The sequence below is a fragment of the Mastacembelus armatus genome, chromosome 10 (assembly GCF_900324485.2).
Source record: "Mastacembelus armatus chromosome 10, fMasArm1.2, whole genome shotgun sequence".
Lineage (NCBI taxonomy): Eukaryota > Metazoa > Chordata > Actinopteri > Synbranchiformes > Mastacembelidae > Mastacembelus > Mastacembelus armatus.
This window is the reverse complement of record NC_046642.1, coordinates 10,072,540-10,142,777: the sequence shown is the minus strand read 5'-3', so window position 1 is coordinate 10,142,777 and position 70,238 is coordinate 10,072,540. Positions and strand designations below refer to the sequence as shown.

The window sequence follows — 70,238 nt, the reverse complement described above, 5'->3', positions numbered from 1 at the left end:
CAGTTCATCTGTCCATTTCTAAACTTTTCTTCCAAAGAGCTTCATTAGAAAAACAGGAAAGCGACAAACATGTCCTGAATGTCTTTAAGAGAGATGACAGAAATGAGTGGAGAGAAGGCAAATCCTAGGCCACCAGTGATGATTATGACTCAACGCATTAAAAATACTGTCAGTTTTTCTATGATATAAAAGTACATACTGACAACTGATTCCCTTTGAGTAGGTCTTCTCCTCACATTGCTTTCTTAATACTGTTAAATGGTGTGAGTTTTCCTGGCTGTTGTGCTGAGCCTTCCGGCCATTTGACAGACTGATGTAATGATGTAAAAATGCAGTAAAGCTACAGATAGTTCATGCAAAACCATCTGGGTCCTACTGACTAAGATGAAACTATGTATACTTTGGACCTTTGTTGCATGTCATGCCATTCTCTTTTTCTCTCTACATGTTGGCTGTGGATCGGCATGATCGCTATCCAACACGATTGCCAAAGTAAAGCATCTTAGAAATACCGGTAGAAATATTGTGTGTATAGTGTGTATATCTGAAACTAAGGTTCAGCCACATTCTTGACTGGTATATATAAATCTATGTAAAGTACTGTGCAAACATCTTAGGCACTTTAGATTCTTAGATATCATATCCTAGATTCAGACACAATCACCAGGGAGGCATCACATCAACCCAAATTAACTCTGCAGCATGACAACGATGGTCAACTAACAGCCAGAGTGATGAAGAGCTTCCTTCAATGTCAAGAAGAACAAGGATTTCTATAACAGATGGTGTGGCCCCCACAGGGCCCTGATCTCAGCATCATTCCGTCAGTCTGGGTCTATATGAAGAGACTGTAAACTTTTATACAACCTAAATCCACCAAAGAACTGAGGCAAGAGACCTGGAGTACAGGTGTACCTCAGACATTTCAGGTTTAAACACAAGGCGTAGTCACAACAAATACTGATTTGAGACATTTTAATTCATAAATATAAACTGTTAATGCAACTGAGTTTTGTAAGCACCGTTACTTTGCAGTTAGTGCTAAAACTATACGTTATTGAGCTGCACATGTAGGCCTATGTGATAATCCATCTCCTTATTTTAGCTTTTAGTGTGTAATTATCCATGTCTTACACATTAATGTCCATCTTTCACCTCCCCAGTCAGTTTCCTGCGTTGATCCCTCTCTATTTCTCTGCATCCCTTAAATTCCTATCTTTTTTCTTCAATCTCTCCTCTTTACATCCTCCCTCTCTCGCTACCGCTTCAATGCAGGAGTGGGAGGTGTTGCTAGGCGACAGATTCGCTCTTTCCTTTCAAGAAGCAGAGCGCAGACCTTGACTCTCTGGGTGTAAAAATAAACATAAAAAGAAAAGACAGTCTTAGAAGAAAAAAAAAAAGGACAAGTATCTTTCACCTCTGGCACGAGAGCCACATTTTTTTGTTTGTCCTGAAATTACTTGCTGTACAACCCACCCCTCTTCAGCCTCCTTCACTCCCCCATCCACTACACGCTTCACTGTGAAGTGGTCAAAAAATAATCCACTTATTTACAAGCACATTTACATATGCAATAAGTACAACCCGTCTGTCATCGTCAGTAAAACCATTGACATTTTATCTGTACTAAACTTTCATAACTCACACCACAGGGTGATGGAGCTTTTGCAGAGACTGATGATCTATCCTCTCTGTTCCCTGTGATGTGATGACTAAGGCTGTGGAGGAACATGCTGCTCGTCCCTCATCCGCAGTTTCAGTCGCTGCCAACGGTCGAAAGCTGTGAAAGTCACACCTGTTGGCGACTACAAATCTGAGTGTGAGTGTGTGTCTATACAGAGGAAACTATAATACTCCTGCCCTTTCTACAGCTGCTCAATATGTGTGTGTATGATAGTGACAGAGAGTAAGTGTTGGTGAGTGAACATGTGAGTGAGTGAGTGAATGAGCCCATTTGAGAGGGAGAGCGAGGTAAAGTGTGGGTGAGTGAGAGAGTGAACGTGAGTGAGAATGAGTGACCAGATCTTCTCAATGGTTTAAAAACATTTTCTGAAACATCCAGAGCAAAGATGTCACTTTCAGATTTAACTCCTATGTCAAACGTATGTAACTTCACTAATACGTTTTTTTGTAAAGCCTCAACCTACAGTAATTGATTTTTTCGGGGGGGAAACCTATTGGCCAGACAGATAAACAAGCTGTCAAGCAGCCACCCAAGAAGTGATGGTTGAGGTTATGGTAATGGGTGAGATGTGTTTGTCACACTTGAATTGCCATGACTTGCATGCAGATATAGTATAAGTGTAAAAGTATTTAGCAGTTAAATGTAACTGCAGCAGCAAAACTAGTCATAAGCATTATATTGTATTTTATACATATCACTAATTAGTTATTATTGCAACAGCCAGTAAAGGCAAAGCAAATGTTAGTTACCTTATATACAGTCATACTCATATTAATTTCCATAACCCTGGAACAATGTGTGAAATATGGGCCATTTTTAAAAGATATAAATGACCACACATAAAGCTTTTCTTTATAAGGACAGTGGTCAGATAGTATCTTTAGTAATTGCAGTTGTCATGATGATTGTAAAAAGGCAAGCACATGTTCACGTGCGTGTTCACTTAGAGGCTAAATGGCTAACACCTGAACCTACACAGCTAGTTTATGAATTCCTACTGAACTCAAAGTAGCTGGAAGTAAAAATGAAAAGATAACTCACCAGATAAAGAAGAAGCAGGAAGATAAAGTGGATTTTGTTCGTCACTGACCTCAGCCTGGTTTTTCATCCAACCTGGCTTCCTGAGGGGCTGCAGGCAGGTCTATTACCGGTTCACTGGGGCTGGTGTTTGAAGGTCTGACGCCTTGAAATGCTGAGGTGCCGCAGGGGTGAGGGCAGTCTGACCCGCAGGTCCACTGTTCAAGCTCACACCTGGTGTGTCTGCAGGAACTGTCTGTAATTCATCACTGTGTACCTTATGTAACAAAAGACTATAACTTCAATTTTTCTCTCTGATACATAAGATATATTTTTTCAGAAAAACAATTAGGTGTGAAATTAACCTATAACATATCAGAAACTAAAAGGGCTTACTGTGAACCTGTACTGAGACTTGTTGTAGAGTTGAAAAGAATGTGCATCTAAAACTTTAACAGAAAATTTAAAGTTTAAAGATTTAAAATCTTTAACAGAAACTAATTACATACAAAACATTTTTTCTACTTGCAAAAAACAAAACTTATATTTTCTAGTGTCCCTGGTGTTTTAAACCTGGATGACCTTCTGTTGGTTGTCAAGATGTTTATGAAGAAGTTACCAACATTTCAGACCTTTTAAGACACAAACACAACATCTCTTTGTTAACAGGAAATATTATCTGACACTGCTTGCCATTGCTGAGAACCCATCTCACTGGTAAAGCAGAACTGTGCAACAGTAACTCATTTCTTATTTTTATCAGTATATTAATGAGGTGTTTTTGAGTAGACTGTATGAGAAGACTGTGACACGCATGTTTCTCAGGGAGGGGTTAAAGTGGGATGACACACACACACAAACTCCATTGCTTCTAGACACTTTTTAAGTGTAATATTTTTTCAGTTTCCTACTTAACATACTGACCCCAGGTGTGTGAAAGGAAGATGAGTCACTGGAGTTGACCAATTGGCTTCGTAGGATAACAGAAGTTGCATTTGAGCCTTGGATGAACTTTGAGTTTTTGCACAGAAAAGTTGTAGTTTGTTTACAGTGTAATGTTTTGAGTGGAAAGGGTCAGTGTGGAAAATAGAAGTGAGACTAAGACCTATTCTCAATGCATAAAGATACCTCGATATTGTTTTCAGACCAACCTGGAAAATGCCAAACTATTCCTTTAAGTGTCCCACATTAGGGCAATTCACCCTGCAATATTTTTCTGAAATGTAGTGCCACTGTATAAAATGGCAGAAAATACAAATACTCCAGTACAATACAAATAACTCAAAACTGTACTTAAGTACATTAAATATACTTACTTTCCACCACTGCATACAGTAACCAGTAATAAAGGTCAACATCCTCTACAGACAACTGAATAAACTCTGTGTTTTTGTGACATCAAGACATCCAAGTCTCATCTAAACTCATTCCGTCACATTTAAGACCAAAAGTTTATTATATTTCTGCCTATTTACACTGATTACAAACTGCTGATCTAATACAACGATACATTGTCTCCTTGCTTCTTGCCACAAGCCTGTTACTGGGTAGAAAAATGAATCAGAGAGTAGGAAAATGAGTGAATGTCTTGGTTAATGTCCCTAGATGAATGATCGTACTAAAGAGGGTTAAAAGAAAAAATGAGCATCCACATGAATGTTGAGACAACCAGGAATTTCTGACACAAAGACAGTTCACTGATTGGTGTCATTTGAGTCCATTGCTGTCAGGGAGATGTGGCACTTATTCCTCCAAGCCTTTGCTTTTCACCGACTCACCTCTCCACTTCCATGCTCCTCAGGGATTTTAATGACAAACAACAATGGCAGCACTTGAACCAACAGAGTGTATGGGACACTGGGACAGCTTAAGTACCTGAGAGACTGCTGCGTGGAAAAACCCAACAGTTTTAGGCATTTTTGTTCAGGAAGCTCCTACATAAAGATGTGTGCTATCTTTGCCAGGAGAAAGTCTAGCAATACGTTTTTTTTTTCTTCTTTTCTTTCAAAGCAGTTTCTGAAAACATTACATCCTGAAAAAAATGATGAGTGCTTAGTCACAAATGCACCGAAAATGAGATTCATGCTCTATTGATACGAGGAATCTGTGAGGACCACTTTACCATGCTAACCCAACGATGTGCTTAAAACGCTCATACAATGTATTAGCCATGGTGCAGAAGATTGCTGTTATTGTGTTATCCAGTGAATCACTCTGCATATACGAGGTTTAATAATGTATGAAAAGGCTTCATTTATAATTTTATGTGTTTGCGTAATCTGGAGAGCTCACGAATCATTTTACAAAATAGTTTTATGGAGATTAGCGCCCGAATGTCTCAGGGTTTCCTACATTTACATCACAACAAAATCAACTATTAGACAAATCAAGACTGTAATAGTCATCAAGACATTTCGCTCAAAATCATAAGCTTGCTGTCATCAACTGGGAACCATAAATGATTTACTGTTTTATCTCCTGCCATCTTGACTATTTTAATGCTCTACAGACTCTACACAGTCCAGTCTAGATCGTCTTTAGTCAGTTCAAAATTCTGCTGCACAATTGACGCGCTAACTAAAACTCCACAGGATTCACATATCACACACATGCTAACTTCATTACATTGGCTTCCAATCAGGTTACTTATGTGTAATTTCATAGTTTGACTTTACCATAAACCATTGACTTGCTGATCCCTAACAGGACTAGCAGTTCATTAGAAGATGGGCTCACAGTTCAAGAATCATGGCAATTAAACTTATATTGTAAGTCTTACATTTTAAAAAATATTTTTCATTTTTAAAAAAATCATAAATTACATGGGTTTTCGCATTTTCATATGAGTTATTGCACTAAAGAGAAAAAAATTAATTAAATGGACAAAAAGGTGTTCTCGCCAAGCTTTAACCCTGTGGTGATTCCTACTTGCATCACCATCCCAAGCATCTCTTGCTAAAATCTGAAGGTGCAATTAAACCAAAATCCAATAAGAAAGCAAAAAGGAAAGCACAAATAAAATGATTACCAAAAACAAAAATAAATAAAAATAAATAAATAACAAATAATTTGGCATTGTGAATTCTTGTGTCAAAGCTCCAAATTTAATTATATCAAGGAGGGTGTTAAACTGCTGGGCTTTGGATATTTTGCAGAGATTCCTTAAAGTGAATCATTCTTGGCAGCTTTATTGTCCATAAGAAAAATATCTTTTCCAAGACAATTAATTAAATAGCTGAGGCATAATTTGAGAGAGACACAGTGGGGGAACAAGTACCAAAAACATGCAGCACATATAACTTGGAATCTGAGAGAAATAAAAAAAAGTTTAGGCAAAATGTTCACCAGTACTGAATATATGATTTAGTAATTTAAACAAATTATGTACACACGCTGGCATGATCTTTTCCGAGTGAAAAGTAATGAAATCTAAATAATTCTCCATCAAATTAATTTTGTTTGTCACTGCCTAGAAAGTCAAACACGAGATAAAAGTAATTTTGCAGTCAGTCATCCTTTGGAAAATAGGACATCTTTGTAGTTAAGATTGTCATTAATTACTCTAATGATGGCCAATATGAGACAAGGCCACGGACTTGCTGATAGGCTAGTTAATGATGCAGCAGACTTAAATGTGTTGTCTGTTCAATTTAGTGTTTTTTTCTCCCGAAGAAACAAGAATGCTGGAGTAGTGATGTTGAAGACTCTGAACATTTTATCATTGCTAATGACAAGATGCAGAGAATCTTTAGTGTGTTATCACAATGAGTACAATTCATTACTCTGCTGCAGCTGACAAAGAGGAAACATGAAGATTTTGGGTGCAAGCACATTGGGAACTTTTTCTGCCGAACTACTGGTGAAGGGCAAAAGACTTTTTAAGAGATATCATGCAATATGAGGTAATATCTGAGAAAAAGTACAGTGCACATCATTACATACATGTAGGTACAATGGTACAGGGTGTGAAGCTGGGAAATATGGGGGTAACAAACTGATAACCTAATTAATAAAACACAATTATTTATGATATAGGTATTGTGCAGCTAACAGGTACCTAGTACTATTATGCAGCACAGTATCGCCATTACTGAACAAGGTGTTTGGGTGAGATGAGTAGTTCAAAATACCTACAATATCTATTCTTTGTAAGTTTCACTTACTGCATAACTTCATATTTTGTTCCCTACACTCTATACACATATATACTATGTGTATAGATTGGTATATACTGTGCTGGTACAACCAATTTACACTATATGTTTACCTGTTAATGTAGCAAGTATAAAGTTTTAATGTCATTACAACAAACCAATAAAACAAGGACTGACGTTGGCACAGTTGTAGCCTAAGGTTCCTGAACTTAGAAGAAGATAAACAAGAGTATAAAAAAGTGAAAAGGTGTCTAGAGAATAACTGCTTGGTGTCTTACTTGTATTCAATTGGAAAAAATTTGCTGAGATCCATTTTTTTAATATATGGGCAAAACATTCCTGTAATAAACCATGCATAATGTTGTCTTAATGGGGAAGAAAAACTGAATGTCATCCACATTAGAATGAAAAGAGCTATATGGCACAGCCCTATGAGAATATATAATGAGAATAAAACTGGACCAATAATTGATCCTTGAGGTACACCACACTCAGCATGGGGCACTGATAAAGTTAAGTAGAAGTACTTCAAATGACAAACTATTACAATCTATTGCGTTACGTTTGAAATGCATAGCCAGTAACCCCAAGACACTACTGGTAGCAATCGTAATCAGAGGGACACTGTTCAATAAGCTGGCTATAACTGGCAGGGTGTAATTAGGACTCTAGTTTAATAACATAAAGCCTAAGTCATGAGAAGAGATAAAATCATTCAGAATGAATGTTTTCTTAGGAAGAGGTCTAAGATTAAGAGCTCTCTTAAGTAGACAGTGCAATACTGAAGCAGGAGAGAAACAATGAATTATTTTAACTGGTCTATGTGAAAACTACTGGAATCCTAAATTTACAAGACACAGAGCTCCAGGAATTTGAATTACAAATTCAAAGTTCATGATATTGTTTTGGTGAAGGATGGTGAGTCAGTCACGTGGAGAGGACAGTACAGCATAGTGCAGGTTAGATGATAGCATACAACTGTTTATTTGGGTGAAGACCATCCTGTGCAAAAGATGGACAAACATCAAGACTTCATGGCCTTGTGCTGACCCAACTTTGATCAATGCCATCAGACCTCAGTCAGATTTAACCTTCTATTGACTTGGGGTCACTATTTATGTTTAATAATTAATATTATTATTATTATTCTTAATTGTTGTCTGAGAGTGAGAGAGAGTGAGAGAGAGAGAGAGAGAGAGAGAGCACAAGCATGTGTATGTGTAGAGTTGGTGAGATTATATCAGATTCGGTGGCCGTTTTGTGCGGCTACACAATTGGCTCAAGCTTCCTGGGCCTTCCACTCTCTATGTCAGAAGAAATCTGCAACAAGTTGTTCAGAAAATTCTGAAGCCTTCAATCAACATTAATACACTGATACAAAGTGCGACTTCAGGATCATTGTGTGTAACAATACCTTGATGTTTGTTGCTGTGCTTCAATGCTCAAATCAGATGTGGCACATTCAGAGAAAGAACTGATGATCTTTAACTCCACACTGAAGCAACAGGGCCAGGTTATCGACTGCACCTGAAACAAAAAACATGGCTCAACTTTAATCTTTTCAGATTCCGCCAATAAAAAAAACTGTGCCAACCTCTGTACGGTTATGTCTTCACTGAATGGATGATGTGATGCTGCATCCAGATTAGCCAAAAGAAAAACCAATATCACCATCCTGACACATTTAGGTCCCCACATCAACAGACTATTGTGATATGTTCTTCCACTTGTTCCTGGTGTGCTGCAGAGATCACAAACTCCCTTTTCTACAACTTTCGGTAAATCACATTAGAACTGTACAGATTAAAAATGAGGACTAGGGGGTCATTGTAGTGTAAAAAATAATTTCACAGTACCCCTAGGTTCAGATTTGTCACTTTATTCTGATTATCTGCTAACACGCTTTTACCTCTGGGTCATTAAACCAGAACTAGTGATGGAAAGGCAACTACAGAGGAAGCAGTGATGGCTGAGTCATCTGTTCACAAACCCTAAGAAATACAAGACAAAAACAGGCCTCACAGGAGAAGAAGCAGAGTCACTCTCAAAAGCAACGAGGCACGAACACACATAAGAAAAAGCAGAAATACAGAGGGACTGAAACTAGTAGAACTGAAGGTCCCCCACAAGAAGCAGGATGGTTCATCAATGGGCTATTCTTTGCATATTAAAAAAGTCAATCCTGACGACTCTTCATCTGTCTTTATTTGATGAAGTGGATAATAGATGAGGTTCTGTGTCCTTGTAGAAGTATTTTAACTTCAAGCACTGAGACAAGTTGTATTGATTTATAATAATATCATGGAGATTTAACTAACCGTTAACCAGAAACACTATGGGGCTAACACCTCATCATCAAGAATTTAACCCTGAAATTTTACTGTGTATATTGTGGTCCCTCAAAATTAGGTGAGCTTCCATAGGGTGGCACAGTAGTGCAGTGTCTGGCAGCAAGAAAGTTTCGGGTTTGAATCCTGTTTGACCCTAGGGACTTTCTGTGTGGAGTTTTTGTGTTTCCCTCTTGTCTGCTTGGGTTTTCTCTGGATGCTCCAGTTTCTTCCCACAGTCCAAAGACATGCAGTTTGGGGTTAGGTTAATGGGTGACTTTAAATTGCCCCCAGCAGGACAGAATGTGAGTGTGTTTGTCTCTATGTGTCAGCCCTGTGACAGACTGGCGATCTGTCTCGGGTGTTGCCTACCCCCTCTCTCTCCCAGTGTCAGCTGGGATTGGCTACAGCCCCGCTGCGACCCTGAAGGATAAACGGTAGATAATGGATGGATGGATGGATGGATGGCCCTTCATATAATACACTTTCTCATCCCAGACGCAGGGTCACATGAACAGAGGAGGGAGAACTAATACACCTCTCTAAAGTATTTTCAACAAAAACCTTATCATCTTCGTTAAGGTCCATTTACTGCAGGACTGTTCTACCAGTGAGGTAGTTTTGACTAAGGGCGTCTACTACGCTTCTGAAACTGAAAAATGTGCCAGAACATTCTCTACATTCAGTTTTTAAAGGAACATTTTCTGCCACAGCCCCAAACCCCTGCAGTCCTCCCGTCAGTCGTTCATTAAATACAAACGGTGTGTTCCTAATTTGTCCGGATGAAAGATGACTGTGTGTGTGTGTGTGGACAGCGGCACAGATCCAGCCGTGGTCCACACCTCTTTTTTAGGGGGCTAAAAGTGAGATCTCCTCTCTATAAATAGGACGATCTGAGGTGGATGCGCCTCGCGGTTCTTGTGTCGGTCACCGGTGAGGTCTATTTTTAGAAATAGCACGGCGTACCTCACGTGCCACTGGCGACAGATTTGCAGGTTGCGTAATATTGGATGCGATTTGCGCGCGCGTCCAATCATTGATGAATGTCATTCATTAAAATGAACTTTTATTGATCTTCCGAAAATCGTCACTGTAAGTTTTAAACAGAGAGAGAGAGAGAGAGAGAGAGAGAGAGAGAACAGAGCGACGACCCTGACTCATACATAAACGTCATTTGTCAAACAGGTAAACGACGGTTTTATTCTGGTGTCTTTCAGCTGCCCTGTGTGGCCAACATGCTGCTTTCTGTGGTTAGTCCATGTTTGCTTTTGTCTACAACGTCATCACATCACAATCTCCAGTCTGCTCAGGATCTATTTATTATTATTTCACAATCAGAATCAGCAAAAACTTTATTGTCCCCTTCACTGAAGTGTCTTTGACGTGGCACACAGGTTACAAACGCATATATGTGGCCAAAACACACCCGTAGTGTTTAGGTGTGTATCTGTTAAAAATTACATCTAAACAGCGATAAAAAATAAAACTGCTGTGAAGAAACGGGGCATGCGCGGACTTCATGTCCGTCATGTTTAAAAGAGGATGTTATCGGTAAATTCAGTGTAGCTTTATGCATCATTGGTGTTTTCACCTGCTCTGGAATGATTTCCATTCATAAAAGATGTCGGACGGACGAAGCAATGGGAAACAGCTTCGGCATCCATGTCTGCCTCCTCCACCAGCAGCTCGGTGACTGAGCATGTTGTTGCTCTGCGCTTTGTCTGAGCAGCAAACGTCATAAATGCCACCTCTTTAAAACACGGACAGTGAATATGCTCGGAATGAATCGGTGGACCGCACCAAACAAGCACCTGCCGTGTAAACTGACAGGTCCGGGCCAATCAGGCAGAAACGGGTACCCTGGTTCAGGTGCCAGACATATAAACACACAAACCTCTTTAGTATGCAATCCAGTCTTCCCACTCCCCCCCCCCCTCTAATACACCGGAGTCCGGTGACTCCGTTTACGTTTTACGCTTGCTCCGCCCCTTACTCGTTTTTGTCCAAATCGGGCTTTTTGCGTCGCCGGAGCTCCCGATTTCAGCCCGACGTCATCACCGAGTAGAGGGAAGAGCTGACGTCGAGGAAGAGTCACCGAAACGAGAGGGAGGGGGAGAGTTTCTCCACTGCTAACACTGATATGAGACATATCCACCCCCCTCCCTCCGTTTTACGTCGGTGTTGGTGCGTTGGGAGCCCCCCTACTCCGGCGGAGTCCCAGGCTATATAAGTGACCGGCGAGCAGAGTCCCTCAACCAGATTTACGGGTTCCGGACTTCAGTGCGAGAGACGGCTACCACGCTGTGGCGGAGCTAAAGCAATCGGATACAGGAGAGGAGGAGGTTTTTAAACCTTGCTCTGGAAAAACAGCTGAGATGAAAGTCCAATAGCACACCTCAGAGCTTTCCCACTCTCACAACCTGTCTCAGCATATCTCGGAGACAGGGCACTTCAGCCGAGGCAAGACGTTAAACAACGCTCACAACTCTCCAACTGACATCTGGAGAAATTTCGTTAGTTCACCGCAACAGCTGGCCACAATGTACCGCTCAACCAAAGGCGCATCCAAGGCGCGACGGGACCAGATCAACGCCGAGATCCGGAACCTAAAGGACTTGTTGCCTATATCCGATGCGGATAAAGCGCGGCTCTCATACCTGCACATCATGTCACTTGCCTGCATGTACACCAGGAAATCCGTCTTCTTCACTCAAGGTAAGAACGAATTCACCGGCTGATGAATTTCATGCAGCACCGCTGCGTATACAGACTGCAATTTCTCACAGTAGTGGAATCAACAAGTGTTTCAGTGGCACCACGGGCAACTGCATTGATACGAATGTGATTTTCGGATAAACTGTCAATCTGTGCTTTATTATTTGATCGTTAAAAACGGAGCCATTACCAGCCTTTAGAGCTGTTTGTCGCTGTCCGTGGTGCTGAACTGCTTTAGCACCAAAAAAAAACAACCGCACCGCTGTCCATGGTGCTGAAACACTGCGGCCAATACTCTCCCTATTGCGGACGTCAGATACGCTGTGTTCATTGTTTTTTTTAAAAACCTGTTCTGTCCATTTTCCCCTGTAGAAGCGATCACTGTTGCTAGTCTTGAGGAGAGCGCAAGGTTTCTATCTTTCCACGAACTCTCGGAGTTGATGCAGGCGCTGCCGGGCTTTTTGATGCTGCTGACTGGGGAAGGGAAGCTCCTGTACCTGTCAGACAGCGTCTCCGAGCACCTCGGACACTCCATGGTGAGTCTACACAGACGTGGCTCATTCATAGTTTGGGAAAGGTATTTTCACACTCTACTTGAGATTCATTAAAGGTTTGGGTTTGGAATTTTTTTCAGGTGGATCTTGTGGCACAGGGGGACAGTGTGTACGATATCATCGACGCCTCAGACCACTTTGTCATGAGGACCAACCTGTCAACCTCTTCATCACTTGAGATAGGTAAGAGAAAATGTACAAATTAAATTTTACTTTTTTTTTTCCCCATCTTATTGTTTCTAACAATCCTCCTCTAATCCTATGTGTTACAGACCGTCTCTTCCGCTGCCGCTTCAACACGTCCAAGTCAGTGCGGAGGCAAAGTGCTGGGAACAAGCTGGTTCTGATTCGAGCTCGCTGCCTCTCTCCCCCTTCCACGTCTCCTGCTGCAGGGTCCTACTGGACAACCAACCCTGTCTGGGTGTGTTTTTGCTCCCCTCTGGAGCCCCACCCGACTCGCTCTGGACCAGGGGCAGAGAGGGAATCGACCTCTGCTCAGCCTATGGCTGAGACCAACTTGTTCCTGCCCTGCTTCCATTCCCAGCACGACCGGGACATGAGACTGCAGACTGCACATGAGAGGTGAGTTCAAAGAAATAGACCCTCACTTCTATGGAGCCAGAACAATGACTAAATTTTGGTACAGAAAATTATATTTGGCATTGAAAACAAAACCTTGAACGAGAATTAACTCACATTTATTGTATATTTTCTGAATTCTGATGTGTTTATCAGTGGCAGACTTTTTTTTCCCATTTACACTGACATTTATAGTCAATGTCTGTAGTTTTCAGTTTCAGGTTTCTGTCTTTGTTTTGGCTCTGAGGGGAGGGGCTAAGGGACATGGTCGCCACATCATTTTCTTTGTTGAAAGTTTAACGACCATAGCAATTTAACTCAAACCAGTTCTGAAGTGCTTTTTGCCAAGTAAATACCAAAGAGGTGAACGTTGCTGTGATAAAAACTGTCTACAATGTTTTAGTTTATCCTTTAGCTGGATTTAGTTTTAACTTGGTGTACCTAATAAACTGATAGAGTGTACTTCCTACTCTTAGCATAGTACAACACATAAGCAGGCTGCATCACTTGCTTCCAGACTGGGAATATATTAGCCATAAACAGATAAAAGATCTAAATGAGAGGAAATGAGAGAAAAAGAAATGATTGAGGTGGATGGAAATGGGGATAAAACTAACTCAGAAAGAGATAAAGACAGGAAGACAGATTTCCAGCTGGACCTTACGGCCTCTATTATTCTCTAAGTGAATTGAATATACAATGATATATGCATAAACCCCCGCATGCTGCCATAGCACCTCTCGCCACCCCATGTAAAATGAAAGTCAAGTATTTTAATGCTAATGTTTCCCTTTTCAATTCGAGGTTTTGTTTTCGATGCCAAATATTATTTTTAGTGCCAAAAATTTAAATCACTGTTCTGGCTCTGTACACTTCCACCTGTTGATTGAATGTGAACTGGTATATGAATATGTTTTTGTCATAACAAAAGGGGAAAACATTATTTTCTTAACACATTGCCTCCTACTCTTCCCTGCAGTGTGAGCGCCTATCTTGGCTTTGATGTGACAGCTTTATGCTCTCGCTCCTGGTACAGCCTCCTCCACCCACAGGATTTGTCACATGCCTCCACTCAGCATCGCAGCCTCTGTAAGTACAGCCTTCACACATACCTACGAGTTACAACCATGTATGCCTACACAATTACACACTGCGCCCACTGACACATCCACACAGCGAAAAACACTATGATGATTAATAGGATTACAAACCGATGCCAACTTGAGCTGTGACTGTTGTTCAACAGTGAGAGAAGGGGGAGAGGGCAGGGCTGAGATGGTGGTACGCGTGCAGGCTCAGGACCACTCCTGGGTTTGGCTTTACATGGTTCTACAGCTGCAGCCCGGAGAATTCCCCATCAACAGCAACAACTACATTATCAGGTATTTACTGCCTTTTGAGAAATACATACAATTAATCAATTTAAAGCAACAGAACAATTAACAGGAAAAAACCCACCATCCTTATTTCAGCATTCTCTTGTTTGTGTTTGTGTCTCTTAGTGAGTCTGAGGCCTGGTCAGTTCGCCAGCAGCTCAGCTCAGAGCAGACCCAGCTGACCTTAGTCCTGACTGCTGGTACCTCTCAGCAAGAGAGTCTGAGCCTCCAGTCCCCAGAAACCCTGTCCAGCCCAGACCAAGTCTTCACCCCAGGCAGCAGTGGCCTGTCAGGCCAGTCATTTGACTTCAGCACTGCTGGCTGCAGTGTTGGCTCCTCTGACGAACCAGGGACATCTGCTGCTGAGGCCATGCAGCTTGAGGGCGACCCTCGCTCCAGTATTTCTTCAATGGAGGAAGAAAGCTTCTTTCAGCAGCAGCCTACTGAAAGCCCCTCAACTGCCTCCTCCCCAACCCCAGTCACTGTTGAAACAGTGGCAGACTTAGACTTTTTAACCCAGAACATTCTTCTTCCACCCTCCTTTCAGCTCGATCCTCCACTCCCAGTTCTCCCCCTGCCACTCCCACCTGTTCCCACCTCACAAGCTCAGCAGACCAAAGAGTTTGTGTGCACACCCCCCTACACTCCACAGGTTGGTGGGGCAAGCTTTCCATTTGGGGAGCCCCTCTTCAGCTTTGACCCTACTGGCACTACTACACCACCACCTTCTGCTACAACAGCCACCGCCACCACCTCCTTGGCTCCGTCGGCACCTTCCTCAGCTCCCTCCTCAGCTCCACCAACTACTGCGTCCAGTCCTGCTCCACCCACCACTCTCTCTACCAAGGTTCCTCTTGTACCAGCTACTCCATCCACTGATCTCCTCTTTCCTATTGAACCCTGCGGTGGCTCCCTTTATGAGAAACTCCCACCAACACCCGACAGCCCTGGAGATGGTGACTGCACAGTGATGACTCTACCTGAGGTACGGGGTCCACTGTATGTTGATGTACCACTGGGGCCCCTCCAGTGTCCCCCTGAGGGCCTCCTCACCCCTGAAGCATCACCTGGTAAACAGCCTTGCCTTTCCTTCTTCTCCCTGGAGAGAGAGAGGGAGAAGGAGAGGGCAGAAATCTCCCTCTTAGCTCAGCACATCAGCTCACTGGCAGAGAGATTCTACCTGGATCCACTCTTGTCTAAACTCTCTCCCCCCTCCATGTCACCCTCATCCTCCCCACCCTCCCCCTTCCTGTCTCCTGCCATAGAAGCTGATGCTGATGTTGATTCAGTCCATGTGCTTAGGGAGTGTTATCCCATCAAAGCATGGAGAGGTCTGGACATTCCCCTCTTCCTTGATGATGATGACTCTCTGTTTGAAGAGAGCATCCTAGAAACTCTTCTCCAAGACGACTTTGCTCCTCCCCAGTCTCCTGACCTCTCCTCTCCCTCCACCTCCCCTACACCCAATCCCCCGAGCCCAACCTCTCCTCAAACCCCAGTGTGCTGGCACCAACCCTCCCAGTTTGAGAGAGTGGGCCACTTCTGTAGCGTCCAATCGGCGCAATGTAACTCCATGGCTGGGTGCGGGGCAACTGTGGCTTCTGAGGCTGGGGTAAAGGTGGAAGGGGAGGGGCTAGTGGAGGAAGCAATGGAGATTGAGGTGGTGTCATCTCCTGTGTCCTCTTGCTCTTCCATTCCAGCTTCCCCTCCCCTCATCCTTACTGCCTCCCCCAACCCCACCACGCCCACGCCCGCCGTGTCTTGCACTCAGTCCCTCCTGGAGGAACTGGCCGCCCTGGAACCCATGTTTGGGGCAGGTGCCTCGATCACCCCTGGCTTAGGGCAACAACCCGAGTTGTATCAACTCCAACATCATCCATCGCCACAGTGCTTCCACAAAGGTAAGAATCTGTCTCTCTTCAATTTTATTTCTTTTAAATTAAGTTCAGTTTCATGAAATAAGATTCAAAAATGCAGACAATGCAACACTAACAAGATTTTTCTCTTTCTGCTTTTTGTTTTTCAGATGGGAGGGGAAGTGTTCCTCCGTTCTAAAATAAGTCTGTGACTTACTTCATTAAGTACGACATATTGTCACATTTTGTGGAGCCCCTTTTACTGAAAAGTAAAAAATAATTAAGTGTATAAATATACATAATGTATATACAATTTAAGGACTTTAACTCCTACATGGCTCCTATGAACAAAGATTAGCTTTATATTTTTGTTCAGTCATTAATCTGTATACTACAACCAAACTGGTGCAACATTGACATAATGGTGCAACCACATGGACCCATAACTGACTGGGTTTTGAGTGCATGTGGTGTCTTTCAGCTTCTCTGCAACATGAGCTTCAGATATGATCAGACAGAGGAACTTCTCTGAACTTGTAAGCGCAGTTTAACATACAGACGCGCATTTGTATTCACTCGTAGTGAAAAATCTGTTGTGAACAAATAACAAAAACAAAAAATATCTGAACATTAATTACAGCACTTTTGCCTGAGATGCAGCAATGCAAACCCAAACCTCAAATGTATTCAAAGTGAAATGTTTACAAATTCTTTACATCCTTAGGATGACCATCAGTAGATCAAAAGAACAAAGATTTCATGCTGAGAAATCTTCTGTCCAGTATTCAGAGCGGGCAGAGCTCTGATTTGATAGCATCCAGTCCTCACAGCCTTAAAGGCAACATCAAAACCCAAACAGTATTCAACTTCAAACCTGAGGTACTTTGAGCTTTGAGTTTGCAGCTTCAAGCCTTTAACATTTCATATTTATATCTCCATCTAAAATCTTGTGTATCAATATAATGTGTAAACAAAAAAGAAAACACGTGAAGAGATCCAGGCATGTGAAGATCTTGAGAATGTTGGTGTCCATTGCTTTACAACATGAAACACCAAACGAGAGATTGTCTGGAAGTTTGCTGGAGCTCTGATCATGCCACACTCCCACTGCTATGCTGTACTGTACATTAGACTCTGAATGTGGGCTCTTCAGGTCCCTCCTGGCCTGAGCGCAGTCGGCTGGATATTCTTGCAGCATCAATATTTGCAATGCTGGCAGCTTATAGCGGCTCCTGTGTGCCTGAAACGGCCATGACCTGCTGAACTCTGATCTCTTTATCATGTTCATTCAACATGGACAGTTACATCGTTGCTCCACTGGAGCGCGGTGTAGTGAGGCACAATTGACTATGTGAATGAGCAATTCTTCTTTTTTGAGAGGGGATAGAATACAAAAGTTTTATTTTAAAAAATGAAAATAGGGATGGGGTGCTATTTCTATTTAGTTACCAAGCGACACGGGTTGAGAATGGTACTATTCCCATGGTGTCGACATGCTCACGTAGAGTTGTCTACGGTCAAGTAAAGGATTGATTCCTACGTTCTAGCTATTAAAGGCTAAGTTAATATATGTGTAAAATTATATTATTGTATGTGTGATATTTGAAACAGATGTTAATACATATGCATTATGTCTGTTGATATAGGCATATGTTCTTTTCAGAAAGGTTATACACATTTGTACATTTGTAGGAGACAGTTATTGGTCTGTATATAGAAGAAAGAGATTTTTATTGCCTAATATATTACGAACATCTTACTTATTGCAGAATGGACATTGTGAACCAGTGTTCTATTGTGATGCTTATAAGTGTATTTGGTTGTCATACAAATGCATTTATAATAAAGTGCACTTAATGCGGCTGATGCATTTGTGTCGTCATAGTCAAGCCTCGAGTTCCTCCCTCAGCCTCATCATCATCATCATTATGCCACCATCCCTGCCTCTTTTGGTCCCTCCCCTACACTCTCCTCCATTTCTTCCCCTGGAGCGAATTTCGCTCAGCAACAGCACTGACGCACACACATGACGAGACAGAATGAGACACTATCTGACTCAGACTGACGCATACACTTGGCATTGAGGTTTTTGCGTGCAAGGATGTGCACACAGGCACACACAGTTGGCCTCCCACTTATGATGATGCACACACACACACACACACATAATAGTAGGCATATGACCCCCCCCCCCCCTTTACAAACAGTAGCCCACATTCACTCGATGTACCTGCGACTCTATCAGCACTCAGCATGGTGTAAGACTCCATATATAGGCATCCCTGCCTAAGAGCTCTGACTGAAACAGCCTCCCGTCTATTCTCAGGCTCCATTCAGAAGCATCACAGAGGGGAGGGCTGGAGAGAGGGGGGAGGCAAGGAATGAGTGAGGGGAGGCTAAAATTAGAGGTACAGTAAAGAGGGGTGTGGGAGAAGCTGATGCTCTGTTGCCACAGGATGTAAACGTGAACATAACCAAATCACAGAAAAAAAGAAGAAAAAAAAAAAAAAAAATCAGATAACTGTTTCGTAAAGCTGCTATAGGAAAACAGAAAAGATGAGTTTTACAGATTGATGTATATATTTGCTGCCAAAGCTTATCACCTATGCCACTGAGCAAAAAGCCTAATACAGAATTTAATATATCTAATGAGGCACAGCCCTGAACATTAAATTGTCTCCTTACAGTCGAACATTTTGTTCCATCAGGAGCTGCTGCAGTGTCTGTGATGGAGTAAAGGTGGGCAGCAGAAGAGGCACTGCATGGCTGACTGCTGCTATCTTCTGGAAAAATCAAGTACTACATGAGAAAGGAGCACAATGTACTGCACATTGTGTAAGAAGCCATGTTGGGAAAAACTTGGATATATTTTTTTTATTTCATCTTCAATTTACTAAAAAATATTTGATTTGTAATACACTATTCAAGGCCCGGATAGAGGAGAGTCAGGGTGATGTGGTTGAGGATTTTAAAGGACGTGTTCACAGTTTTAAAATTAGCTTAAAACAATACTCACAAACTCCTATGTGGACTGCTGAGAGGTATTGGTCTTAGTTTCTCTTAGTCAGTAGACTTGAAGAATCCCATTCCTTCTTTGTATTTCAGACAATGTCTACCTGCTGAGCTGTAACACAGACATAGTAACACAAAGGTGCAAAATTGTACTAAAAAACTGACTAAATTTATACAGCACTTTTATGTGTTAATTCTCTCTCTCACACACACACACACACACAGTTGGCAGTGAGCTACCGTGAAACATGCCTGGTCAGGAACAATTTGTGGTTCAGTGTCTTGCCTAAGAACACTTTGGTAAGAGAGATGGATGTGGGTCTTAAACTTCCAAGATTGAGATTACTGAACCCCCCTGAACCCCCAACTCTAATGTTGGAAGACCCTCCTAACCTGTTTAACTCTGAATGGACATCACTTCAATTGACATGGCATTAGAAAGGTATTTCTTCACAGCCACTATGAAGGGAAAGAAAAGTCTTTAAATGTACAGTAGATATGGCATGTGACTATTATATATCATTAAATAATAAGTCCATTGGACATTTGTAATAATTAGATTCCAAATTCAGGAGCTGTGTGTGAAATGTGCAGGAAACCATCTGCACAATCTGACAAAAGCCAGATTTCTTCCAAAAGTGTTAATAATAGATGACAACATCAAAGACACTGAAAGTACAAATCCTTCCAAGACGAAGCAATTACACTTTCATTAGCTTGGCTCAGAGGACATGAAATACCCAGGGTCATAAATATTTTCATAATGTAACTGGATGTTTTTGTTGCCAAAATGTGGGTGATATAAAACTTCTATTACTCACCAATATTCAAACAATATGCTGTAAAGAAACCTACACAGTAAATATTAGATCTAAATAAAGACAGACAAAAATCTAATATCTGACTGTTTATTAAGATTTGTGAGACACAACATGAAAGTGGTACATGTTTAAAATCCATATAAAAAGCATTAGATGTTGCAGGTTGTCATTTCTTCTTGGCCACTGAAGCTTCGACTGCAGCGGCTGCAGCTGCCTCTGCATCAGCTTTCAGCTTCTTCTCCCTCTGCTCCAAGAAGACTTTGTACTCATCAGCTGGGAGACTGAAGAGAAGGAGGGACAGGATGAAAGAAAGGAACATGGTATTCAGTCACCCCCGACTTTGAGTTATCATTACAGAAAAACCCAACCTTCAGTGAAACACAAATACAGTTCAAAGACAAGATTTTATGGACAGTGTTTCCTGAACTTCTACAATATTGTGGAGCCTGATGGCGAGTGATGAGATACAATGATATTTTGCTTGATAGCTATCTGCAACATTAATTTTAAACATTAGTTTTCGGCACCCCAGAATAAAAGAACGTCGGTTCCCTTTCTGGACTCACTACAGTGAGGCTATGTTCAACAACTATCCAGGGAGAAACCCGTTGTAAAAGAGGAAGAGATACCCAATTCTCCACTGGCAGAACTCTCAGTAAATCACAGTTCAGTGCAGCCGTGAGATATGCAATGTTTTAAATAAGAGGGAGAAAAGGATTCCAGGAAATGTACAGTGTTATTAACTGAAGCAGAAACAGAAGCAGCAGCTTGAGAGAACATGGTTATGCTAAAAAAACATCAACTAATACAGTGTTTTGGAAAATGAAATGCTGTGCATCACCAGCACTTATTATCATAAAGGATAATATCTGCTGTAAGAGTAACATAAAAACATCCTAATCTCTGTGATGGTTACTACATTCAATTTCTGCAGAATGTTGTGTCCCAGTTCCACATTACCTACAGTCTGGATACAGCACACTGTGTACTGTGTAGGGGCGTGTCTATCTGCCAGCCCCAGATTGCTTCTCCTTCGCTTTTGTGCATTGCACTCTGGGAGATTAGTGTCTATCAACACGGTATTTTGTATGAATACAGACTTTTTTAACTGTATTTCATTCGCCCAGTGTGAATTCACTGCATATTTAAAACCTGCTGAGATTTCACAAAGCATTTTAAAGCTTTTTTGACATTAATGTCTTTATTAAATAAATCACTGTGTAAATAGAGACAGGAAACATAATGAAAGTTAAAGGTTCCTGGCAGGAATCAAATCAGTGTCCAGAGAGAATAGTTGATTTAAGGCTACAACATTTGAGACTAATTTCTTGTGGACTACCTCATTGTCTAGAGCTCATGTTATTTTGTATTAGCACAGTGGTACTGAAAAACAATAAGTTTATAATATACCACCACTGGATGTGATCTATAACAACTGCAGCATAATCTAAAGCCAATAAATGTTAATTCCAGTGGCAAATTGCATCAGTCTCAAAAACTGAAACTACAAAGCTGGGACCATGCACAAAATCTAAACTTATACTGAATAATGTTTGAACGTATGGGCCACATTGGTTGTAATTAAGTAAATTTAATACTGTATAATGACATTAGGTATTGGTAATGTAAGGTACTTAACTGGAAAGGTTAACAGAGAAATTACTATTGTTTTTATCTGACCTCTAGTGGGTGTTGGAAGTACTGCAATATTGTACTGCAACACTGAGTATTTGCTGGCTGGGTGTGTATTCACTTTAATATTTATATCAGTGTATTACATGACTTAATACATAATTACAACAACAATCTGATCTGACCAAACGACACGCTCAGGACAGGAGCAGCTTCTGACAGCGCTGTTGTCTGCACACTGCTCAGGTCTATGTTGGCTCATGTTGATGACGAAACTGTAAATGCACCAAGCACAAAAAAAAAAAAAAAAAAAAAAAAAAACTTACTCATTGACGACCTTAATGCCCAGCGAACGAGCAGAGCCAATGATGGATTTGACGACCATCTCGAGGGAGGCGTTCCTCATTTTGAAGCACTCGTCCTGAGCTTTCACCTTGGCAATCTCATACACTGTCCTCACTGACACAATCCCTGCAGTCTCATGGCCTACAGACACAAAAGAGACAGCTAAATGTGAAAAAAAGAATGAAAAATTCATTAACCATACAAGGTAAGGTTTGGCACAAAAGAGGATAGAGAATGTGAGTGTGAGTGTGAGTGTGAGTGTGAGTGTGAGTGTGTGTGTGTGTGTGTGTGTGTGTGTGTGTGTGTGTGTGTGTGTGTGTGTGTGTGTGTGTGTGTGTGTGTGTGTGTGTGTGAGAGTGTGGGTGTGTCAGTAAGGGTGGTATTAGGAATCAAGAGCTGAAACGAGGGTGGAGAGCATGAAAGGTTTAAATCCATAATTCCCTTTTGCTAATACACCACCTTTGCCACTTCGGTCCCAGCTGCAGTTCCCCCGCATGTCATGAATATAACATCAATCACAGCAAAGCTCAAAACCAGGCCCATGGAAAGATGTGTGTCCGTTACAGGACGGGCTCTGTGGGTGAGAACCGGAGCGAGAGCTGATAGATGAGCTCAGCAGCGCGTCTCACCTGTATTGCTGGCTCCTTTTGCAATGCCCGCTGCTTGCTTGAGGAAGTAAGACACGGTGGGCTGGCCAATCTTCAGGTCATAGGTTCTGTCAGGCTGAGGAGACAAGGAGGAATAAAAACGAAAACCTTTGATCAAAGGTGGCAATGTGAACATAAAATAATGATCTCATTGTAGAAAGGATTTTAAAAACTCTTGTCGTGCCCTAATTCCTCAGCTCAACAAACCTTTGACTATGATTTATTTTGTTCTATTTATTCACTCACATAAGTGACTTTCCACCAAGCTGCACAAAGAACAGTGGGGGTCTTTATTTCATTTCAGCAGACAAAACAAGGCTCACAATTTCTAGCAGAGACAATTGTCTCTAACAGGTTTTGCTGTTGCAGGCAGCTGGCTAAAAAAAACTGAAGTCGCTCTGTGAGTTTGAAAACACCATCTCTGGCGGACTTAATTAAAACATATTGAGGTGCACTTGAGCAAGACACTAAATCCCAAGTTCCCAGATTTACCACATTTACAATATTCTTTAAGCTTTTATCATTGTGGGGGATCAAGCAAAAATAAATAAAATAAAAAATATGTATTATTTTAAACCTTTCTAAGGAAAACTACAACTACAAAATAATGCCTTTTTTAAAAGGCAGAGGCTGGCACGAGTTACTATTGTAGGTACTAATGTAATTACAGAGACATTGAGTCTTATGATTTCTGCTTATGTTAGAGACAAACTTTTGAAATCATTTTCTCCACTCTGTCACTGTTTTTAGTGAAGGAATGCTAAAAAAGAAACACCCATCATTCCAAACTCTTCAAACTTCCCATACACATCATTTCATCCTGGGGAGAAATCTAAAGCTTAGCAGGCCTGTCATGCTCAGTTAAGTTTACTAAGCTAAGGCTGCTTGAAGCCTTCCCTGCAGTGACCAGGGCTATAATTCTGGAAATCCCAGCTTATATTATGTTACTTTAATTTAATGATTGGATTAAATTGTTTTGGGCCATAAACCCTGAAAACTGAAAGTCAAAAGTAATAGAATCTGCATTTAAACCCCACAATGTGTTATTTCTGTGTCACTGCACCATGTAAACTCAGCCTAAGGTGATTAAAAACCACCTTATTCACAGAAACAATACTGAAAAAGTGTCAGTGTCCTCAGGGCTAAGACCCTGATCCTGTATCCATTCTCTGACTCTTGCTAATAACTGAAATGATATGAAAATGATTAATACATATTTTGCCGACTACACCCACTGACATGACTCAAGTTTTCCTGTACAGCTGCCATTGCTTGAGACTCTTTTCAAATATTTTCAACAGGCTGTATTTAAAATTCACTAAAGTTTGAATATAGCTTGAACCTACTATTGAAGTTCAAGGCACACGGTCTAATTAGACGCCAAAAAGTTAAAAAAGCCCTTATTAAAGGGGGCTACGTGATTAAAGCTTAGATGTGTGCATACTGACTGCTCCTCGGGGTCTGTAATGAAGCAGTGCCTTGGGTTTTTGGAGAATTCATTCCCTTTCTTAGTGGAAAGTATAAAGCTTACACCAGTGTATCAGGAGAACCTGTTTCTCTTTAATCACCTCCTATATTGTTTTCAGAAACTGGAACCAATTCTTTGTCAGTTATTGCATTCGGGACTGTAATAGAAACCATAGTCAAACAAAAAGCTAAATATACTGTTTGGTCATTAAAGATGATGAGCTTTTGTTACTTGTATTAGTATGATTAATACAATATCATTTAAAGCCTTGCTGCTTTTTCTGAGGGCCAGTGAAACAACAGAGTCTGAAATGCAGTGCAGAGCTGAGAACAGCAGAGTCACTTGATAAATCTCTGTGTATTTATCACTAACTATTCACATTAGACAAAGTCATTGGACACACTGTTCTTAAAAATATTGATCAACTTTAAAGACAATGCAGCCACTTGTGATAAATGACTTTAACATTGAAGTAGCCAAATCCATTTGCATTATTTTCTTTAAGCCCAACATGTTCAACTGTGTGAGCTGCTCTCCAGGCCTGTTGGCTTGTCCCTTCCATCCTCCCTAAAAATAATCTCTTCAGCTTCACTTCAAAGTTATACTGACCCTTTTCCTTGAATTAAGATTCATTCAATGGCTAGAGACCTTATAAACTAAAATCTGACACAGATCCAAATAAATCATCTGAGGAGACTTTAGTTTAGATCTGTTATCTGTCACATAACAAAACAGAAAGAAAAAAACAAACACACACGGAAATAAACTGGGGACTGAGCTGAGAAGATACAGCAGAGCAGGTAATTTGTCATCAGACTCATGTTATCTGAGAGAAGTGACCTTTCGACGGAGGAACTGAATTTTTCTGATCTGCAGAAAAGCTATTGGTTGTAAAGGTGCAATAAGTCGCCTCTTTCATTTTGTAGGATGAAACAAAAATATTTACTGCACTGGGCTTTTTCTGACAGGCAAAATGAGAACCTGAATGAAATGACAGGGCGGGACCACTAAGGGGAGCACAACTGCCCCTTGTCCATCTCATAGAAATGTTTTTGGAACAGTTAAGCATTTCAGGAAAATAAGCTTTCAAGGTGTTACATGGAAGGAGTTTAGCTTAGCTTAGCATAAAGTCTGGAAATAAGGGGCAACAGCGAGTCTAGCTGTCCATAGCTCAACAAAACTCTGAGACGACAAGACACCAGAGAATCGCTGGACCAAGCCACTGTTTGTTTTGTTCTGTCCACTGTTTTATCCTGTACTATGGATTAAATAAATGAGAAAGATAAAGTTACTATTGAGATGCTGGTAAGATGATTTTTAAACTGTGGACACAGCGAGAGCAGCTGTTTTCCTTTTTTTTTTGTCTTTATGCTAATAGATTTGCTGCCAGACAAGAAGATGAATAATTACATTTCACAAAAAGTCAAAATGTTCTTTTAAAGTTAGATGAAAAGAATTACGAGATGTGCTGAAAGCTGCTCACGAGTCGGCTGAGAAACACTCGTTTCAGAGGCTGAAACATGTTGCATGCATACATTAAACACTGTACTGAGTGTACTGTACACAGAAGTGTGGACGGCACAAGCACCAGAAATCCACCAGCAGATGGCACTGACGGGCAGCAGCAAGGCCCCAAATGTGATGGCAGGGCTGTTGCAGAATATTGCATATCAAAATATATTCATGCCTTTTTAAGAACTGAGCTTACATCACAAACCTCCTGACAACATAGTTTTCTGTTTTTTTTTTTTTTCATCTAAAAGGATTCAAACCCCGACGTGAAGCAACACACAAAGAAGAGGGATGGGGTGTGACGATCCAAACAACATGTGGTTGTGCAAATAAAAAAACCTACAGGCTCCAACACCTCTTTTCTGAGTAGCCCACATCTCCCGCATGCACTTAATGCTTCTTGACTTTAGGTTCCTCTGGGTATTGCTTCATTAATGAATGCAAATGGAAAGGCTTACTTCGGTGGTAGAGTATGAATAATGGAAGTACTCTGGTAATGTTATGCAGCTAGTGAAATTAACCATAATCATGGGAGGGAAAAGTGCTAAGTGTGAAGGGTCAGCGATGGGTTAGAGAGACCAACAACGAGCTACACAAACACACCTTCACATAGATGTTGATTGGGAGAGGGATGCCTTCTTTCAACTCCTTGGTTTTCTCATTGAAGTCCTTGCAGAACTGTCCGATGGGGATTCCTCTCTGGATAGGAGCAGGAAAAAGGGAGAAAAGACGGAAATGGGTTAGGGTTGAGGGAATGGTAGTGGAGGGCTTAAAAATGTATGAGTCTGAGCATGAAAACATTCAGCTGAACGTCACTTGTGCCAAAAGGTGTGTTGCCAGAATACAGATGCCTGAGCTGCTGTCAATCAATCAGTCAGAAGACGTCAGAGAGGTCTGACTGTATTCATGAATAATCCAGAGAGTCAATGCTATAACGTTATGGTGGAATCATTTTATACTTCATGGTAGTTCTTAGCATATTCACATGGAGATGCATCTGTGTGTGTGTGCAGCACTCTGTTGTTCCAGACAGAGTGTTTTTGTGTGTCTGTCACTCTATGACTGAATGCATGTTGGTGCCCAGAGCCAGAGAAACCCAGTGATGAATGAGCCTCCCATTTTCCAGCTCCTGCGAGGCCAAGCAGAGCGAAAGCAAAATGGATGGGTGACATTAAGTCAACACCCGGCCAACGCTGCTTCTTTGCACCATCCCTCTTTGGAGCTGAATTCAGTGGCAAAGACTAATAAAGAATGTAATTATTACTGCTGAAATTTAAACTGACCTTCACCTGCCATCCTTCCCAAAGGCAACACACTGATTGAAATGTTCATTTCAGGAGCGAGGAGAAATCGGAGGAAAAAAAAAAAAGAAAAAAAAAGAAGAGGTTTTATGCACAGTTTAATGGACTCGCAAGTTTCTGTTGCACCACAACATAACAGAGCGCAAGCCTCAAATTCTAATAATGAACCTGATGAAAAATGAGTCATCCCGAGACATTTTCCAGTGTCAGGATGGGAAAACATTTATTTGAACTTAACAGAGCAGAAAGTTCTCTGAACATCATCTACACTAAACGCTTCAAAAATACCTGATGAATACTAATCAGCCACTCAGTTTACTCAGCCCTATCATTTTTTTTAGTGTCTGTAATGCTGCTCATTACTCACTGACGTCTCTGCGCATCCACTAACACAAAACAACAAACTGATTGAAATTTCAACACGTCACATGAGCCGAGGCAGGTTATTGTTTCAGAGCTGATGGGTGCTATTTGAATTACAATATCTCACTAATGAAATGAAATGCAGCTAAGTCCCCAGAGCCCTCGCTAGGCTCTACATTCCCTCCCCTTCTGTGCTTATTAATAGTAATCCCATGTCAACCTCGCTACCTTCTACCCATGCCATTCCTCTGCCTCCCATAAAACAACATAGCAAGGGTAAACAAGCGGAGAGGAGGGAGCGCTGAAGAAAAGTCTAATTAAATATGGATTAATATAAAGGCAGTGACGTTTGGTATGAGTCAAAGCAAGCCCTTAGGCTCTGCCTCACACATTCAGCTCCCGTTCCTTTCCTTCTGTTCTCCTCATGTTGGATAATGATCTTTCCTATGGACTGAGATCACCCTTTAATGCCACACAATGCCATGAAAGGGCCTCCTTGACCAGTTACAGATAATGCCTGATGTTTCTAAAATGTGCTTAAGCATGGACAGCGAGTCATTATGCAGGAGCAACTGTGCTAAAGATAGAAGCAAAGCCTTTCCCTCAGCCTTTCCTGACCAGACAGTCGCTGCTAAAGAGGGCTAGAACAAACATTTAAAAAAAAAAAAAAAAAAGCTAAAGAGTGGCAAAAAACCGAACAAACTGGCCTGAGGATGAGACACACAACCCACTTGGGGACTGCAGACATTCTGCCCTGAGCTTCACAGACAGTTTAGTATGCACAAGGGACAGGTAATCATATTTTAATTAAGCTGTTCCACAAGAGTCCTGGGATCTCAGCCTATGAAAATGACAGTGAGAGCAAGTTTTATTTTGTTCTTGGATTATTTTATAGTTTAACTGCAATAATTATGGCAATTGGACCATGCTGGTAATTGCAATCTCAGCCTTTAACTGCATCTGAGGGCTGGCGTGCCATGAAAGCAAGGTTCAACATTGGCTCCTCCAAGTGCCCATGACATTTATCAGAAAGAGAGAGAGAACTGGAACAGTAACATTCGTGCCCTGGCCAAATTGCTAACCCCTCTCACTGCATCTGAGCATCTAATCATCCTCGAGTCCGAGCTGCTGGATAAATCCTCTCTTTTCCACCATGACTGATTAGAGCCGGGTGCTCTCCAGTACAAAATGGCTGCAGCCCATCACCCAAGGCGGGGCCTTCCACGCCAGCTGCGGACAAGGACATTGAGCCGCACATCTTCAAAGACTTCTGAGATCCTGGGCACCAGGATTAAATGCTAATCTACAAAGATATTTCTCCTCATCAAATTCAACAGCGGCAGTGGTGAGTAATTGCTATATGATCCATTCAAGATCAGTGCTGCAGTCCTATTATTCATAATTATGGGAGCAATTAAGCATTTGCAATTAAAATCTGAGGAGCGTCCATTTGAATTGACCCTTCCACCATATTCTCCGCAGTCTTTTTGACACTCCTTCTGTGTTAATGTGATTGGCCTTTCAGCTTCACTAACTCTTTTTAACAAGATGTAGCACTGATGTGGCAGGATGGCGTGAGTGGCTCTGAGAAAAGGAGAAGTGATGGAGTAGGGAAACAAAGAGAGATAGATGAGGTGAATTAAAGTAGTCAGAATGTGGCCAGTGTCTGTTGTCAATATTTGAACAATGAGAGGAGGTTTGTTTGACCAAGGTGAACAACGGGTGTGGAGAGAAGTAAAGGGAAGGCTGCAGGAGGTCCTCATGAATATGGGTGAGTGTGTGTATGTTTATGTATGAATACTTCGGCCTCATTTCAATCTGACAAGAAGATCGGCCGAAGAGTGGATGTGTGTGCATATTAGGCTGCCGGGGACTGCTGACTGTGAGGAAGTTTGCACTTTGTGTGTGGTTGCAGGTGTCTGCATCTTAGAGAACAGGAAAATAAAAAAGAAACAAGGGAGAGAAGAAGGAAAAGAGAACAGAGGGAGAGGAAGAGATGTAGGGAGGTGAGAAACAGAGATAGTAGGTCAAGAGAAGTATTGTGCTCATGGGAGCGTGGCAAACATGGAGATAAAGGACACAGATGCAGGATAAGGCCTTGGGGCAGGAGGCAGGATTAATTGCCCCTGGCACACAAGGCCACTGGATAAATTGCCCTGGGCAGCCAACACGGAGGAGGGCTGGCAGTACAGTCACCAAGGTGTTACAGGAAAGGGAGGCTGGTGGGAGGTGAGGTTAATTAAACTCTTCAGTGTGAAACACTCTCATTCATTACCTTCATTACATTGTTCATTTAATCTGCTCCAGTGTTGGCATTTTATCACGTTCAGCCCCATTGTAGCATCATACAGCTGATTAGGTTTCATGTTGAACCCCTCAGCTGCATAAGGGAGTAACAGAGATTGAGAGGCTGAGCTTCAGGTCAGTTTGGGTCTAACAGTCCAAGCCGCACACAGTAAACTGCACAAAATAAATTCAGTACACGCTGGACATGCATTTTACTTGATTTTCCACCCTGGAATCAGTGGATTAGTCTTAAAAGTGGAAAATGAAAACGATTTTCACCCCTGGTCTCCAGTGAACTGTGCGGAGGCCAATATACAGCCCTGCATAAAGGAGCTGAGGCGTGCTGCTCAAACAGCCATGAGTGCAGAAATGACAGAGCGAACCAAATTCCGGGACTCATTTTTCTAACAACTAAAACAAGCCGAAATTTTCAGGAGTGTTTTTTCTGTTTGGATCTTTGCTTAAAAGACACAGCCCTCACTTTTTCCTGTCTGGCACAAAAAGAAGAGCTTGAAGTAAAAATTTAGGGTTGGAAACAAGCAACCAATGGTAGAATGAAATGGATTGCATCTTGACAAAACAACCCATTTTCAACTCCATTAGCCCCCCTCCCATCCCCTTCACTCCTGTGTTGTGCTTTTTGCCACTACACATGATTAATCACGTGAGGTGGCTACAGCAGAAACACAAGAGCCTGAACTGCAGGCAGCTGAGGCTCCACGGTGATGACTGAAAAAAATCACAAGATACACTGAAAAGTGGAAGAGAGACACAAAGAAAGGGAGTCAGGGAACTGTAACAACAACAACTGATAGCAATGTCTCAGCAAAGCTTGTGTTTGTGGAGTGTTCACAGAGATAAGAGTGAATTTTTCCACACTTATGCTGCTATTTAAAAGGGCAACTCCACTGATTTCACACATGAATGTCTGCTTTCAGTACTACTGCATACATGAGAAACGTCGTATAAAGCCTTTGGTGGCTCCAGCGAGAGCTGTGGGAGGGCTGATACACTACCTTACAGATGTGATGTGACTGGTTTATGGTGAAGACAAGTTTGAAAATCAAAAGAAAATTCTGGGGATGTGGCAGTGCAGATGTGAACATACCAGACCCTCTGTGGCCTGATCCTCACTGCTGCCTGAGGTTAGAGGCTACATAAGCTACTATGACTATAACATACTTTAAGTTGATTTGGATCATGGGTAATGCTGGTGCTCAGTTTTGACAATGAAGAACAAGGATATCTCTGTTTTCTTTGCACCGATTGATATTTTATAGTGTCCATCGTCCCACAGTGTTATATTGTAAAGCAAAGTCAACAGAATAATCTCAATGCCTCATACATTGAGATGATACAAAAGAGCACAGAAAAGGAAGGTGGAGGGATCAAGTCCTTCATTCTTATCAAGGTCTTTTTGCATTCCTCATCATGGCTGCTGTAACACTGAGACTTCCCTCTGGGGATTAATAAAGTATCTATATGTATCTTGGTCAGCCTCAGGTCTGACGGTTCACTGTTGAAGCGTTTAGCATTCTTGGACAGTCTGTAACCCTGATATGTCCTTTCAAACTTCCCCAATTGTGTCTGAAGCAAAAAGTGATGACTGCACAATACTGTGGACAGTCTGCCCGCCTGGCTGCCCCTCGCCCTCCTCTGCTATTCTCACTCTTCCCCTTCTGTCCATCTCCGCCCCCCCCCCCCGCCGCTCTGAAAGCCAGTGTGTAAAGTGACCTTCAACCACACCCACGGGGAACAAAAAAAAAGGGGGAGATAGTAGGATGGAAGGGAAGATGTGATAAACATGAAGCGAGGGGTGACAAAAAAGGCAGGAGAAACAAGAAGTGAAGAGAAAAAAAAAAAAAAAAAAAAAAAAACCCACACTGAAGTGAGGAAAATGGAAAATCTCTCTTCTCTTCTCTTGGAAGCCAGTGGAGCGCAGAGCTGAATCTGACAAGAAAGATGACTCTCCATCCCCTTTCTCACCAGTCTGATTAAACCTCTCAGTCTAAAATGAACCCAGCACATGGCGAACCACACAAATGAGGGAGCTGAGGGTTTTGAGCCTTCGCTAAAAAGATGCAGACTGGTATGTCTACAAAGTCACTGGAAGGAGCCGGACTTTGAGGATAAGTCGACGGTGTGAAATTCCTTAAAACCACATCTGTGGCTGACAGAGAGAAACTAAAATTGAATTCTGGAACCAGGAAAGCAGCCAATCCCTTTTTAAAGAACTGTTTCCACAAGATTCATTTTAGACCAGATTTGTCTCAGAAATTCCCAATCCTTCTGTTTAAGTACACAGTAAGCCGCCTGTAATAAGTCCATCTACAACAGTGGGATGGTTTCTTTGTGTGACTAAGACAGTAAGCAGACAGAAGGAGGTCTAATTAAAGTTGTAACAACTGCCTTCAGAGCTCTAAATGTGTCTTCAGGCTACAACACTTATACGCTCCACTTCCCCCCCACTCTCATTTGAAGCCAGGAAGGGTAAATAAGGCATCTGCCTGCTCCCAAACAATGCAACTAATCTTCTGCAAGTGGCATCATTGTGATTACCATAACCAATCACTATACTGTAACTGGGTGCTCTAAAAAAAAAAAAAAAAAAAATTCCACAGCATGTTTTTCCAGCTAAACTTCCTCAGCTGCTGGTGGAGGAGAGGAGGAAACTGACTGGGGTGGGAGGTCTGGTCAGGAGCACGTAACCTGCTTACAAATTAACGCCACAGCCAAAGTCGGACAGCGTGAGTGAGTTTCTCCTCGTCCTCCTCTGACTGTTGCACCGCTCTCCCTCCCCCTCTCCTGAGCCATCTCCTCGGCTGGATCGGTCTGCGGTCTCCACTTTAAGGATTCCTCGTCGCCATCGATGCTGCTCTTGCTCCACTTCTGACCGACTTACCGGCCGCTGCGCTCAGCCGGAGCCCGACCGAGCAACAGCAGCAGCAGCAGCAGCCCTGCACGGCTCCCTGCCCTCGCTGCTGTGTCAACAGATAACCCGACAACAGCAGACCTGGGCACTGCAGGAGGTGACAGATCTAGATTCAGATCCAGATCTCGCCTCCGCAATAACCGCGCAGCCAGCCGAGAGACGGAGGTATCCTCGATCCCGGATCTGCACGGACGAAGAAACCTTGAGCCAATTATGAGCCTTTTTTGTGTCCCTACAAACTCGGTGTGGCAGCGGCGATGACTTCCCCTTGTCACAGCCTCACGATGAGCCTTCTCCTGGAGCACCGGTGTGTAGAAACACCGGCTCTATAAGAATAAGACTTTACCGCCGAGCCCGGCTCATCAGCGACAATAAAAAGAGACTTTATTGGTCACGGTCAGCACTTCGACTTGGGAGAAACACAGACTTGCTTTAAATCAAGCCAGAAGGATCGAGCCCCAGTGCGAGACGAATGGTTTGGGTAACTAAAGCTTCACTTTACTACCAGCCATGCACAGATAAACCCACATACCTGCTGTTAATAGGGCAGTTATGAAACAGGTGTTGCAGAGAAGCGGTTTAATAGAGGTTGTAAAACTGCCAGGGGATACAAGACGTCGTGCAGGGTGAGGCATGCTGGGCCAGCTAATGACTGCCACATTTAAGGCAAAATAACAAAACAAACACAAACCTGATTATTCTGTAAAAGAAAAAAAAAAGGAAAGAAATGCAACAAGACGTGCTGCTACCTGATAAATCAACAGATGTTTGAGTCATGTGACTTTAAGTCTGGGGAGGGGATCTATTCAGTAATGCATCATCAGGGGCTGCACTCTGCCTATTAATTAATTAGTTTGTCCATAATGGCATAGATGTTGTCCTGATGCCCTTGGTGCTCCAGTGCCACCTGTGATAACCTGTGCAGGATCTGCTCTGTGCTGTGACCTGGTGCTCTGTGAGGGGCCTTTATGGAGATAAACTGTGTGGCCAAATGAACCTCTGCTCCACCTGGAAATCACCCAATGTTAAGAGAAAACAAATGCAAGTGGCAACCTGTGTGCGCGAGTAGGTATTGCGACAAATTTAAGAGCTTTTTTGGATGATTGCTTAAAACACTAGTGCAGATGGAGGGAGGAAGGTGGGGGCATGTGCTCCGGTGTCGCACCTGATCAAGGGAAGTGGTGGAAAATTTGGGGTAAAAAACAATTTTCGGTGGAAAGCAACATGGGTTAGGATGGGGAGAATATACAAATGAGTCAATTTTTCACCTGTAAACTATTACATGTCATTACATGCGCTTACAGCTCACCCTGTCAACAGTGGTGTCACTACTCAGACAGGGGAGTGATGAATTTGGTCATTACTGATGAGCTGAGTGGACACACAGACTGTCATCCCAGTCACTCACTCTCAACAATAAACTGCATATTGTTGACGGGGGGAGTCAAAACACAAACTTGGGATGACAGCGAGATTTCCTGGGTGAAATTTAAGGTGCAGGTGGAATAATTTCAGCAACCTCCTTGTGGTTTCAAACTCCATCTTCTCCCTCCCTGCACAGCGGGTTTGTTCCCCCGAAAATGACAGAGAAAAACAACAAAACAAATTTAAATTCCAGTATCCTCTCAATCTTGCAGCTTGGTGAAATTCATTCAGTTTTGGGGGAATGATAATCAAGTTGCAGTGTGTGGCAAGACGAAACACTTCACAGACAATCAGATATTACGAATTCTGGCATGATCCGCGCTTGTCCTCCCACCATGCCTTGGAGCCAATTAATCAGTTGAGATCATTCCTTTCCTCATCTCTTTGAGTCAGTTGTTTGATTCAGAACAAACCACAATGTTTGTGATATTTCAATACCCCAGTGATGAATACATCCTGATACATTAAGGCCAAGCTGGCTCATGAAATGCATGTCTTCATGCAAGTGGGTAGAAGTCACTTTCTATCTGCATTTGAGTCTTTTCCCCCTTCATCACTTTCACCCCATCTCCCCCTGAGCTTATTTATGAACTATTACCATCATGCGGTAACATTTTATTAGGCATGTAGACAGCCAAAAGGCCTATTAATCTTTCACTTGCAGTCTTGTGCTCATTCTCCTTCTCCACACACACACACACACATATACACAATCTCTAAACCCCCTTTTTGCCCAGTGGAGTTCCTCAGCCCTCTTCAATGATTCAGACAGCACAGAGGAGATGGCAGAGCTCCTGTTAGTCTTACAGTGAGGGAAGTGATCTGTCTTCCATCTGCAAGATATCAATACACATTTTTCATTGGCACACTTTGCTCAGAGGCCGCAATCACGCTGACAATCTCACGCTCAACTGTTGCCATTACGACACATCTGAGTTGGTAATGATTTTATATTATAATGTCTTCGATCCAGTGGAGGGGTGACACCCCCCCCGAGTGCTGCTGAACAGATAACAGGCAGTCCAGCAGTCTATCCTGTGCTTTTGAGCTAAATACGACAGAGATGTTGGTTCGATTGCACTGTAAAGTCAACGATCATTTCTCACGCTGAGATCAATACTGTGGTTTATACTGTCCATGCCTGAGATATGAGCTGCAAAAAAAAAAACCCTCATTGAGCCAAATTAGCATTGCCTGTGTGTGCTCACCCAGACGTGCACGGTTTGTGTACACAAAGACACAAGTCAAACGCATCTCTAAACAAATAGAAAGTTATCAATATTCATCTGAAATGAGCAGAGGAATTTGTAATGATTAAAGGCTGCAGCACGGTATGAGAATAAACATGGCAGACTACAGAGGCAAAGAAAAGGCTACAACAGGACACCTAGCTGCGCCGGAACACAATTAATTAATAATAAATGTGTTGAGCACAAAAAAAAGGGGGGGGGGGCAAAATCATAGAAACAATAAACAGCAATATGTAACGACATAGAGCTTAGGAAAATCTTGGAATCAAAAAGAAGCAATGTTAGGACATTTATAGAAAATGAAGACTAGAATTCAAAGAGGTGCAGACTTACAGAAAATTTAACAGGCTTCTTGCCTTGAGCTGCCAGTGTATATGTAGCTCTGGCCCTAGATGAAGGGCGCTCGCTACTTACTCGGCAACCAGTGTCTCTAACTATAGCAACAAGCATCAAACTATTTTACATTTAGTTTTGAATTAGTGCTGGAAAAAACTAGCATGTTCCAACCCTAGAAATTTGCTAGACTTACAGAGGACAGATGGCACTGTGAGGAGCGATGTGAGCAGAGTTTGAATTCTATGGATGTAACAGATTTCCCATTGCGCATCTGTATGTCTTTTTCAGGCATGGTGCCCACGCCCCAGGTGTGCGTATCAACCCTGGTCACGGTGAGCACGATGGCAGTGGTGGACCTCTACCTGCTAGAGCAGAGCATGCTGGGGGCTCGTGGTCTTGCAGGACCCAGCGTCTGGCAGTGTGCAGCAGTGTTGCTAGGTGATGTGGGCTTCCTGCTGGCACTGCGCTTTGTGTCGGCCGGCGTGGTATCAGAGGCACGGTCTCCACGGCGTGGTTTTGCCAATGCCTTCTGGTTCCTGTTCCTGTCGCTACTCCAGCTCAAGCTCTTTTTTGTCTGCCATAACTACAGACAGGAGCGCCGGCCGCCAGACCCGCTGGCCAGGAAGACCCTGACACTGCTGCTGTCCATCTGCCTGCCCTCCCTGTTCCTCATCCTGACAGGAGCTGATCACATGACACCTCAGCGCAGGAAGCAGGAGGTGCGGGGTCGGCTGCTGTGGGTAGTGGTGGACTTGCTGGATGTGCTGGACCTGCAGGCAGGACTGTGGGAAGCCCAAGTAGGGGCTGCATCAGGGACTGCAGGGGTTGTAGAGCAGAAGCTGCCCATTTGGGCCGAGGGCCTGGTCTTCTTTTACTGCTATGCCCTCCTGCTACTCCTGCCATGTGTGGCCCTCACAGAGCTGGGAGCCACCGGCCTGCCAGGACAAAGGGGGCCCCGTAAAGAGGCTTTGTATCCTTGGCTGAGTTTGGTCACTATCAACATCTTCACCCTGGCCCTGAGGGGCACAGGCATGCTGTGGTACAGGGACCCCCGTGTCTCCACTGTGTTCCTCGGGAAGAATCTACTGGCTCTGGCTGTGAAGCTGAGCTCTGCCTGGGAAAGACGCAAGCAGGAGCATGCTGCGTCGGGAGCCGCAAGTGTGGTTGGAGCAGAACCTGCAGACTCGACCCTCCCCAGCCAGAACTCAGAGCAGGCAGAGGGCCAGGCTCAGGGGAAAGCACCTCCCTCTCATTATCATACACTGTCTCGCTCTCAAAGCCACACTCTCTCCCACGTCAGCCTGGAGGCCACAGAGACGCCCTTAGGACCCTCTTTCATCTCCCATGAACTCTAGAGAATCACTCTGAACAGGCACGCATGCACAAGCGCATGTAATCACAACCACACTCAAAACTCAAACCAGCTAAGGCAGTATCACATCCAAACAGATAACTCGTGAATTGTAATGGGTATAATGAAAAGCTGGGGAAATGGCAACCTCCACTTTCTGCAAATTCTGCTGTGCTTAGAATAACTCCAAATGCATCGCTGTGATTTATGGGAGTGTATTTTTAAATTGAACAGCAGGAACACATCTATCAGACTGTAAAGAGCATTGCAGAGATGTATGTTGAAGTCGCATTGTGTTTTTTTTTTTTTTCTTGTTTAATCTGGACAGAACCGCTTCAACTGTCGCAATTCATTGCATTCTGCCCTTCAATTGATGGGGTTTGTGGGGAGAATTACATCAACACACTTCTGGCATTGGATGCCAAAATACAGTCTGTGACCTTTCAGTGTCCATTTTCACTGACACTTAACAGGGATCTTCACAGAGAAAAAGTTTAATACAGAGGAGTGATGATTTATTTTTTCCTTCACTACCACAGAGGCACACTTTAAAAGCCATCTAGCAGTAAAACCTGCTCTACACTGTGCTCCAATATTTCAGTGTCAAGGCTAACCTGTGTGGCCCACAACCTCTTTGGGTTGTGACCCTTTAAATCAAAGTCTACTCACAATCCCATATTCCCTCAGATTTTTTTATTTTTTCATCCGAGTAGATTTTACAAGCAGAAAGAGGAAAAACGATCCACAATATACAAATGCAAAACATGGACAAGACTTAAAAAAAAAGCAGGTAGGATATGAGGAAGAAACTTTTTCATAATCTCATGGCCTCCCAGATTTATCTAGCAAACCCCTGGATGACCATGATGCCAGATAACTTCTCTCATCTGCCTGAAAGTTTTAATGTAAGGAATCAGTGACTATGGAGTTTGGTTGGAGTGAAAACCCGAGACTCATGGGCCTCATTGTTGACCGCCCTGCCACACTGTTTTTGGTCTGATGACATTATTTGGTTTAAAGGCAGAATTTGAAGATCAGCTAACTTTCTAATCTATTAGAGTCAAGATTTCAGAGATGCATGGACATTCACACTTATTTCAGGAAAACTTTTTTTGTAAAATCCATCCAGTAGAAATTTTAAGACAACAAAAGGAACGTAACAGAAAATGCCAGCTATTTATAATGGACAGTTTCCATAAATAAAAGCTTTGGATGGTAGGGCTCAAAGATGGGCAATGAGCATTTTGCATTATCCTAATACTATTGTAACACAAACTACAGGTCTATTTTACTACACTGTTTACAAATATAGAATACCAATGTAAGTAATCCCTTTACAGTTTGAAAACACATTTAAAATTCATGTTTTGTCGTCTTCGTGGTCTGTGCTTGTCTCAAATTGTCACTTATTTTCATAAAGTAAAAAAAAAAAAAAAGTCCAGTCCGCTGTCCCAATCAATTTTTTTCCTCTTCAGGTGAGACAGTTCACTTTCTAAGCCCATTTGAATGATGGACAGAAGTTTTTGTTTATAAATTGAAGATGTGGCTGTTGTAGTATTCGTGTGTCATGTGGTTTATGGGTCAGAACAGCAGGTGTAGTCCATGTACAGTAGAGCCAAGTGCCTTGTTTCCTCATGAAGCTGGTACATTACCATGTGGAACTTGGACTTATGCCATGTGTATACTGTGAAGTTATTCCAACTGCTGTCAGCTAAACCTCCAGGACGGAGTGCAAACTAATAAAGTGTTTCATACTCGCCTTGCGTTGACAGTTCATTGCCTATTATGTAAGAGTGTTATTGGCAGCCTGTCACCCACATATAGGGGGAAAAAAAAAAAACAGGAAGTCCAAATTATTCAAGGCCAAGATGCCTTAAGGACAAATAACTGCATCACTCTTTCAAAACCTCTACTACATTAAAGTCAATCAGCTCCCATTCTACCATCACAGGAAATTGGATGTTTTTATGTTTTCCTCATACTGAACTGGTGAAGTGAATAAGAGACCCCCCACATGTTCAAAGCAGAAGAGGCATGCTCTCTGCCTCATGGAGCGGCATGCTGACGCAAGGCCGTCATTTATCACAATTATGGCAGCAGCTCCATCAGATCAGATGCTCTCACAGTAATCCTTGAGTGGGCCGTCATGTTGTCTGCCTTTAATACTGAAAGAGAGAGAGAAGTCCTGATGCAGTGGGGTGTGCGCGCCGTGAGTTGTAGTAAGCGTGTGATGTTTTTCCAGAGTGAACTGGCTCTTTGCTCACAGCAGCTGTGAAAGGACCCATCGGCCTCTCCTCTGAGCTTAAATCTCCTATTAATTGAAACAGTCTATTTGTCAAAACGCAAGCACGTGTTCTCTATGCTTTATGCTTGATTTACTGGGTGTATTTACAGGATGCATTAGGACTAATGTGCACACACAACCACAAAAAAGAAATTCATTTCAAATTTCAGTGGGCATTTTCCCCCAGAGAGACTTTTACCAACAGAGGGATAACCAGTGTGGTAGACAGCATCCAGCTCTTGCCTACCCTCTCTCCATCTCTTCTTCCTTTACTCACTCTACATTTCAAACACACGCGTTCTGCATGTATTCCCTGTTGGGCAACTTCTCATATTTCTATTATACTAAAAGCAGTGAGTGCATAGGCAGCAGCTCAGTAAATGACTACATCCTAGAATTTGTTACACCTGTTAAGTTCTAGATACAATGCTCAGCATTTTCCCTCAGCTACCGCCGACTCTCATAACATGCACCTTAAGAAATGTGCATGAGCTGCTCTCCTATTTTTTTTTTCTGCTTCTGCCGCTCTCTCCGGTGCTCTCTCTTCTTCCTTTCCATTCGCCTGTTCTAATTTCATTCTAGTCTGCAATTATTCTCCTGTACCAAAGCTGTCAGTTTCTCTTTTTTTGTCTCCCGTTCTTTCTCTCTTATTTCTCTCGTTTGTTTAAATTTGCCCCGCAGCCGACAGGCAGCCTACCTCTCTGCACTTCCCCTGTCAAGGGTGGTTAGTCAGAGACGAGGGAAAAAAAAAAAAAAAACGAGGAGGAGAGGCTGGCTAAGATTAAAGGGCCGGGGCCATTGCCTAAAGCAAGGCGGCTGCCGACTGCCATTTATTTACCGTTACATGCAGTGTGAGCTTGATGGAGCGCGGTAGCTGAGAGAGACAGACACACACAACATGTTGCCTTGACAACAACAACAACCCAAGGAGTCTAAACAAAGGCACCTTTAGACAAGCATATGGCTTAGCTGTGCTTGGTTGTGCACTTGGTTACAACCCATCTCACCTCATTACCCCCGACATGCGACAACTACGGTATAACTACAAGCCCACACACACCTAGTCTGGGAGAAAGAGTCACATTTAACAGGCAGATGTCTAAATCATTCATCACAGCACACACCATCAACACCACAGTTTTCAGAGAGAACTTCAAAGTATATTCTCTGAAAAAGAAATGATGCAAAAGAATCTGAGACTCCTGTGATCTGCAATGCAATACTTGAGACAAACACATATTAATACTTGTCTCAGATGTTGGAGTTACCTGCTGATAAAATAGAATGTAATAAAAAAAAATTTTAAAAAAAGGATTGAAATTTAATTATCAAACAATGGCCAAACATCAGTGGGTTCTAGCTTATCACATGTTGAGAATCTGCTGCATTTTTCTGTTTTATATCACTATAAATCGACCAAGTGGTGGAAAAAAAAAAATATATATATTTTACTAAAGTACTAAAGCAAAAGAATCAATATCACAGTGTAGAAATACATGTACTGAACTAGTAAAAAGAATATCATGTATTTAAAATCAATTCGTACTTAATGTATAACAAATAACTTATGCACAATGGGCCATTTCAGAATAATATTTTGCTGCATTAAACTTATTGAGGCACCAGTTCAAAAGTTCTTTTTTTATTATTTTGCAGCTGTAAAAGTTCAACTAATTTTAATAACTGCAAAAGTACATTAAACTTCATACGGCATCATTATCTGTTGATTACATTTTGTACTAATAATATCAATCTGCCAAGTAATTGTAGCCCTAAGACAAAAGGTATGATAAAGGAAAAACACACAAAAATAGTTCAACACAAACATGAAGATGTGTGTGGTGTTTTAGAAATGTGCGAATCTGAAAGTGGGAAAAAAAACAAAAGTGATTTCACTGGAGTCTTGCATTGATAATTTAACATGACTGGATGGGAACAGGGTGTTTGGACAGGGCAGAGCAAGAACAAATGTGCAAACTGCTGAAATGGATCAAAGAAAGGAGGTAAAGAGCACTTTCCATACTGGAAGTCTATAAAGCGACCACTATTCTTAGTTTGCATGTTATCGTGGGCTGTCGCATCTCAGATTCTTCAAAATGATCAAATTTCAACCATAGAAGCACAAAAATACAAAAATACCACACATTCATGGATGCTGAAACATCAACACTCATGTCACTGTGACAGGTTTTATATGATGTGAGACACGGAGGATTGTTTAAAAATTTATGATTGCTATTGTTTGGAGTTTTTATGTATGCCTGTCAGTAGCTGCCATTAAAAATATGCCCACTGTCAGTCAAGAATGGTGAGTCTGCTATAAAAACAGTGATGCGTAGCTGTATTATGGCTGTACGTCGTCTTATGTGAAATTAGCTAACATGGTGTAAAAGATCATTTTCAGTGATATTCTTAAGTTTTCGAGGCAAGAACAACAACTCAGTGACCTTTAGAAGCAAGAGCTGAGTGACAACGAGTTTCTAAATTCTCAGCTCCAGCTCCGAGGGAAGCCCGAGGTCTCCAGTGGAGCTGAGGGGAAGGGAGATTTAGCTGAGCCTTAGCCTGAATTTCAAGTGTAGGAATCATAACTGTAGTATTACTGTATTCTGTCCTTTTGCTGTCAAACATCTGAAGCAGACTTAAGAAACCTTGTAAGACACAAATTATATGTAATCAACATCTGACACATCTCCAACTTTTAAGCTGATAAAGCAAACAGTTGCTTATTTACACAACCAGCAGATGCAGATATATCACATTAGTTTGCTCCTGGCTACCTGACATCCAACAACTCTTTTTCTTAATCTGCATTTTGCACACACTGACTGCAGAGACAAATATCTGGCGTTTCAGGTGCTAAATACCAAACTATGTTTACAAGGCAAAAAGACATCCAAAGAAAAAAAAGAGTTGAGGACTGAGCTTGAGGCCTGTGTGAATTTCAATTATTTGATAATTAAAACTAGATGGAGAAACACCACTGGGCAGAGAGAAAATGGCAGGACTCATTCAATCAAAGATACATTTGTGAAACAGCTGAAATGATTGGTCGAATAATCAAATAGCCATTCGACAAAAATGAATGCTTTGTCATTTCTAAACGTAATATTTTTCATTGTTGACAGCTTTTTTTGCCATCAGCTGCTGGACAGGAAGATTCACTGATTGATTAATCAATACTAGAAAACATTTGTTAGTTGCAGCTCTGATACTACGCATGAATATTAGATGAAAATGATAAAGTAGACACTCTGCGTAAGGCAACAGTGAAAGTTAAACCAAAGCAGTAGACAGATTGAACAGACTGAACAGATTTTATTTGTGCAACTGGTGACAGCAGAGTACATCATTTGAACCCTAAAGTAATAGCACTGTTACTGCTGATGTCAGATAAGAATAAAATGTACTTTCATTTCATTTAACTTCTTTCTGACATCTCAACATTTGCTTTTTCCTGATATTATTAATCATGTGTGGCTCTGTTGTCTGCTTGTTGTGTTCCCTTTTCCATTCTTCTCTCCAGGAGTCGTCATTAAATCACAGAGATGGATTAACTGTGAGAATTGATCGGGTTCCCAAGTGTGTAACAGCAACCAGGGCAGATGAGCACTGACCATTAAAGAGACTAACTGGATAATTTGTATGTAAAGAAAAAAGGCACAGTGTTGCCTTCATTCGGGTTGCAAAGGACAATCAAACCTTAACAGCTGAATGACCATTAAAGTGGGAGCAGATTGGGCCTTTACGGTGCAAAATAAAATGTAAATTTACTAGATGTTTTAAATTTACATTTAAAACAATACGCTTGTGTGGTCTGAAACCAAGTTGAGGTTAAATGAAGAGAACACTGGCATTTAGCTGTCTTCAAACACAAAAGGATTATTTTATTTACGGCGAAATATAATTCAGCCTCAGCTATTTTTATCCACTAAGCCCAATCCGTCTTTTTTCATTGCTCAGTGCTTGAGGACTGCTGACTTACTGTATTATTGTACCAGCCAATACATAAATTTCTCTAGTTGGAATTGGCATTGGTGTTGAAAAAGTTGTGATGCATCCCTGAGCAATAAAAAAAACAAGACAACACCAGCTGTCTCTCTCTCTGGAGCAATCCAAGCACAGAGAAGTATCCAAGAATTTAAGACAGAACCTTCACAGGTCCAATCCCTATTCATCAACTGCCTTATAAAGATTGAGGCTAATGTGCATGGGCAGCTGCTCTGGATGGAGGTGTTAGTGTCTTTGGCCTGGAAACTGTGAGAAAATAGTTGCAGATGGAGACAGAGTGTGGCAGCCATCTGCACAATGGAGCTGAATAAGAATGGGAATATGAATAGGTCTATGGGAGGAGACGGAGGTGCTGGTGCGTATGTACAATGAGGTGACTGAGGGGAGAGAGGCAACTATGTGATTGGCAAAGTGAAAATAGGGAAGAATCAGATTGTCTCGCAGTTAATGAGAGCTGCATGCAGGAGGTCAGTTGATAAAATGAAACCCTGCTCCCGCAATTAAGTTAATACACCCGATTACTCACAGAGAACAGACAGAACAAGAAGTGAAAACCTGAGTAATTTTACCTGTCCAAGGACGGGGCCTAGTGGGGGTCCGGGGGCCGCTTGTCCTGACCTTACTATGGTCCGGATTACATTGCCTGCATCCAATTTCTTCACCGCCTTGGCTGCCTTGGAGATCTTTGACATCCTGTTCTGTCTGGAAAGCCTTAAATGTGCCTCCAAGTCAACTGAGAATCCATTCACTGAAAATGCAGAAGAAAAACAAACAAATGAGCCTTTCAAGCATATGTAACTGCAACAAATCATTTACACGCTGGGCTCATTTAAACATCATAAACTCAAGTCGAAAATGATACCCACAGGCAAAAAACCCGTGCCTTTCCATTCTGCAGCGGGCGGGTAATTAAAAAAATCTTTGCTTTCGATCGGCTCAGCGAGAGCCACTTTCCTGGAGGTGTTTGCAGTGTGGATCAGCAGTCGACTGAAATCCTCGCCATGTTGAAGAGTCTAAGAACTGGCAGGATTTAAGCTTGTCTCTGAAAAATCACAGGGTGCATGCCAAAACGTCCACACTGCCTCACCTCTGTCTCTGTTGTGTCACCACTAAAGTCCCTGTGCTGCAGCAGAGCTATCTCTGCATCAGTAGGGGTTAAGAGTCAAGGGCAGAGGAACGAACAGGAACAATGCTAATAGAGAAGAGGGGAGAAATTGTCACCCTCATATGTGAGCGCAAAGAGGGGCCGGCTTTTTAGTGCCACCTTAACATGCATTTGACAAATAAGGAGTCAATTAGTGGAGTGGGGAGAACGGCCTGAACCCCTGGCCTTTCTCTAGGGATGGAGAACACATAAAAAACAGGCCTATAATCCTCTGCTGTAATAAAAGCGGTACTGACACTACTGGAAAAAAAAAAAGAAAAAGATCAATGACTGGAGCCAAGGGACAAATACAAGTTTTAAAGTTGAGTCTTCTGATTCAGGGGAATCCTGCATTCAATAAAAATAAGTACTTGAGGGGAGAGGAGGGGAGAGATCCAGCCATGATTCATTGTAGGCAACAGAGGGTATCCAATTAGATCAACAGAGGAGATGGCACCAAAAAGATATATGGGACCTCATGCTGTTTTAAAGCAACAAACAGGGAGAAACTGCTCCCAAGAAAAGTTGTGATTCTGTCTGGGCTGCTGATTATCTAGCAGCCATTACAGTGCAACCCCCACGAGGCAATATTTGTAAGGGCATTAGGGTGATACACATACTGAAGAAAGAGTCACAAATACAATCCATTTAGTTTGAATTCCCCCAATAGCTCTCTTTATAATGTGACTCACCTACACTTACTTTTCAGAGGTCAATTTCACGCTACTCACCTAATGTGTTCAGCTACTTCATTGTAGAAAAATCATGTTGCAGTTCAGATCAATTTTGGAGCCAGTTAGAGAATGCAGTAACCAGTACGCGTTAAATGTGAAGTGAGAAAACCCACTTCTGTTATCAAACAATGACAGTAAGCTTCATGAATCCTTAACTCGAAAGCTGCAGAAGAAAAACTAAAACAGCAGTTTGAGGAGGAAAGAAGTGCGATAAAACATACCAGCCACTAAAAAAAAATAACAAAAAACAAAAAACATAATGTACGCCCGGAGAGACGAGGCGTAACTGGAGTTTTGTGACTGTGAGAGAAAAACAATTAGGGCCAGCATCAAATGTTGGTTTTAATTCCAATTGGGGACAAAGGGAATAACAGTTCTAAGAGTGGGGAAATGACAACGTCATGCTTTAATGCACCACAACTCCAATCTCTGTCAGAGTATGAATAATAAAACTGCAGTTCCCTCGCAAAACGAAATCACTCATCACAAGGCCAAGCAGTGAACTCTGGAGAAGAATTGACCTACATACGGCATCACAACTGCACTGATGGCACGTTTCAGCTTAATTTACATTAGGGTCATGGAATAAAGCAGCAATAACTGTGCGGTGCAGGAAACATGGCTGAAGGCTTCACAATAAGCCTCAATCAGAAGCAGGTTCATGTTTTGATGTGAACAATCAAATCAGAGCTGCAGTCATTTGAAAGGAACAGACAGGATTTTGAGCTACTCTTTAGGCTGAATATTACATTTCCCAGCCAATTACAGGCAACAGTGTCGTCGATGATGAAGAGCACACAGAAAGACAAATTTGTTTGGGTTGTGTTGAGTTGCAGTGTAAAAGCACTTTGTTAGAACATCTTTGATTAATGACTTGCCACAAAGCCAGCATTTCAATTACTCCCTAATAAAGGAAGGTGAGGTGAGCTGTAACAACGACATTCTATCCTAAACAAAAATGTCATTCCTATTCCTGACACTTTTTTTTTTTTTTAAAAATACATATATATAATTATTTCCCTCAGAATTTGGCACCATGTCTCTGCTTATCAGCTTGTGTAGTTAATACACTGAATACTGCCATAAAAGCTAAATCAAATCAAATCAATAGTTTCTTGGCCTATCCATCTAGGAAATGTGGAAATTTCCAAGCCCACCTGGTGCCTGTCAAGCAAACTTTCGGGGATGGAAACAACATCTCTGGCAGAGGTAAACATGTCAATAAAACTGAGCACACAGGAGAAAAGCTGCAGAAAATGCCCACCTGTCATAAAAATGTACAGGAATACATGAAATATTCTGAGGAGATAATCTGAAATTGGGCTCCCTGTGCAAAAACTCATCGTATTTTTAATCACCTAATCTTTATAGTGTATCTGAAATTTCTGAGGGTTTTTCACACAGGAACAACTGCTTCTCTGGTGTCTTTCAGCATAATTAAAACAGACTGCACTTCAAGTATAAAACTGACTGATTAAAGAAATGAATCAGTTTGCTATTAAAAACCTGGGCTTAATTGCACTGCTGGAGCCCACCGCTGTGTGTTGTTGAGGTTATTAGACTTTCTTTAGTTTTCATTAAGGAGACAAACAGTAGCCAACATCAATGACGCAACTACTGATATTCATTTACAAGTCAAGGGTACAGATATTAATCTCATATAAAAGGACATACTTGAAAAATGGATGAAATGGAAAGCTGGCTTTGGTTTAAAGTCCCAGGGCTTCTCCAGTATAAATGATACTGCCATTGTACCAGTGTGGAGGAAATAGTCTTTTTTTCCCTCTCTTTTTATCCTGCATCTCTCTTTTCCACAGACTGATAAAATAAAAGCTGAATACCAATTGATTTTTTTACTGGGATCAGTCTTTGTACCTGCACAATCATAGAATCAAGCCTTAATAACCTTTGTTGTGCATTATCTTCGTATCGCTGCTAAATTGACTCAGTAAGTGAATAAAAAGAAGTCGAATATTCTCTCTGAGACAGCTTCTGAATCAACAAAGCTGAGAACCAAACCTTATTATTGCATCAAAGAAACTATCTCGACCCCATCTGTGTGTAAATGCAGTGTTAACCTGTAAACTGTGATCCAGTAAAGGCGTTTTCATGCTTTAGCTTCTGTGATGTTGCTGTACTAATAATAAAAACACAGACTTTTAGTGTCCAATTATGGCTGAAACTAAACTTTACACTGCATCTTTGCTCCAGTCTAAAATGTCTCAGCAACTAATGGATGGATTGCCATGAAACTGCATGCAGACATTAATGTTGGACAGATGGTTAATTCCTGAGGAGTCTGATGACCCCTGTCTTTTCCTCAGGGTGACATTTGTGCTTTTGAGTGAAATGTCTCAAGAAATGGGTGAATTCCCAAGCGATTTGACAATATTCTGCTGGCAGGATAAATTTCTCATGACCTTTTAATGACCTGTAAAATATCTTTACATCTAGGTGGACTGGTGCAAAATTTTGCACAGACATTTATGGTTCCCAGGACAGTAAATCCTTCCGACTTTGTTAATTCCCTCGCTTTTCCTGTAGCTTTTATCATGAGGCTGACATTTGTGGTTTTGACTAAAATGTCCTGACAATTTAAAGGATGATCGTGACATTTGCTACAAGAATTCATGCTTTCACACAATAATTTGTAATAACTGCTGTCTCCTTCTGACTCAGTGTTAGAGAAATTAAAACATTTACCCTCAAGTGACCTAATCCACCTTACTTCAGTATAACTGAAACAATTCTGAATAGGGCCTATTGTGTATTGTGGAAATATAATTGTTGCCTCTAACAGTTGTCTCTAACCTTGACTATTTGATAAGGGCCCAGATGTCTTTCTGTAGGAAATCACCTTCCTTTTGTGTTACCATGAAAACTGTGTTGGGCTGCAAGCAGCCAGTGACCCTCATGCTGTACTAGGGTGCTGTGTGACTGTTGCTCCTTGCAAGTAAAACTTCTATATAATCTTACCGAAGTTTATCCTCTGAGTCTATTTGTTAAAAGAATTTACCTAACACTCAGCTACACTAAACAGCAGGTGGTGGCATATCCTGATCTACCTGCCACCACTGTCATCATGAATATGTTAACATGTTGGCATTAGCATTTTGCTAAGTCGGCCTCACAGAGACCCTCCCATGGTTGCAAAATCTCATTTTCAGTTTTTGACAGGGGAGGATAATATGACTATAACATGATGATATCAATTTGTTCACCGTCTGAGATTTTGCCATATCATTTAAACCATGGCAGTTTTCCCTTATTCCCTAGGGGTACTGGGCAATTGGGTGCAGAGATAGGATTTCAAAATATATTTATTTTGAGGCTATTTCTGTCTTTTTGAAAGTTTTGACAGCACCGAAGGGCCCGGAAATGACAGGAGATAGAGTGGCAATAATAAACAACAAAAATCACAGGTCCCTCTCCAAAATTATGTTGCAGTTACAATATGAGGGATCTGTCTCTGTCTTTTTCTAACTTTCCTATTGTTCCTTATGTGCTGCGATGTTATGGCATTTACAGTTTAGCTGATAACTTCCTGCCCTAATTAGGATGATTTTATCTGATACAGGATAATTATTGTATTTGAACAAGCTTCTAGTCAAGGTTAGATGGGAAATGTATGATTCATTACTTTATATGTATCTCCTGTCTCAAGGGTCTAATTTTTTGATACTCAGATAAGACCTGAAGCATTCTTACTCTAGTCTCATCGCTCCATCTTAGCAGTATAACCAATTCTCTTTCCACCTCTTTAAACTGATAATACATGTCTGAATCCATTTCCAAACAGAAACCATAATTAGTATTTTTGACATTACAAGGAAGGGGACAAAATTCATTCTTATCTTCCGATGACACTTAAACCAGCCCTGACAATTGGTTTTATTCAGCGCTTAGTGTGGCAGTCCATCTAGTGGCAGCCCTCACCTATAGATGTAACATAAGACATTTAGCTTGGGCATTAACACACAATAAGTAGTGGGTAAACCCTTCTAAAACGGCCTCTGCCCCTCAGCTGCCAAACAAATTTAAGATGAACAGGAAGAAAGGAGACAAGCTGAAGTCTAACAGGGGAAAAAAAGAGCACAATGATGTTACAATTATGATGGCAATTTTATGTTTTTGCCCATCTTTGCAGAAAAGTGTGAATAGCATTAGAGACAATAAATGAGTGGCGTCCTTGAATACATAAAATGACCAAATATCTTTTTATAGACCAATGAAAAGCACAGGAAAGACATTCGCTGGCAGCAGGGAACTCTGAGATGCAGCACTTGTTTAAAATGCCACCATGTTTTGCATTAGGAGACTGAAATTAACTGTAAATCAATGAACCTAATGCAGTAACCAAACAGGACAAACGTACTGGGCTGTGATCATTCACCAAACCACACCAGATGCTCTCAATAAAATTAAGAGATAACGTCAGATATAAAGTTATAGCGAGCCAGTCATACACCAGTGCTGTTCCACTACATTAGTATTCATCCCATCATCACCGGCCCTGGAGCTATTGATTGCTGAATGCCAAGTGCTAAAGGCCAGTCAAATAAAACGAAGAACTCAAGAAGAGTCTGAATGATCCCACAAAACTGAGAAAGGGAGCCTGTGTGACCTGGTTTAACCGAGATCTGAACCTGCAGGCCTCATCTCTGAGTTTTAGGCTAATGCATTTCCAAAAATCCACAACTCATCATTTCCACACTTTCAGGAATAAACAAATTTTTACATCAAATAGTCTGATGTAACAGGGTCTCCTTAGATTTGAAATTCAAAAATCAGCAGAAAAGAGCAAGTACTGCTTCGTATCAAAATTCTCAGCATGCCGTTTAAAAAAAATATATATTCGGGTGAAGGTAGAAGCACTTCATATTCATACCTTACATTCAGCTGTGTCAGACAGACACTTAATCTGTGCCAGAATATTAATGAAAACTACAGAGCAAACATTCTACAACATATTGAAAATCATAATTATCACATCATATAGTACCTTGTTTCAATCTTTACATACAGAAAACTCAACTGGCCTCAAGTGCCATTATTGTTGTAACAGATACCATAAAATACACTATTCAAAATGATGCTTCTAATTATTTTTTGATATTAAGTACTGAATATATGGACTGAACACGACACAAAGTAAGGTCGTCAGAGGAGAGACAATGCCAACTAGAGAAATCTAAATGCTGTCGCGCACAGAAATATTTTTAGGTCAGCTACTGTAGCTCAAGCTCCAATGCCAGCTGTGAGCCAAGCCTTATCATCCACCATCGATTACCAGCTAATGATCGTGTGGTTGAATAGAAAATCTCTTCAGCAAGGTTCAGGTAAAAGCCTGTGGAAAAAACCTTCAAAGAGCGAAGGCTATGGCACATTAGTCCCCATGCCGTGGTTCTGTAATGAGCACACACATGCCCATTAAGGCATCTCAGGTTCAAGCTGGGACCTTGCATCTGAACAGCTGTAACTCCCAATACAAACATCCTGTATGTATTATATCTGCATGCCTGTGATCAAGCTGCAGGGAGGCTGCTTTCTTTACTGGCTCCCCTGAATTATATTTCCCTCTCCCCATCGCATTTGGACAGCAAGAGAGAATAGATTAGAAACTGGTTTTACTTGGAATACATTGAAAAAAAGCAAAAAAATAGCTACAAAGACACATCACCAGCAGAGATGTATTTGAGAAACATAAAAAAGGGAAAATAGCACTCAGTTCAGATCATCTTCAGATGTATTTTGCAGGCAGACAGAATGTTTGATATGTTGTGGCTACACAGCTGTCACGGTTTTTTCCACTATCTGAGCACAAAGCAAATGAAAACTACTGACTGTTGTGTCATGAATCAGGCAAAAGTTACATTAGAGGCTCAACTGTGACTTTCATTTTTTAATTCACAAGAATTCTCACAATGTTTAGGTGTGGATCCACGATTTTATATATGTCCTGGATGTACAACGACTTGACATGGATGATACTCAGCCACAATGCACATACAAGCCATTCAAGGAGATGGAGCACAGGAAGAGCAATGCAGTCACAGATTTATGACTACACACACAGGAGAAGCATCACTGTTGTCTCGGGAAGACATGTGGATGCACAAGGCTCTGACATTATAAAATTCAGTCTTCAGAGTTACAGCCTGGAAATTTCAAGCCAAGTGTGACGGCTGCAAAAATGTGATAGTAAACTCTCTGACCTCTGGAACAATCTGCCCCCTGGGTCTGAGCTTCTGCTGCAGCTGGACCTTATGTGCAGAATACTGGGAAAGTATGATGAATATATATCAGTGTGGGTGGTTGGTTAGTGAACTCAGAAATAGAAACCTGAGTTACCAGAGGTCATTCAAAAATACAAGGAATCTAGATGAAGTTTAAAAAGATAATGTGCATTTATGAAATTACTCCACTATGTTACAACAATATTAGCCAGAAATCTTTTGTCACTGATGTATCATGGATCCACTTTACTGTATCAGGGCTTTTTTGTGTGTGTGTGAGAGAGACATGGTTGTTATTAAAAAAAACAAAACATATAAAAGGCCTTTGGGGCAGATTTTAATCCAGCTTCAGGCAATGTGTTTAACAACACTGAAATACTGATGATCCAGGTAAAATATTTGTTTTGTTGCTGCTTAATCTTAATCTCAATTCTGCTTTTAATACTATGGACAATATACAGCAGGGGCGTCCAATCCTGGTCCTTGAGGGACACTGTCCTGCTTGTTTTCCAACTATCCCTGCCCTCCCCACTGCTTATTACCTGAATCCAGGTGTGTTCATCCAATCAAAAGCTGGGGGATACCATTTCACTTCTTCCCTCATCTGAGATGGTATCTTCCAGAATCTAATGGACTGAACACACCTGATCCAGGTAATCAGCAGTGGGTAGGGCAGGGACAGTTCAAAAACAAGCAGGACAGTGGCCTTTGAGGACCAGGATTGGACACCCCTGATATACAGCGACACCTCTACACAGACTGGAAAAGTGTGGAATTATCAGGGAATCTTTATTTTGTTCATATCATATCTCGAAGGCAGGGGAAATGCTTCCTCCATTCCTCCATTGATCCTAAATCTGAGTAAATTTCCATACGAGATGGAGTCCCACAGGGTCTGATTCTTAGGCAACTGTTATTCAACCTGTACATGCTCCCTCTGGGTCAAGTCATTCAAGATAATACCATTTAGCAGAGCACCTACACTCAATTTACTCTGTCGGTGCTTAGAACAAGTAAACGCTTGGATGCAATTACATTCCCTTCAATTAAACAAAATCAAGACTGAAACTATTATATCTGGTAAGAAGAAGGAATTAAGGTTATTGTGCAGCTGTATGTCCGAGCTACAAAAGTCAATAAACCTAAAGAATAGTGTGTATATTGGTACTGCAGGTTTATGAATTGCCCAGTAATATATGGCCAAAATACCTTCCTTATGTCCTTGAAGACTAAAACTCCAGTATGGCTCTTAGATCTTTCGGAAGCAATCAGGTGTTAAAACCCTTGAGAACTGGCTGTTTTTAACCTAAGATGCTGCACACAGATGGGACCAACCTATGGATCTCAATTGTGTTCCAATCTCAGCCACTTTAAGATGCAAATTTAAAAAAATCTGCTGTTTTCCTTTTCATTTTATATCATTTAGCCTGCTCTAATTGATCCTAATATATTTTATTGTGGTTTATTTCTTATTGTTCTTCAATGTCATTCTAATGCTTTGCCAATGTAAAGCCCTCCCAGCTCTCTTTAGCTAAGTCTGTCCGGTCTTTAATAACAGTTAAAGACATTTAATCCACTTATGGGGAAAATAATCTGATTAATTTATAATTAAAATAATCATTTGTTACTGGTCTAAGGAGCTATAGTAATATTTTATTTCTCCAATGACAAGTTAAAATGTTTTCAAATCTGATTAATCTTGGGACTGACAAGATGGTTCTGATGTAAAGGGGCTATTAAGTTTCAGGTTGTAAAGTATGTAAAACAAATATGAATATTTGTTGTTTATTTCAAATCATATGCTATATGATTGCATGAATTTATATTCTTCAGTACATTCTGACATTTATTGGACTAAGCAGCCATCCATCATCTATACCCACTTATTCCTATTTAGAGTCACAGGATCTGCTGGAGCCTATCCCAGCTCTCTTTCAGGTGGAAGGCAGGGGTACACCCTGGACAGGTCACCAGTCCATCACAGGGCCACATAGAGACAAACACCCTCACACACTCACACTCACACCTATGGACAATTTAGTCACCGATCAACCTGACATACATGTTTTTGGGAGGAAACCAAACATTCACCCATGTTTGTTAAGTCTGATTTCTGTAAGTATTAAAGAAAAAACTCTTCTTCCTTTGGCAGACAATGTTGTGTTCATGTGGGCCCCTTTTATTACAGTACACTGATGAACTTGGAGCCTTCAGTATTCATTTTAAATTGCATAACACAAACTAACTGCAGACAGAGATACAGGCATGCAGTTCATTATAGTACTTCAATAAAACGCTACTTCAGTAGCTGCTCTCCCTACCACTTTATCTATCACTGTTATTAACTGGTTTGGATCATTAACCAGCAGTGACCGGATGTCCTGATTATCAAACTGACCTCTCAGTATCAGTGGGGGCTTTGAGTCCGACAACGATGAATGCAGAGCTTTTTATCCCCACTCTGGTTTCTGTAACAGGCCCCGCTTCATTCACCAAACTGCGTGAAGAACAAAGTGAAGTCCACTGCGTGAAACACAGGCGCGTCTTTACACATGACCGTGGCGCACAGCAGCAACACTTTGTATCCACAGCCGCTTTATCTGCACCCACGCAGCGAGCGACCAGACAAACAGCAGGAAACCTTCGTGTTAAACCGCAAAGAAACGACACTGACCGCGACGGTTTCTTACCTGTAATTCGTCCCGTACCTTCACGCCGTCAGCAGCATCCTCCAGGGCGCAGACATGTTGGATCACAGACTTTTGAAGCCGTTCAAAACAAAGCTGCCACCTGCTGGTCTGGAGGAGCAGCTGCAACATCTGGGTTAATGTTTTACATTTAAATTCCTCTACATCCATCACACAGTTTACAACATCCAATAAATTAGTGCCCCAAATTGTAGCTAAAGTATTTGAACTTTCTAGTTTGTTTGCAGAGATTATTATAACAAAATAAAGTTTAAAAAAATCAAAAATAAATTAAAATAGAGTATGATGTTATTTAGCTTTAACTGTACTGATGATACAGACATATTATTCTGAAATGAACTATCCTGCATAGTAAGTACTTTTACTTTTGTACTAGGTAGACTGCTTTGATACTTGTGTATTCCTACCTAAAATTAAATTAAAAAGTCTGAGTAGCCTGCCTTCTTCCACCACTGATGGAAGAAACAGCCCAATTTAACCACAGAGGTCCACCAACTTCTAATGGTTTTTACATTTTTATTTTGTAAAACCATTCAATGTATGAATAAAATGCAAACTACATGTATTTTATTTTCTTATTTTTGAAGTTTGTGCTTGACGTTTGTGACTCCATGTTTATCAGCAGCATGTCTGTGCCCAGGGGCTCATTGCCCATAATCTGTCCATGATGCAGCACATTTCCTAATGTTTGTGCTTAGACTTTTCCATGTACTTTGTCCCTATGAGCCACCGTAGACAACACATCTCAACAGAAGACACATTTCAACACAGAAACGGAGTAATTTAGGGTTTAGGTTACATGCAGACTCATTGGACTATCAACATTTTTATCACATTTTTGTCACTTTAAATTAATGTTATCACTTCAAACTGATGCTCAATGTTCAAATGAAATGCACCAGTTTCCCTTTGGAAATGTGTTACATTCAGAGCAATGTTGTTACCTGGCCTCCAGGAACTTAAGTGAATAATGAATTCTTGTTGCGCTGCAAGATAATCTCCCTCCTGTGACCTGGACCAGAATAATCCTGTAATTAATTCTAGTTCATTCTATAATAAAACAGCATGAGTATTAGAGACCCTATTTCCATTAGGGGTTATAGAACCATGGCCAGAGTAGTTGGTTAAATTGTTTTCCAGATGAGTAGTAAAGAATTTGAAGTTTCAGTTTTTAATGTAATACAGCATCTGATTTTTTTTTTTTTTTTGCTACAGTATCTTATTCTAGAATAAAAAACATGGAGATTGACTCCATAATACCAAAACTGTTTAACCAAGCATTTGGCCTTTATTTTTTTCTTTATAACACTACAGGATTTCCCCAGGCCTAAAATCCCTCTGAAACATCATTTAATCAACTGCAGCTTGAGAGGAAATAGGCTGCTGGCATCAACAACTAATCTACATCTCATATTTACTGCACCAAACACCTGAACACCCCAAAATATAACTGAAAAATGTCATATATTAAAATATTTTATTAGGAAGACATTCAATTATTTACATAGAGATTATTTCAAGATTTCTTTGATAAAGGAACGTCCGTGTTTTGACAGATTTATGTGATTAGTAATTGTGAGATATTTTAACAAATGCAAATGCAACTAGTTTGCCAATACTCACCAAACCAAAGTGCTCAGTGACACAAAATACTTCAGAAAATTTAAATTATTTTAGCTACATTCAAATGTGAGGGGTGAAAATTAAACCATAATCTGAAAAATAGTTTATTTTCTCTTCAATCCAACAATAAGAGTACAAACTGGTTCCCATAAAGGTTTCTCATTTCATCACTGCCAAAACATGTTCAAAGGTGATTAATCCTAAATTAAAATAATAACAATAAACTTTGGAGAAATTCACAGTATATTTGAGGTAAAAACAGCAACAAAAAAAGTGTGACAACACAGAAGTGGTATCATATTTTAAAAAGTTTAAAAAATAATTTTATATTCCTAAATGTCAAAAAAGTACCATCAAAAAACACAATTTAAGATTCACAGTTCAGTGAGTGGATTTGGTCACTTTCTGTAGAGCAGCAGCGCTCACATTTAGGGAATGCTCACTGGGAAAAAACTCCCTCAGCAGGAATGACAGGAGTGTCTGTAAAAAACAAAAAACATTTGTACATTAGATTGAACAAAAGGTTTAAGTTATAAATAATAAACAAGAGATAGTGATGAAAAGTCATAAATATTAAGATATTCACATATATCAGTGTTTTGTTTTCTTCCGTCTTCTGGAAAAGATTAAAAACAAACTCCACGTCCGTCTTCTTCAAGATGAGATAGCGCGAACCTACAGAGAGAACAAATGATCGATCAGTCATCAGCAACCATGTTTCCCTATTGGAGAACTGAAATGTGTGGCCTACATCTGGCACTGAGGAGGTGATGCGCCCGCTCCCTCGTCTCGGATTTCTCCTCTTCGGTGCGAGGAGGAGAAGGAGGAGGAGGTGCCACTGTGGATGATTCAAAGTCTGGCCACAGTTTGTCTCGCAGAGTGTCAATGTATGCAGCCATCTGCACTCCTGTTGGGTTCATCTTGTTTAGGAAAGAGTTCACTTTCCTGGAGATAAAATAAAGCTCACAATCATAAGTCAGTTAGAGATTGGGATACAACACATAAATTAACTGAGGAAGGGCAATCACAACAAACTTACTTTTTCAATATGGACATAACAGGTTTCAAAATGGCATCAAATATGTTTATCAGGATAGAGTTTCCTGTAAAAGACAAGCACATTTTTTTATATTTTAGCGTGTTTCGTTTTTTGCCCCTAGAGGGCAGAAAAACACCAAAACAGCAATAGCATAATTAATAACCTGCGACGGATTACAGCTTAGTTAACAGACACACATGGTCTTTATACAGATCTGCAAACTAGATGTTCAGATGTGTTCACTAACCACTTGCCAGATTGATATGCACAAAATAAAACCCCAAATTAAAGCTAAAAGCAGGTGGTCTGACAAATTTAGGGGTTTAAAAGAAAGAATGCTGTACTGTGTAGTATACGGACTGTAAAAATATTTTTTCCCTCCTTTGTGTAAATGTACAACAAACATTCAAGATTTTTTTTTCCCCCCTCTGAGGATGATAATTAATCTCAGTGAATGTTTATTTTCTTTGTCAAGGCCTTATTATTATGTGGTAATGTATTTCAAAAGGTTTAATTAATGTTCTGGGCCAAGCTTTGTTGACTTGGTATTTCAGATACACTACAATCTACACAGGAAAACTTATCAATGCAAGAAGTTACCAAATTAACATTATCTATCTGTTTATCATCTTATTTTCATTTTTGATGACATGGTGAATGTAATGCTGTTTGGCTAGTTGGAAGCCCTGGATTATCTAGGAATCTCACAAACACCTGCATGCACCACCCAACAGACTTATCAAAACAAGCCATACTGTCACCCTATTATTCATCATGTGGTATTTTAATGACTAAACAGTGACCGTAAAGGATTGGCTTACTCAGGCAAGTTTCAGGACTCTACATACTGGTAACACCAGACTGTCTGGTGGAGTTCCAGTAAATTCACTACAGAAAAACTGGTCATTTAGCTCTCAATGGCACTCAACAAACCGGCTATTTCTTTCAGCAGGTCAAATATTGCTTTGGTTGCGTCCAGCTGCTCCCAGTTGGCTTGGCTCTTTTGGCACTGGGAATCCTCCTCTCTTGGCAAATTGGTCTGATCCTTCCCTTTAGCCTTGTTTGTGCCACTTGACATCTTGAAAAATATTTTCTCCTTTTTATTTGAACTTGCACTGCTATTAAACTTTGACCGGTCTTCGCTCTCTCCCTGCGAGTCTCTATTTTGGATGCAGCGTAGCATTAAATCTGAATCGGGTGGATCTTTATCACCGCCATGTTTTATTGAGGCCGGAGACTCTGGTGACTTGGATCGTGTCAGCCCTTTGATCACTTTAAAGTGAGAGGTTACAGGATTATCAGAGTCCTCCATTTTGTCTTGGGAACAGCTTTCATTGCTTGAAGAGTCTGAGTTCACAGCAGACTGTGGCTCCTTTTCTGCTTTCTCCTTTTCTGCCTCGTCAGGTGGCTCTGAAGTAGGATCACATTGGGAGATAATGATAGCTGGGAGTGGCGCAATGGGTTCATCGTTGCTCTTCTCAATAGAAGGACCAGAGTTTTCTGAAGGCTGTACTGTGGACTCTGAATGCGGAGAGGGGATTATGATTTCTTTTGGGGTTTCTGTCTGAGGGCTGGAGTTCTGCAGAGGAAAACAACACAATCAGAGCTCTGACAGCTGACCCTGAGGCCCAGGCCTTTATGGTGCAGCATGGAAACTAAACCAATCCATAGGTCAGTTTAGTAGAACCTTTTGAAACAGTGCAATCTACAGCTTTTACACATATAGTTTAGCTCAGTTCTTACAGAGTACTGTGTTAAAAACAAGTGATGCAGGGCTTGAAAGATGTGACCATATATTACACAGAGATACTGCAATGATAAATGCCATCAATTTTTATTATGGAAAATAGAAATGACTGAAACTGATAATCGCAGTTTATTAATACTTTGGTCTTCATTTCTATCAGCTAGTATTTTAGTATTCACAAAGTAAATACTAAAGACTGGAGACATGGTCATATTTCAACATTTAAAACCAGTGGAGCAACAAACAATAATTTAAAAGCTCAGTTTAGCCAATAATATAAACAACTTTATATTTATTCACTGTGTGCATCCAGAGCTCTACCTAATATTTCAAGTTGAACTACCAAGTTGGTAACTTAACAATTCTAAACTCAGTCAGGGCAAAAATTTTACCATTTCTATTTATTTGCACTTCCATTTAAGTCTGACTACCCTGGAGGTTGCTTTAAAACATTTCTGGTCATGTGACTGGCTGTGTTTTTATAGCAACATTACCACATTCACATATTCCAGCAAATAACTTGCTATGTACAGTTTTATTGTTAATGGGAGTATTTCTTTGAAGTAAAGCACATATCAGAAATTTCACCTCTTCCTCTTCTTGACCTGGAGTCAGGAAGTAGGCCAAGCCACTGAGAAGGCCCCACACGCCTCCATGGTCTTCCTCCTCATCAAGCAGTTTGTCAAACGGGCAGAGGAACTGAAACACTGGCTGAGTGTGGCCAATCAGATTATCAGAAACTAACTCCTGGAAAACAGAAACAAGATACTGAGCTATGAAACATTTTAATATTTTTTTTTCCACTAACACATACAATACTATTTTGATGTCTTTTACCTGCAGGAAGTGCTCCACTGATACTCTAACTTCTTCTTTAACCTTATCGCTGACCTCTGAATCCTCCAGCACCAGGATTGTGGGCAGGCTGGTCGAGTCCTACACAGTAAAAAAAGGGGACAAAAAGGTGAGTTTTATGTGAAGAAAGCTTCAAAATTAAACAGTATTTTCAATATATGGCAAAAGTTTTTAAAGCTGTTCCATTTGTGAGGGCAATTAGATTCTTCCTGGTTAGCTGAATTTCAAGAAGTAACAAAAGTTGTGGATTATTTGTGCAACCGGACTATGTCTCATGCTGAACAGTTAAGAGAAGATACAAAAAGATACGCTTTATTCATCCCTAAAGATAATATGTAATAAAATCCCTCTTTTCAAGCCCATACATAACAAAATATCTGTCTAGCTGCAGAAATTAAAGTTATGTAGTCCAATAAAACTTCATACCACTGGACCACACAATAATGAGAAAAAAAAGGTAAACTTGACATTTGGTTTATTTCCATATTTCGCTTACACAACCATTTCTGCAATAAGCTCATGCAGAACAACAGCAACTATAAAAGCCTTGTTGCAAATACAGGATGTAAATGTGTTAAAAGACATTTCACAACAGCAAGTCATTCTTCTCTGCCTTAACTTCTCACAGTGCTGTCAGGGTACAGTCCCACAGTCACAGTGCTTGTTTCATATGTCTAAATATTTGAAAGTTCAGTTTAGGGTAAGACTACCACAGTCAGACTGATAAAAGTAACCAAAATGATTTCACTACACATATGAACATGGGAGTAGTAGTAGTAGTAGTTCAAAATCAATCTGAAAAAAATATGAACTTAGACCTTTAAATACACATTTGATTTGAAGACACACCCCACATTATCATTATTTATTTCCCCACAACCATCCAGACAAAAAGTGTTTGTGAGGCAGAGACAAGCTGAAACACTGCAGGAAGTGTGATTACTCCATAAAAATGTTTTATGACAGTAGTTATAATGATGTGAGTACACTGGTATCAGGTTCTTCATGTATCACGATGGTTTAGTTTGCTAGCTTCCAAATTGGATGTCAAGTCTGTAATTCAAATGCCTTTAAGTCACTGAGACAAATCACTAGTCCAACCTCTGTTCACGAATATAGTTCAGCTGGGTCCAAAGAAAGCAAAAAAGCTACTGACAAACAGGCCTAATTAAGCATGGTGCTGCTTTTCCATATCTGAAAATGATTAAGTAAATACCACATTTTTATAGTTATCCAGCAACAGACCAAAGGGAAGAGGAGATATGGTTTTTAAATAGGTTGTTTGAAAAACGTTTCCCTGAGTTGCTAGATTATTTTAGGTACACCTCTGCAAAATAAGGGCCGTCTAACAACAGTACTGCAATAAATTGAACCACATAAAAGAAAACTAGATAGAAAAAAAAAAAAAAAACAAGGCTTTACAACTGCTGTTTACCTGCCATCGGTTGCGAAAATGTATCACATCTATATACGTCTTCTTGATGTCCCATTGTAGGTTCTCAGGGCTGTTATTCTCCTCCAGGTGCACAGTGAGGATTAGGCCCTTAGCCTCCCAGTCAGCCTACAACACAGTTAACTGCTGCTAAAAAAATTAACATATTAACTAAGGACAAACTTTTACTGAGCCTCAGCAGGCAGATAACAAGCCCCCAGGACATTTCACGCTGTCACTGTGATTTATAACTCACATGAGGGATGCTGACAGCCCAGCGACCAACACGCCACATTTCATATGACAACTTGAATTCCATCATTTCCTCCTGAACATCTGCCAGGTAGTTCTCCAGATCACTGTCCTAATGGTTTTTGGCCAAAAAGCAGCAATCAATTTGTCATGTTTAGCAAATCATCAAATTCAGTTAATATAGTGCATACCCTGCAGCAGCCTCACCCTGTCAGAGTCTTGCTGGCTGTGAATGGAGCCCTCTCTGCTGCTGACATCGTCCTCGTTGGATGCGTCACACCGGATGGACATCATCCTCATCATGGGGTCCTGCTCCATCACTTTTGTCTTCTTCTTCTTGCCCTTCCTGGGTTTCATCTTATCCATAAACTTTGACCATCCTTCCTTTAACCTGTGACCTGAAAATGAAAATCACATCATACTAAAAATCAGAGATAATATCACAGCTTTTCATTTCATCACAATTTTAACTTATTTTACTGTCTCTTATGCAAGTTTTGGTTATTGGGTTCACTGTAGCACTAAAAGAACACAAGTTCCTTTCTCTGTGCGGTTTATCAAGGGAATAATCAAGCATGTAATTCTACCATGACATTGATCTTGACCTAATCAACACTTCAGATAAAATCTAAAAAGACTCAGGGCACTGAAGGGAAGTCTTACAAATGAGGATTATTAATGTGATAGAAAAATATGTGTGAGAAAAAAAAAATGTACACAGGTTATAATTCACACTTCATTAGGTATACATGCAGAGTAAGCTTAATTTGTAATAAAGTGTTCAATTCTATGAACCATTTAATGGTTCGACAATTTAATCATTTTCAAATACTTTAACAATAACTGTATGTATAATTTAAACATCACAGAAAACATGCATATTTATCAGATGAGATGATTCATTATCATGTCAATCATTTTTTTCTTCAATCATCATTACTGTTGAATTGTTTGCAATAGGAGGAGGTGAGGTTTGTGAAGACAGCTAAACTTAATTGGCATTCAGCTCGCTGTTTTTGCAATTAGCTGTCTGGACCAACAAACAAAAGAAACAGGGGACTAATTATGTGTTGAAAGGCAAGCTGGTAAAGAAAATTATAGTGTCACGTAGCTGACAACACATTAGCTATTCATTAAAGTGTTGAACAAGATGTTATGTAAGCACAGCCATCTATGTTCTAAATTGCCAATAAAATGCTCCATCTGCCTTTCTCAATTCTCCAATATCATCCTCTGAAATGTTTTCCAACTCAAAAATAACAAAAACAAGGTTAAAATCTCATGTTCTCTTCCTACAGGTTGAAGGGTCAGAGCTTTAGATTGAATAGGTCGAGTGTTACAATACATCACCAAAACACACCTTTGCTTTTCCCCTTGATCCTGTTGCAGGATGAAATCTCTGTTTTCTCCGAGCTCCTAGAAATCCAAAAACCAGCCACCACACAAATCCAGATCAGTTCCAATTCCAAAAACAGAAGGAGGCCGTTACAATTGCTTTGAGGACCACTATGACTATGCCAAGCCAGTGGGATACAAAAGATGACAGCCACTCACACTTCACTGCCATCGGCCTTGTCCTCCTGCGAAGCCAGAGAGGCTTTTTCCGTGTCAGATCCACACAACTCCTCCACAGAGCCTTTGGGGGACAGGCTGTCCAGCTGGCTCACCACCAACTGGTTCAGGTTGTCAGGGTCAGACAGCCATGTCACCAACAGGCCCAGCCCTGAGAAAAACAACCACCACACTAATCCTCCAAACTGTGTTCCTCATGACAGAAACACACACTGAAATCAGGAGGCAAAATATTCACATCTGACAATACATTTGGACTGTAATGAGTCATGTTTCTGAATCCTCAGCTGCACAGTCTGTTGTAACAGCTTTGACAATTCAAAAGGTTAAAAAAAGAACAGTAATATTTTCCAGTTTGCTTATGTGCTTTCTTTCCATGAACAGCATAAAGGCCAGACACAGCAAAGATAAAATCTGCCTCCCAGCACTTCTACACCTCACTAATGAACAAGATGATGTGAGAATTAAAAAAGACTCCAGAAATGAACTGCACCCCAGTTTAAAAAAAAAAAAAACTGTCAGGCACCCTGGACCTCCATAAAGCCACAGCCTGTTGTTTTTCTACTTCAATTAAAAGAAGCAAGTACGTGGATGTTTTACTGTTGGGCAGGACTAGACTAGTTTATCTTTTAGTCTTTTATGAAGATAAGGTGACTTCCTGGGTCCAACATCCTACTGAACAGATAGATGTCACAGCTGTCTCAATCTTCTCATCAAAGTCTTGTGAAAAATTTTCAAACTATAACTTTATGAAACTTCCCTTCAAAATATATTGTCAAGCTGAAGATAAGTGACATAAATCTTAGTCAATGCAATTACATGTGTTCCTAAAATCATCATGGTTATTGACTCTAAGTGACAATTCATAGTGTAGAATTGAATTGAATTAAATGGTATTAGTAGCTAAATGAATGATCATTTTACTGTGACAGTGCAGTCCTGTGTAAAATTTCCAACTGCTCCAAACTGCTGCAACACGCACAGCTGTGCATCTATGAAGAAAACACTGTTGTCAGAAACGAGCCATTTGTAAACACCAAAACGAAGAGCAGTGTAGACATGCACGCTCTCAGCATGGCAGTAAAAATCATGTATTGCAACTGAGCTACACATATAACTGCCAAAACCTACTGCACAGCAAGAATCCCTCAAGATAAAACATCTCATCTGTTACTAAAAAAAATGAAGAACCCCTAAAAGGGAACTGTCAAACCACTGCTTAGTTCAATAATACCACAGACAATAAGGGATTACATACAATTCCCATGTGTAAAAGAAGTCATGGGAGGCTCAGCTCTTATATAACAGTGTTCCTGCACAGAAATAATTTCATGCAATCTTACCCTTTAAGGCAACAATCTCGTTTAAGGCACAGCGGTGGACGTCTTGGCCCCAAAGAGATTCGGGGAAAAGGTTACGCACAAGAGCATCTGAAAACTCCCTGAGGACCGCAACCTCATCTGCTCTGGAGCTGAACAAGAGCTGCCTAAGACAGAAAACACAGCAGCAAAAAAAGTACAAGAGCAGTGAATCCAATCATTAGTAAATTTTAAACCGGATCAAAGTTGTCACCGCACATCCCTGAAAAATACTTCCTTAACCTTTACACAGATGTGACGCATTACCCTCAAAACACCATTTTCAGTTTGAAAACTATTTATAGGTGACGAGAAATACTGAGTTGTTGCTGGAGTTCAGACACGTTACTGAACACAATGAGGAACTGAAGCCTCACCTGTCAGACTGCTTTGAATTGTGCAGGTGCTGGGTCAAAATGCGAATGGAGCCCATGACGGCCTGGCAAACATCAAAGTCTTTAGCTCTTTCGATGATGCGGTCGATTATGATGTCGAATTCCCTGCTGAGCACCTGGTACAGAGGTTGGTGCTCACATGGCTCAGGAACACTGTACCAAGGCAGGACCAGCTGAGTGTAGGCCCCCGCAAACACTGAGGAGAACACCAAGAAAACTCATATCAGCACCAAGCTCCTACGCTTAAATCCTGAACATCAAACTCAAGGACTGCAGTGACATTTAATCTTGTGTGATGAAATTCAAGCTCTTGTTTTTATTTATTTATTTTTTTTTTTCTTTCTTTCAATATAGCAAGGTCAAGAAAGTGATTTCAAAAGTCAGCACATCCACAACAGGATTTTTCTCTGAAGATGAGAAATTGATGTTGAGATCCAGGTGATTGTATTTAATATACAATCACCTGTATCACAAGCATCTGAGTTTCTAGTGACACAGGTTGACCTATATAACATGTAGAGACAAGCTGATGCAGACATGGGTGAGATACAGACATAGTTTATGTGTAAACAGACTGTTTTATAGCACTATATCTTAGGTTTTCTTCTCTATGTGTATACATAAATACTAAAATAATGTTTTTTGCATTCCCTTTGAACTGTTTTCAGTGAGTATAGAAAAAAAATATTAGTTCATTTTTATAAGCCCCTGTGTCGTTTTTCAGGCACTGTGTTTCTGTCAGCTTTATACTTTATTAAAAGGACAAGATGAGTGTGTACTGAAAAAGGGGATGCAGTCTATGTGAGCATCCATCAAGTGTTACATAAATAATAAGATAGTGAGTGAGCAAAAATGAACCAAAATCAACCTGGTCTCTAGAGTGATTACAGCTGATGCACTGGAGTAAGAATGTCATATTTATGCATGAAAATATGTGTATTTTCAAGACAAAATTATTACAGGAAGCTATTTTTTTTATCTTTTTAACTCCACTCATTTTTACTGGTTTTCAAAGTATGACTTCAGCCTTGAGCTATCTAAATGCAGACAGCATGAGCTTCATGTTCAAAGTGGCTTTTATTCTCAAAGGAATTGAGCTTCAGAGCTGTGACATCAATCTTACAGCCACACACAAACTAATGAAAATATCACTGCACAAAGTATCACAAAGTAAATAAAGACATATCTAAACTGGATAAGTCTATTTTTTTTTTTTTCTTGTTATAGCCATGTACAAACTCATCTATCGAGAGCATGGATGGATCATTGAACAGGCCTACAGGGGCACAGGCTCAGGAGGGTCAGGGGTCACTTGGTCCGAGAGGGACGGTTACCCATTCTGTTAGACAGTCAAACAAATAACTACAAAAATGACCACACAAGGCCACAAAACAAGAAAAACTATACAAAATGACTATAAAGTCACACAAAATGAAAACAACTACAGGAATATGCATAAGGCCCAAATCAAACACAAAGGAAGTAAAATAAGTAAAAATTTATGTAAAACAGCCACAAGACGACACATACTGACCACCCATTGTCTCCTAATCCACTCATGACTGACAGGATGCATTTCACCTGTTCAGTCCAACCACAAAGCACCTCCTAGCTCCATGTCACATGAGCTTCAGCTGCCGCTTTGTCTATGCAAAACTGTCACTTTCAATCGTGTCCAGTCAAAACAGAGCAGGACAACACCCTAAAGATCCAGAGCAGAACCTTGATGTTTTATCATTTTGTCTGCTGTGCCTCACCTTGCTGCAGTGACCTCTTCACATGTGGATACTGGGAATCCAGCGGTTCAGCCTGCTCCCTGATTTCTACTTCTTCAGCCAATCCATCACACAAGTCTTCACCAGTTTCCTAGAAAGCATGAAAGGGGGGGGGGGGGGTTCGTGATAAAGGACTGGGCTGTTTGTGGAGAACAGGTTTTTCAGGCCACTGTTTTAAAAAAAAAAAACACCTAGAGTTATAACTTGGTCTGCAAATAACAACACATACTGATTTACGCTTAAAGGAGTTTGAGGATTAGTGCTGCATTAATAATCCCAATGTTTCTAAATTCAGCTCACTTACTTGAAGCATATAAAAAGAAAAAGGCTGTTTAAAACGGTACCATGTGATCTACGTTGACATGTTTCATAATGGACTCATTAAAATAAAAGAGTCCATTCTGCTGAGGCAGCAGCGCTTGTAAACCAACTCTTTCCAACAATAAAAGTCAGTGTGAAGTGTGTTTAATACCTCTAGCGGGGCTTCCTTGGTTTCCTCATCAGTTTGAGTGCTGCGCTCTCGCACACTGTTTCCAAATAATAGTGGAGTTGTAAAGCAGAGGAGGCAACATAAAAAGTACTGTGTCACTGTGCGGCCGCAGTCTGAAAAATACCACACCAAGCCGAGAGTGACTGCGACCGACAAGCGCCACAGATACATCTTCCTTTCCTATAACCGGCTCTGTTTGCTCCTGTGTCTCACTCCGAGCCTGTGGGATCTGCGCACGGCCTGAACTGGTCCGTCCAGCCACATCTTCAGACAAATACGCTGTTTCTAAGAAGCAGGTATTCAAACGGCGGAAGAAGCCAAACTTTCTTGCGGTGGTTAAAGCGAAACTGTGATTGGCTGCAGGCAGGCCCCACGTGTCTGCTGTCCATTATAACAGGGTGCCATCTACAGGTGAAAACCTCACCTGACAGCAAGGAGCTCTGAGACTTATCTTATCTGTGCCCCAAACCGGTTCAAGCCGAAATCCCTTTTGGCTGAAATGCTAAAAAATTTCTACTTAATCTGAAACATGACAACTGGTCCCAACACTGATTTTGTTGTGAGGAGCCTCAAAGACTGGGAGCCACTGGGTCAATATTTAAAGAAAGTGTCGCATGTAAGTTTATCACATGTTTTAATGTAAAAGCTTAACCTGGAAAGTTAACACTGACTTTAGATAAATAAATATTGTGGAGTAAAAAGTACACTTACAGTATGAAACAGTAGACAATGGAAATATTCAAATAAAATATCATCTGCGTGCACCTTCGTTCAGTCTGAAGGTAGCAGGTACATCTTATAGGCGCAGTCATATCTTGATTGAATTGGAGGAAAGCAGTAGCCAGTTAAATGCCACAAGGTGGCGCTAACGAAGCCCCCTGAAGGCTAAGCAGCACCATCAATCAACACTTAGGAGAAATACGGGTTGAGGGCCCATTATTCACTGTCGAGTGTAAATTCAAAATACAGAACAGTAAAGGAAAATGCAGGTATCTGTCAGGAAATGTGGCCCTGGGCAACAAGATGAATATACACATTAAATAAACACTATAAACAGCTCAACAATATTTATGCCAGAGGTAAACACTTTAAACCAGTGGCAAATGTTTAGTAGCTAACATCTCATCAGGTATTAAAACGGGGATAGAAGCTATGAGACAATCAGCAGCTACATTAAGCAGCATGTAACAAACTGCATTGTTTATTTATTGATAACTCTATACTCTAAGATCACCTGTTATAAATGCAGTTTGGTGTATAAACAATGAATGATAAAATAGTAAAACACAACTGCAATAATATGTTTTATAGATGGAAGTATAATTGTAAATAAACATTGTCCATAATAATATAAACAATTATTTACATTAAACACTGAGCTTTAGATCTCCTTTAGCTGAATACAACTACATTACAGTGTGTTACAACCCATTTATTAAATTGTATATACTGCTAATAAATCTTAAATGGCATATTTACGTAAGTATATTGTTATCTATTTATTGGACAGATAGACTTTGTAGTTTTCCTGCATGGTGAGTGGAAAGTGCTGAGGTCACGACCCCATGTAGTGATGACGTAAGTCAGACTAACAGCTGAAATTACATAACAGCCTGTCTGACAGGAGGCGCTTTAGTAACCCAGAGTGAAGGAGAGCTTCAGTGATCCGCAGACGTGCATGAGAATACACACACTAATGTTCAAGTCCTTTAAAAAGTAGGCCAACATTCACTCGAATATTTTATAGTATTTATCTTAGTTAGTCAGTTTATCCTACTGTGTATTTTTACTGCACCACAGTTTAGTGGAAAATATATGCCCTTTTCACGTCGTTATATTCATTTGCCAGATTTAATACTCATCAAATAATGACTGTACACATTAAATATGGTTAAACTTCCTGTTTATACAATACTACAACAGGCTCCACAACCAACTAAAGCATTAAAAAAGTTACTTAATGCATCTATTAATCTAACACTCATAGGAAACTTCTGACACTTTACATCTCTCTGAAACTACTTGTATATCTAAGTCATATTTCAATTCAGGACTTTTGCTTGTGTAAAGCATCTGGCTAAAGCATCTGGCTATATCCTCACCACAGACGGTTTTTCTATTTGCAATATAAACAAATGTTGGGGAAACAGGTGCAGCAGAAGGGCTGAAACGTAATAAAAATCATTTCAAATTATTTTATTTCAATTATTTAAATTGAAAATTATTTCAATTATTTCCTTTTCACATACAGTTTTGCTTCAATCTGTAGTTCCCCTTAAGTTTCCATGATGAAACACACACGTGATCCCTGTTAAAGTTGTAGTGTGTCGGCTGTGGAGTGGCTCATTGAACTACCTGCTGAGAGGGGCTTTTAGGGTTGGAGTGGTCAAACAGCTTTAAAACTGATTTCCAAAATTAGATTGTCCAGCAGAGTAAATCATGTAATCTGATAGTGTTGCTAAAATGAGGCTAAGCCCTCCATTCAAGACCAGTCTTGTTTAAGTGTCCAAGTCACAGTGACTGTTTCTACATACAACTTGTCAAGCAGTGTGGTTTACTGCATTATAACACCTTCAGGTATGAACTTTATCTCCAGTTGATTCCTTCTCCTGGCATTTTTGATGTTAAACTAGATGGTAAAGTAATTGTTAAATTCTACACTTAATGCAGTCAGACAGTAATTTGTACTGTCACTGACCCAACTAACACTAAAGCAAATGATCTGGCTTAAGGAAACATCACATGACATAAAAGAGAGGAAAACTAGAGAGAAGCCTCCCCACTGACAGAATTAAACTTTTGATGAACTTTTCAGCACCACAATAGTTCATAGCTGGAAGGATGTTTTCGACTCTTAATACAACCATTTCACAAAGTCACACTTTCAATGGCCGTGATTACAGCTGCACTCATGAGGGATTTCTGGGATGTTGAACGCTGGCAGCAGTACTGTCACTCTAACCTGGGTTATGCAGTTTTTTCCATTTCATAGCTAATAAGAATTGTGGACCACATATGTCAAACCTCCTCTTAGTTGAAACAGTTTCATTTTTTTAATTCTGACACAGAGGGATAATATCCCCAGGGGGGCAGCAGTTCATTAATTGTTCAACGAAAATGGCTAAAGACAGATTAAAGCTGCCAAGCGTCCCTATGACCTCAACGTCAGCACAGTTGACGGTACAAAGTGACAGAACATTGCTGGGATGAATCAGGACACTCGTGTAGACACTTTAGAAATCACGCACACAGAAAATGTTTAGTGTGGAGAGATGACTTGATACAAGTAAAACATTTGCCACACTAAGAGTACTAAGTACAGTGTGTCCAGTACTGTGTAGGTCACAACTGGCTATAATCATGTGCTTCTTTACAGCTAGTATCAAATGTCACGAGGAATTTATGACATCCCTTAAAATACATTTCAACTAGATCCTTAAAACTAGGAATTGTCCCAAGTTATAGTTTCTTTTATGATAAACAGGTCATTTAATTGTGTTTTTACAGACTTTCATTGACAGAGATCTAGAGTAAAGTTCAGTTGGCCTTTTATAGTAAATAATTGGAACATATCAGTAAATAGTCAAACAGCTTAAGGTTAAAGTTCTCAGTCACAGTAGTTAAACTCAGAAGAGGCTTGGAG

The 70,238-nt window shown here is 40.8% G+C and overlaps 4 protein-coding genes across 5 annotated transcripts; 2 read left to right on the top strand and 2 right to left on the bottom strand.

The window, feature by feature from the left end:
* Window positions 1-11,722: 11,722 nt before the first annotated feature.
* npas4a (neuronal PAS domain protein 4a) lies at window positions 11,723-16,461 on the top strand. Its single transcript, XM_026330806.1, has 8 exons — window positions 11,723-11,897; window positions 12,270-12,433; window positions 12,532-12,634; window positions 12,724-13,033; window positions 14,010-14,119; window positions 14,277-14,412; window positions 14,533-16,307; window positions 16,433-16,461. Exons 1-8 carry the CDS (start codon window positions 11,723-11,725, stop codon window positions 16,459-16,461), a joined length of 2,802 nt encoding a protein of 933 aa, XP_026186591.1.
* A 3,707-nt stretch (window positions 16,462-20,168) lies between these two features.
* Window positions 20,169-54,120, bottom strand: mrpl11 (mitochondrial ribosomal protein L11). 2 transcript variants are annotated; one of them, XM_026331318.1, is made up of 6 exons: window positions 54,040-54,120; window positions 43,805-43,983; window positions 26,303-26,398; window positions 22,702-22,795; window positions 22,054-22,213; window positions 20,169-20,376 (listed from the first exon to the last, which is right to left on the bottom strand). In XM_026331318.1, exons 2-6 carry the CDS (start codon window positions 43,925-43,927, stop codon window positions 20,262-20,264), a joined length of 588 nt encoding a protein of 195 aa, XP_026187103.1. In that variant the 5' UTR covers window positions 43,928-43,983; window positions 54,040-54,120; the 3' UTR covers window positions 20,169-20,261. The 2 variants fall into 2 exon arrangements, with proteins under 2 accessions (XP_026187103.1, XP_026187104.1); XM_026331319.2 differs by lacking the exon at window positions 54,040-54,120 and adding an exon at window positions 53,748-53,904.
* tmem265 (transmembrane protein 265) lies at window positions 32,546-37,020 on the top strand. The gene is made up of 2 exons (XM_026331317.2): window positions 32,546-33,062; window positions 35,881-37,020. The coding sequence occupies exon 2, from the start codon at window positions 35,883-35,885 to the stop codon at window positions 36,945-36,947; it is 1,065 nt and encodes a 354-aa protein (XP_026187102.1). The 5' UTR covers window positions 32,546-33,062; window positions 35,881-35,882; the 3' UTR covers window positions 36,948-37,020.
* A 1,456-nt stretch (window positions 54,121-55,576) lies between the features above and the next one.
* Window positions 55,577-66,920, bottom strand: LOC113144621 (uncharacterized). Its single transcript, XM_026330807.1, has 16 exons — window positions 66,578-66,920; window positions 66,088-66,196; window positions 64,313-64,526; window positions 63,921-64,063; window positions 62,560-62,728; window positions 62,366-62,421; window positions 61,213-61,403; window positions 61,010-61,117; window positions 60,757-60,882; window positions 59,304-59,402; window positions 59,055-59,213; window positions 57,653-58,298; window positions 56,720-56,783; window positions 56,432-56,625; window positions 56,267-56,355; window positions 55,577-56,160 (listed from the first exon to the last, which is right to left on the bottom strand). Exons 1-16 carry the CDS (start codon window positions 66,764-66,766, stop codon window positions 56,062-56,064), a joined length of 2,655 nt encoding a protein of 884 aa, XP_026186592.1. The 5' UTR covers window positions 66,767-66,920; the 3' UTR covers window positions 55,577-56,061.
* Window positions 66,921-70,238: the final 3,318 nt, after the last annotated feature.

Bases quoted from the DNA above. Each gene is read 5' to 3' on its own strand.
- npas4a (XM_026330806.1), top strand. From the start codon at position 11,723: ATGTACCGCTCAACCAAAGGCGCATCCAAGGCGCGACGGGACCAGATC. The intron at 11,898-12,269 runs GTAAGAACGAAT...TTTCCCCTGTAG, and splicing joins ATCCGTCTTCTTCACTCAAG to AAGCGATCACTGTTGCTAGT. The intron at 14,120-14,276 runs GTAAGTACAGCC...GTTGTTCAACAG, and splicing joins CACTCAGCATCGCAGCCTCT to TGAGAGAAGGGGGAGAGGGC.
- tmem265 (XM_026331317.2), top strand. From the start codon at position 35,883: ATGGTGCCCACGCCCCAGGTGTGCGTATCAACCCTGGTCACGGTGAGC.
- mrpl11 (XM_026331318.1), bottom strand. From the start codon at position 43,927: ATGTCAAAGATCTCCAAGGCAGCCAAGGCGGTGAAGAAATTGGATGCA. The intron at 26,399-43,804 runs GTAAAATTACTC...GCTCCTATCCAG, and splicing joins TAGGCCCCGTCCTTGGACAG to AGAGGAATCCCCATCGGACA. The intron at 22,796-26,302 runs GTGTGTTTGTGT...TTGTCTCCTCAG, and splicing joins CAATCAACATCTATGTGAAG to CCTGACAGAACCTATGACCT.
- LOC113144621 (XM_026330807.1), bottom strand. From the start codon at position 66,766: ATGTATCTGTGGCGCTTGTCGGTCGCAGTCACTCTCGGCTTGGTGTGG. The intron at 64,064-64,312 runs GTGAGGCTTCAG...TTTCTGTCTTAG, and splicing joins AATTCAAAGCAGTCTGACAG to GCAGCTCTTGTTCAGCTCCA. The intron at 60,883-61,009 runs GTGAGTTATAAA...ACTGTGTTGTAG, and splicing joins GGGCTGTCAGCATCCCTCAT to GCTGACTGGGAGGCTAAGGG.